The 72,089-nt window shown below is 30.9% G+C and overlaps 1 protein-coding gene, 2 long non-coding RNA genes and 1 pseudogene across 5 annotated transcripts in view; 2 read left to right on the forward strand and 2 right to left on the reverse strand.

Moving 5' to 3' along the window:
* Positions 1-16,504: 16,504 nt before the first annotated feature.
* On the reverse strand, positions 16,505-17,162 carry LOC114388961. The gene is made up of 3 exons (XR_003661656.1): positions 17,088-17,162; positions 16,791-16,883; positions 16,505-16,597 (listed from the first exon to the last, which is right to left on the reverse strand). It is a non-coding gene; the product is annotated as an uncharacterized LOC114388961 (long non-coding RNA).
* Positions 17,163-30,234: 13,072 nt separating this feature from the next.
* LOC114389921 lies at positions 30,235-35,160 on the reverse strand (annotated as a pseudogene).
* Positions 35,161-35,805: 645 nt separating this feature from the next.
* Positions 35,806-37,004, forward strand: LOC114388962. 2 transcript variants are annotated; one of them, XR_003661658.1, is made up of 2 exons: positions 35,806-36,088; positions 36,468-37,004. It is a non-coding gene; the product is annotated as an uncharacterized LOC114388962 (long non-coding RNA). The 2 variants fall into 2 exon arrangements; XR_003661657.1 differs by having other exon boundaries at positions 36,515-37,004.
* A 22,791-nt stretch (positions 37,005-59,795) lies between these two features.
* Positions 59,796-72,089, forward strand: part of LOC114388959 (receptor-like protein EIX2) — a 17,341-nt gene continuing 5,047 nt past the window's right edge. The window contains exons 1-2 of one of the 2 annotated variants that reach the window (XM_028349514.1): positions 59,796-63,207; positions 65,014-65,258. In XM_028349514.1, the coding sequence (XP_028205315.1) occupies positions 59,856-63,170 (3,315 nt within the window). In that variant the 5' untranslated portion in view covers positions 59,796-59,855 and the 3' untranslated portion in view covers positions 63,171-63,207; positions 65,014-65,258. Of the gene's footprint in view, positions 63,208-65,013; positions 65,259-72,089 lie in introns of those variants that run through there. The other variant, XM_028349515.1, reaches the window with a different exon arrangement.

Below are 72,089 nucleotides of genomic sequence, written 5' to 3' on the forward strand. Positions count from 1 at the left end.
AAATTCAATCGTTGGCACAAAAAAACAAATTCCTGTTCAATTTCCATTCCATGTCTGGAGCAAAAGTACTTCCGCAACAGCAATGGGAACAAAATAGCGTGCATAATGCAAAAGGGTATTAATGACTGCTACAATTTTGTAATCTGCAGTGCTGCATATAACAAAGCTTTGGAGGATGCTATTGCTGTTCTTATCAAAATAGCAATGCGTATTGATTCTTGGGATTGTAATTTCTTTTTGCTTAATTAGTACCTTTTTGTGCTGAGAATTTCTTCCTCTCAATACTTGGCAAAAGTTTACATTGTGTTGAGAATTTCTTCCTCACAATAATAATAAGATTGATTGTTGACAATTTGGCAACTCTTATTTTAATCTATGATAACATATTCTGATCCACGTGAGTTAAGGGAGAAAGATTAATTAAAATTTAGGTGTGCTCTATAGTAATAGGATTTGGTGCTCTGTTTTATTCAAATTCAGCTGAAAAGTTCATGATGTGACAGTTTGTTGTTAGGTCCAATCCAATATTGTTCTAGAGGGTTCTAGTAGTTTCCGTGATGTCTTATGTGTTTTACAACTTCTGTTTTTATTTTATATTTTCGCTTCTCTGAACTTGTCTTGGTTTTTAACTCAAACGAGATGACTTATTTATATTTAAAAGAGAAAAAATTCTTATATGCTCAGTTACAGACATTGGTTATGATATCTACATGTGAATAATAAACATGATTTTGTATGCTCTTTTTCAAATCTACTCTTCATGTCTTATCAATAAATATTCTGGAAAGGGCTATCACATAGATGCAAAGCATTTTAACATTTTAATTGCATAATTTTAACATCATGTTTTAGAGTTGACTCTTTTTGTTATATTTTTCCCAGTGCAAGTAAACTTCCCGGAAAGAGCAATAGAGCAATATTTTGTTTCCACAAAATAAGAACCATATATGACAGAAAGCTTTTTTGTTTTCTTTATTTGGAGCTAAGGATAGTATGACAAAAGTTTCTGTAACAATGTGTAAAATTCATAAGCTCTTTGATATTAGACCTTAAAAATGGTTGGACAAGAAATAAAACGAAGTGAAGATAGCTGGATGTTAGACCAACTTCATTTGCACACCTTTGTTGATAAGAAGTATAGCTGAATCAAGGTAGAGCCGTAGAGGACGAGGAGAACCTCAATAGACAGCTATGACACCAGCATGTTGATGTAATAATAGTCTAATTTGCACTGAACACTTTGATGATAAAAACAAAAGCATTTTTAATTATTCAATTACGAACAAATCAGTGTTATTAAAGAGAAATGCTAATGTAATTATAATCATTATTTTGTAGGTTGTAAAGCGAGTATTTAAATTTTCCAGGCTTAAATAAGTAGTCGGAACATACTAGCCTGATCAACAAACATTATTTTGATATCTCGCATTCTTGAAAAGAGATTATACAATAAAAAGACAATCAAAATCAATAGGTTTTTCCAAACACTTATTTTGCATTGCATAGCAAACATCAATACTACATAGTACATATCGTACACCTTCAGCTATTCATGAAGCTTTCATCCCGGATTGAAATTTTGAAGCTAATACGCCATAAACTGCAAATTCCATGCTACATATCAGATTACATATATTATTGGAAATGGAGAAGAATTAGACAACGAGTTTTAGTAGTAGATTAAATGAACTGGAAATTTAGCTACCCATTCAAGTACACAGATGTACATAGCTGTAAGCCTTTTTTCATGAGGTTTAAACTTCAAACATTAGACATATCATTATTTTTATAAAAAAAAAAATCTCTAAACTGAGGACATGCACCAGCATCTAAACAATTTCTTTAACAACAAGAAAAATAGTAATCATCTTTTTCAATAAAGTAACTACTATTAGTGAAGGCATAAATTAAAGAAACAGAAGGAAAGTAACTATTAGTAAACACTATGAAGTTCCAAAGGGTGAAGTTATTGGAATTACGTACCTACTAGCCTTTGAACCACATATGGCACTTGGCCATGTTCTTTTCCACCATTAGAAGTATATAGTCTGTGAGTCTGTTCAAGAATCTCAGGTAAGCAATTCTCCATGGTTGCCAAAGTATTATTGGCCCTAATAAGCCCCAAAAGCCTGTGAAGAATCCTAGGCCCAAGCTCGTATATAATGCTCCATAGAAAATTGAATCTTCATCTTCACCATCAACTGCTGCTCCTTCAGGCGTCCCTATTGGCTTATCTCCAGGACAACTTTTGTTAAGTTGTTGACCACAAAGATCAGCATTTCCTTCAAAACTAGAGCCATCAAAGGTTTGCAACTGTCTTCCCAAAGGGATTCTTCCATTGAGATCGTTGTTTGATAATTCTAAGACAGCAAGACGGTCAATTTTGGAAAGAGTAGATGGAATTTTTCCGGAGATATGATTTCTTGATAAGTCAAGAAATTCTAACGAATTTAAATTCCCAATCTCAGAAGGAATTTGTCCATGTAAGTTGTTTCTTGATAAATTCAAAGATACCAATCCAAGTAAATATCCAAGCTCTTTTGGTACTTCACCTGTTAAATGATTTTGAGAGATCAATGCTCTTTAGAAGAAGATTCTCTGGATTCCAATACATATGATCCTGTCCTTTCCAAATCAATAACACATTAGAGTCATAAATGAGAGGGGAGATCGATCTAGATGATATTCTTCGCCCCCTTACAATTTGACTTGTGATTACTCTGCTTTCCATCATTGCAGTAAAGTTCCTTAGACAAGTTGGAATTCCTTTTGACAAGTTATTTCTTGAAAGATCCAAGATATGAATTTGCCTCAAATAACAGAGATGAACAGGAACACTTCCATTAAAGCGGTTTACACGCAAGCTCAAGATTTGTAATTGTTGTAAACTTTGTCCAATCCATGACGGTATTGGACCAGACAACAAATTTTCACTCAAGTCTAGTATATCTAAACGAGTGCAGTTCTTCAAGGTGCATGGTAGGTCTCCAATAAAATTGTTGTCTTAAGACCAAAGCTTCCAAACTAACAAGTGTACACATGGACTGTGGAATCTTCCCTGACAATTTATTATTGCTTAGATCAAGAAATTCTAATGTATTTAGATGTTCCCACACAAGAATGTGTTTAAGCCTGAAATCTTAGGAAGCCCAAGTGACTTTGAGTTTGGAGCCAACTTGGGAAACTAGGACCCAACTTGCAAGAAGCTAGTCCCAAAGTATATAATTGGAAAGGTGGAACCCATGTAGTACCAAACTTTAGAGACAATGAGTTGTCTGTTAAGTTGAAGAAAAAAAAAAAAATTGGTGATGTGGGGACACTATAATATGGATGTTGAAAGCCTAAAGTTATTTATAGGGGTGTTTTGAGATTGACTTGAATTGAATTTGATTAAATTTATTATTTAACCCGATCAAAAATTTATATGTTGGGTTATGAGTCATGTTTGTGTCATGTTTTTTACACGTCCAGTCAAACTGGATCATAACCTGGTTGGGTTGAGTTGGATTAATCGAGTGTGAATATCTTTTATTTTGTAAAAAAATAAATTTTTTTAAGCACAATAATTTGTTTTATTTAAAGTGTTGTAAATATAGAATAATTAAATGTCTTCGAAGAAATCAAATTGTGACAATATTTGATTAATATAATTAATGGTTTTACTATCATTATGGTATTTTTATTCTAAATAAAAATAAAGTATTATAGTAGCATGAGAAAATATAAACAAAATCAAGATAAAAATAAAAACAATAGCTTAAAAAAATCATGGTAGTTTAATAAAATAATTTGATAAACTATATGAGCTAAAAATTAATATATTTTGTATTTAATAATTAATTTTTATATAATAATAAATTTAATTATATGGCATGGATTGGATTAGGTAGAATTTTAAAAATAAAATTTGATACCAAATTAATTATAATCGAATCTTAATTGGATTGTGTTGAAATTGATCCAGATACTTATAATCTAACCCAATATAATTGGATCAAGTTGGATCATAGGTAATCTTAAACCCATGAAAAGCCCTATTGTGACAAGATGTACATAGCGTGTGGACATCTTAAGTTTTTTTTTTAGAAAAAAATACTGGTAGTAAGTAATAAATATATTAAAAATTAAAATATATATATATATATATATATAGATAAAATTATCTTCCTGTAAATTACTTACAATATTATTTTCTATGTTAGTAATACTTAGATAGTATTTGTCCAAGCTTATTATTAACTCTTCTTATCCTAAAAGTAAAAGTTTGGTCAAACACTCAAAATGAAAATGCTCTTTTGCACCCAACATTTAACTTCCTCCATTACATACTGATAATTGCTAAATAATTATGTTTTTGATAATAGAAAGTAAAGTAAAATTGTCTTTAAAAATAATTATTTAGCAGCTATTTGTGCTTAATTGTTAAAAATTGATATTTTTCCAAATCTTGGCTGCAAATATACAAACTGGAGGGACTAAAAGTAAAAGGCTGTAGAAATAACAGAAAAAAAAGAACTCAGCATTGGGCCTAGCCCAAAGGCTCACTGAGTGCACAACATGTGCTGAGCGCGAAGGAAAGCATTGGCACTAAGTGCGCAGCACGCGCTAAGCGCACAAGACAGGACTAGCGCTAAGCGCGCAGCACGCACTAAACGCGAAAATGAGCACCTGAGCTAAGCGAGCAGAGCGCGCGTATGATGGTCTAAGTCCATTTCAACAGCTATAAATAGAGAGTCAAGCCAAGGCAAAACACACATCAAGTCTCAGAGCACTTTCATACCTATCCAAAGCCTAAGAACTTTTCCTTAGGGAATTCTTTTCTCTCTTTCACCATTTTCTCTATTCCCTTCTTCCATCCCCCCTCTTCCACCAATTCTTATACCCCTATTCCAGTGTAAGGCCTTCAATGGCCATGAGAGACTAAACCCCTAATTAGGGTCTGACAAGCCTAAAAAGTTAAAGCGATGTATGATGTACTCCCTATTTATCAATGCAACAAGTGTTCTCTATCTTATTATCTTTTCCATTTATATTTCATGCATTATTCATCTTTACATTATGGTAGGGGTTAGGTGCTCGAGTGAAGGTAACTCTTAATAAAAATATAAAGAAGATATGTACGCATCAATTTTAGGGGTTAGGCATTCGACAGAGGATAACTTCTAATAGAACAAAAAAAATATATCATAAGGAAATCATTGATAGACATAAAATGATAACTTTATGTCCCTGCATTCAAGCACACATCTAGAATCAAGGCTTCATGCATTTTATCTATTGAATCTTTGCAAAGGCATTTGAAAGATATGTAGGTAAAATATGCTTCTCATCGTGAGGCATCAAAGACAAGTAATTGAATAGATGTGGATAGGATAAATTCACCTAAATTGATAAAGAAAAATCCAAAACTCATACATCCTAGGCAAACAAAGCATGCTAGGTTCTAACATTCGTATTCCATCGAATTCCCTACTTAATTCTTTTACTCTCTACTATTTATAATTTCGTGTTATTGCTTACTATTCTTTCTTCTACACCTCTCTTTGATTATTTATTCTCTTATAAATTGAAAAGTATATAATAAAAATATAACACAAAATCCCTGTGAAATTCGACACTCGGACTTTCAAGTTTTACTACTTGGACATTTGGTGCACTTGTCAAACCGTTATTGGACATATTGGAGCATATATTCACTACCTAACATGTTGTTTATTTTATATGATATTATTGTTTTTTTACCAATAGAAAAGATCTATGTATTATGTTAAGTAATTTCAAATTATGTTTTATTTATAATTAAAAAATGTATTTTCTTGTCTCAATCAAAATAATTGAACTTAAATTTTAATTGATCTTGGGTTTCCTTCACTTTCCAAAGCAATCCCTTTCCATGTTGGGAATCTTCCTATCTTGCATACTCTTAGACTTGTTGACAGTTTTGATCTTATGGTTAACGATGCAAAGTGGCTATCTTCTCTCTCTTCCTTAACAAATTTTGGCCTTGATTCAATGCCAAATCTTGGCTCCTTTGGTCACTGGCAACTAATGATTGCTGAGCTTATTCCATACTTAAGAGAGCTGAGACTAGTTCGTTGTAGTCTTTTAGATCATGATATTTCATCGTTGTTTCGTTCTCATTCCAACCTTTCTACTTCTCTTTCCATCCTTGACCTCTCTGATAATATGCTGACATCATCAACATTTCAATTGTTGTTGAACTATAGTCATAATCTCCAAGAGCTTCGTCTTCATGGTAATAATATTGATTTGTCGTCTCCTCACTATCCAAACTTTCCCTCCCTTATGGTGCTTGATCTGCTGTTAATGACCTGACATCATTAATAATTTTGGGAAATTTCAACTTCAGCTTCACCATACAAGAACTTTATCTATAAGAGTGCGGTTTTACTGATAAAAGTTTTCTTGTTCCATTTACTTCCATAAAAAAGTCTTCATCTACTCTTGTCACCCTTGATCTCTCCTCTAATCTATTGAAATCATTGGCTATATTTCACTGGATTTCCAACTTCACCACCAATCTTCATACACATTCTCTTGATCATAACTTGTTAGAAGGTCCCATTCCAGATGGATTTGGGAAAGTAATGAACTCTCTTGAAGTTCTAACCCTTTCCTCTAACAAACTGCAAGGTGAGATTCCAGCTTCTCTTGGAAATATATGCACATTACAGGAATTAGACATGAGCAGTAACAACTTGAGTGGGAAAATTTATAGCTTTATTCAAAATTCTTCAATTTTTTCGTCTTTGAGGAGATTAGATCTTTCCAGTAATAAATTAACGGGTGAAATACCAAAAAGCATTCGTTTGTTGTATCAGTTGGAGAGTCTTCACCTAGAGAAGAATTATTTGGAGGGTGATATCAACGAATTGCATCTCACAAATTTGTCCAAATTGATGTAATTAGACTTAACAGACAACTCATTCTCTCTAAAGTTTGCTACTTCCTGGATTCCATCTTTCCAAATATTTCATTTGGGACAAGGTTCTTGCAAGTTGGGACCTAGTTTCCCAAGTTGGCTCCAGACTCAAAGTCAGTTAAGCTTTCTAGATATTTCTGATGCTGAGATTGATGACTTTGTACTGGATTGGTTTTGGAACAAGTTACAGTCTATAAGTGAGTTGAACATGTCTAACAACAATCTCAAAGGTACAATTCCAAACCTACCAATCAAGCTTACTGATGTTGATAGATTTATAACTCTAAATTCAAATCAACTTGAAGGTGAAATTCCTGCTTTTTTATCACAAGCTTACATGTTGGATCTTTCCAAAAATAAGATTTCGGATTTAAATCCATTCTTGTGTGGAAAAAGTGCAACCACAAAAATCGGCACATTGGATTTGTCAAATAATCAAATAATGGGACAGCTGCCTGACTGTTGGGAACATCTAAGTTCATTAGAATATCTTGATCTAAGTGATAATAAATTGTCAGGGAATATTCCACAATCCTTGGGTACTCTTGTTAATTTGGGAACTTTGGCCTTACGAAACAACAGTGTAACTAGAAAGCTACCATTCACATTGAAGAACTGCACAAGTTTATATATATTAGATGTGGGTGAAAATTCTTTGTCTTGTACAATACCAACATGGATTGGAAAAAGTCTACAACAATTGGAAATCTTAAGCTTGAGAGTAAATCGTTTCTTTGGAAGTGTAACATCCCATTTTTCGTAAACTAATTTAAAAAGGATTGTATTTATAAATAAATAGAGTTTTAAGAAAAAAATGATAAGATTTTTATAATTAAATAAATAAAAAGAAATAATTTTATTAATTAAAATAATGGTTTGAGAGAAAATAAAAAGGATATTTTATTTATTCATTTGATAGTGAATAAAATATAGTTTTTTTATAAAATAATAAAAATAAATAAATAGAGTAAATAATAGATTGCAAGTACCCTAACTATAAATAGAGACATGTTAGGTCAGTTTTGACAATGTTAATGCCTTCTCTTTCTCTCAATTTCATTTTCTCCGCTCTTCCTCCCAAAATTCTCTCTTTTTTCGCATACCACCAAATTTGTCTTAGGAAAACGATGATCTTGGACTCATTCACCGTTAGATCGTTGCGAAATTTAAGCATCAAGTTCACAACTTAATTCCGAGCATTCTCACCGTTGGGAATTATAAAAAGATATCGAAGCTGAGAGAAATACACTTCATATCGTAGCCTCTTCTTTTCCTGCAGAAACCCAAAATCATCCTAGTAAAACTACGATCCTAGTTTCGTTAATGTTGAATTGTCATGAAATTTTGATATGTGGTTCGAAATTCAATTCCTCACACCTTCACCATTCGGATTTGTGAGATAATATTTGTGGAGAGAGAAAATGAAATCGCACGAAGATAATACAAATGGAGGCTTCAATCCCTTCTCATTCTCTCTAGCGTTTGAGAACCCTAACAGAGCAACCGGAGGAGGAGCTCTAGAGAGCACCAGAAACATCACAATTCATAACGGAGAACGCTTGAGCGACTACATCGAGGTAAGAGATGAGTTTATCGCAATTGGGATTAGAATAAACATGTGTAAAGATCCTTAGAAAATTAAATTGTGTTTATTTTGGGATGTTTATTAAATTTTAATTTTTCCTTTATTATTATAAATACATTATTGATGTTCTGATGCAAATTGGTTGATAAAATAGAGTGATCTTGGTGTTTTTATTTTTTTTATATCTATGATTTTGATATAATTGTGTGAAATTATTTGAGGGGTTTTACTCCCCATGTTGTGATAAACTTTTTGTATAAATTGTTATATTGAGATTATGAAATGGTGATTCAAATTGTGAGTATGTGATAATTTGAACCTGTGATTAATGGTGAAATAGATGTGTATTGAGATGTGTGTATTGAGTTGTGAGCTATGAACTGTGCAATCACACAATTGTAAGATCCTTTAAGGGCGACGAGCATTGTGATGAGATCCACTGTGGGAACCCGACGAGTTAAAATGATTTTGAAAACAATTGAGTAGTTGTGTGTATTGCATAGTTCATAGGTAAAGTGTATAGGATTCATGAGGTGTGATAATGTGTTAATTGAGATTATACCATTATGATTGAGATCGAATGTATATGATAAATTGTGTATATATGTGATTGAGATGTTGTGTACATTGAGTTGTGAACTATGAATTATACAATCACACGACTATAAGTCCCTTTAAGGGCGACGAGTTAATGCTAAGTCCCTTTAAGGGAGACGAGTTAATGCTAAGACCCTTTTAAGGGCGACGAGTTAATGCTAAGACCCTTTAAGGGCGACGAGATAAACTATTTGAGAATAATTGAGGAGTCGTGTGTTTTGTACAATTCATAGATAGAGTATGTGTGCTAAATTTTTTTTTAGGTTGGACCTGAATCAGGAGGGAGAGGCTCTGACAGACTCTTTGAAGTGTAGGCCTTGGGGGTAACCCGGTTTGAGTGCTCCTTTAAGAATATGTTGATCCCATATGGTTGGAGCATTCTCGCAAAATACTATGACCCTGACTGGTCTTCCTATGATCTTACCTAGTGAGAGTGACCTGACTTGCTAGTGTGTGGTTTGTCTTGTCATGTACTCCTAAGCGTCTGACGTGGTTTTTCACTGACATGATACCACATTGAATATAGGATTGAGTATTAGTGTATATGTTGCATAACGCTTGTATATTGATCGATATTGATTGACTTGATGACATTGTGTTTTGATCCTTGAGTACGTGAATGTTGTGAAAATGAATTAAATGTGTTGTGTGATGATGTGATATTGGATGACAAAGTGGTGAAATGATGTGAACTATGTTTAAGTAAGTTTTATTTTGTTTTTATGATATTTATACCTACATGTTGTATCATTACTCTTTATTAGTTAGGAATGTGATAACTCACTCCCAGTGTGCTTTTTGTGTTTGGATCCTATGATGATCTCAAATCTTGTATTCGTGAGAGCAGATGAATAGGTGGATGACTATGAAGAACCTCATGCTAGAGGACACGAGAACACAATGTTCTGATAGGATGTGACATTAGGGTATAGGTTCTATATTAATTGTATGAAGTTTTGGACGTCCTTGTTTTGAGCCAAAGTGAATTTATTATTTATTTAGACAAATTTTATTATGATGTTAGAAAGGTAAATGTGAGCCTTTTATCCTTTTGAGAGACTTGTATTTAAAAAAAAATGTTTTAAATACTTTTAATTAATATTTGAATTTTTATTTCTTTTATTATTAATACATATATGTCAAAAGGCACACATATTGGCTTTGGTAAAACCAACTCTTCTATTTCTTTAGTTCATGCTTTGACTAATGATTATTTTTCTTAATGCAAAGAAATTATAGATGGCGTGTTCTATTTAGAGAATTTTTTTTGTTGTTTTCAAATAACTTCTTGCAAAATTTAAACCTCTTTTAATAATGCTTAGATTTATGTACTTTTTTGCAATGGCTAGCTAGATTTTCAGTTTCAATTAGTTTATTACTGAAATTTAGTCTTTAACTTTTCTTTATCACCATTAATATTTGTATTCTGAATTGTAGCACAAAGTTTGTTGTTTATGGCTGATTAGCTTCAAAATTGCAATCTTGGATGAAAGCTTTATGGATTGCTAAATGTGTAGGATATTTAGTATTGATGTTTACCATGTAATGTAAAATCTCTGTTTCAAGGAACTTTTTGGTTTGATTGTCTTTCATTGTATAATGTATTGTAATTTTATTTTGTTTCAGTGTGGCCATGATTGCCATTAAAACAGATTTTGAGAAAGGTTGAAGGAAGTTATGGTTAGAGTGTGACTCTTCTTTGGTGGTTGCTTTTTTCAAATCCCTTCATATTGTTCCTTGGCAATTACGCAATCACTTTAAGAATTGTTTGCTGTTGACACATTAAATGGACTTCGTTACTTCTCACATCTTTAGGGAGGGGAATCAATGCGTGGACAAGTTGGCTAATTTTGGTATTAACTCACAGGGTTTCTTATGGTCCATCCCTACTTTTCTTTCTGAGCAGTTTGCTAGGATAAGGCTTGCCCAATTATGGATTTTCTTGATTGTTGTAATCCTTGTTTCTTCAGGATGGCTATTATCCTCCTTTTACGTGCTTCAAATTTTTATTTTTTTAATAAAGGGGCATGGGGAATTTGATTGAGAGTGTCTTAGGTGCCAACTTTGTTGGGATCTATGGTTCTAGATTGATGTTTTGCATGTCAGTATTCAGTAAAAAAATAAAATAATTAAAATTGTATTCCATCTTGAATAATGATACCTAATAGTAGTCTGTCACATTGAAACTGATTAACCAAATTTGTACATGTCTACAAAAATGCGAGACATCCAAATAATCATGGTTGATCATACTAGTGTGACAATGTCCATTGAATTTCAACTTCATGACCATGTTCGTGTACATATTGTAGATGTTCTACTAAAAACCAAAACAGAGCATTAATTGACATTTGCATCCTGCCTTAATGCTAGAAAATAGGCTTTCTACATCGGTTATCGACGCTTTTTTACATCGGTTATCACGCGTCATTGTAGAGCGGAGTCATTGAAACATAACGACGGTTGAGTGACCGATGTTAAATTATGAAATTCTACATCGGTTATTAGGACAACCGATGTAGAATGGTCTACATCGGGTGTGTACTGAACCGTTGTAGATTCCTACCCCACGATGACACATTCAACATCAGTCGTTCTAATAACCAATGTAGAATGCTAGACATTCTACATTGGATGTGGTCTGAACCGATGTAGAATTATTAATTATTTTTAATTTTTTTGCTTTTCGGATAAGTAAAAAATTGGTAAGTAAAAAAAAAAATAGTTGTCTCCAATTAGTAAAGACTAACCTCCTGCGCTGTCCAACCACCCTTAGCGCGCCTTATAGGGCCAATGGTCCTCCTGCACCAAACATATTCATATAAAAAAAATTCAATGCATATAGATCACAACAAAGCTTCAAAATAGAGAAGAAAAAGTTCCACGGTATGAAGGGAATCAACTACTTAATGCAGAATCTGAAATTAAGCCAATACCACAGATGTATAAAACATGCAACAAAGAACATTGCCATCAAGATACAACTTGATGATCACAATTCATGACTGATACTGCAATGACAAAGTAAAGAACTTAACGGTTGTACCTATGCTTGTAGAGAAGTAGCAAAGTACCTATTATTAATTATTATTATTATTATTGAAATGCATATGCAATTTTGGACTTTTTGTAATTTTATTTTAATTTATATCTTAATTTTTCAATTGTTACATTGAAATTTTTTAATCTTTAAGTGATTGCATTTATGTCTCTTTGTCAAACTTTCTTTGTTACTCTTTATTCTTTTTTTGACAAGATTTCCTATTCATTCTTACAAAGTAAAAATCATAAAAAAATGTGTATAATAAGTACAGTTCAGTTCCTTATTATAGATGCCAAGAGACAAGAAATCAATAACATCTATCAGATTTACCTAAACACCAAACTAATATTGAATGAAGATCTCATGCAGTAGCATAAATTCCAAAATTATATATAATAATCACATATAAGATTCACCATATAATGAATCACCGTTTAATTTTAATAACCACATCCCAGTAAAATAGTTATATAATACATAAATGCATAAAGCTACAATTTCTTTTGAAGATTGAGAACACAAAAGTACCTAGAGGAGCAGGCAAAGACCCACCAAAGGATTGTCTTGAAAGCATTTTTTTCCCATGTAAGAAAGGTAACTCAACTAACCTCTGGACAATAGGTGTATCCCCTTGCTAGTATATATCTTCAAGACCCAGAGATCAACATACTGCAAATTTGTATAGTGTAAAACAAAATATATATTTACTTTTCCAAAGAAATAATATTTTAGGCAACAATTCAGTTGAGTATAATTTACAATAAAATGCTTAGCAATCAAATGACAAATTCTACCAATTCTATATAAGCATCTATTTAGTCCCACTCCAATGCATGAGAACAGACATCACAAAGTGATGAAACAAATTCATGTTCAATGCAATATCCATTAGCAACAAACAAACTAAGAGGTCTTGACCATCTCATCAGTCCTTAACTTGATAAGGATGCAATTGAGACTGTAAAGATCAATTACTTTTACATAATAAAATAATTTGAAAATGAGATTGTAAAGATCAATTACCTCACGTGATGCCACAAAGCCATTAACGGTAGTCCACTAGTGATGTCATATAAGATAAGAACATGACATGCAGGAAAATGACTACTAACTACTGAATGTGACCATCATGAGTTGGACGCTATTTCACTGTTCACTCGTGTTAATTTTTGTACAACATTATCCTAAAAACTCTTCAAATTCAAAGATATATATATATATATATATATATATATATATATATATATATATATATATATTCTTCTTATCCAAAATAACATGTTTCATTTCTAAATGGACTAAATTCATATAAAAAAATTAATATGGTAATGAATCCTGAGAAAAATAGTGGCTTGAAAGTGAGGGGAGGAGTTAAAAATATTTAGAGGAACTCAAGTATGTTTCGGTTCTTCCATGCCAGCCAACAGAAAATTAGGAACACAGGAGTCCATACAGCCCCTTTCCCATCAAAACATACTGCAGGCTGCAGCTAATTATTTAAAACAGTGCATCGGATAAACTCCAAAGAGGGTTTAGTGTTTAGAAGATAAGATATTTAAAACAAATAATCTATGAACAATTAAGATATTCTAAAACTCTCCCTCTCTTCTTTGTAAGATATACTGCATGCTAGAACCATAACAATTCAAAAGTATTTGAGTGAGTTGTCTAACTTGTGATTGTAGCTATCTGCAATATAAATTTCACCATCATTTCCACACACAACTCCCAATGGATGTTGAAGAAGTACCTCAGACCCTATTCCATCTTGATCACCAAACTGCAGAGGTTTGAGAATAAAAAGGTAGGTTATGAGGAGAAAAAATTCTAAAGAGAAAGGCTATAAATATATGATATATCACTAATTGTTAAAGATTTGTGTAGCTCTGTTTTTGGAGATCGAAGAACATTTGTATTTCTATTATATCAATTTTCAATATAGTTAATTGTTTCTCCTATGGTTGTGGTTTTTCCCATCAAGAGTTTTCCACATTAAATCTGTTTGTTCGTTATTCTTTCTTTATCTCGGTTGCACATTATTTCTATCATAATCAAATAAAAGTTTGTCATTCTCATTTTACATGAGCTTTTAAAAAGAATAGTGGTACCTCTTAATTGGGTATAAAAAAATGCTTTGAAAGAACAAATCTTCACCTGCCAAGTTTCATGTGCCAGCGAGAGAACCCGAACATGTTTATATATATAAAAAAGTCAAATTTATAAGTTTATTGAAGGATAAATCTATGTTTATTTTGAAGTATGACTGCAAAATGAGTTTTTAAATAAGTTATCATGTATCTTATATTAGACCTTAAAGATAAGCTTATAAAACAATAGTTAGACTCATTTTTTATAAAAGGTTCATTTGTTTAAGTTTTTTTTTAATAAAAACATACTAACAAGTTAATAATTAAGCAACTTTTCATGTGTTTGTCTAAATTATTTTTTTTGTTAAGAAAACAGAAAATTGCTTTTTTTAATAAATAAACTTTATCTACTTTTAGAAAAACATTTTCAAAACATTCTTTAAAAAATTACTTTAGACAAATTTGCCCAAAGTCTAACGTACCTATTTTTTCCCTAGTTCCCTGCCTTGAGTAGTAGTTATTTTATTTTTATAAGCCACATCTAAGTAAAAAAAAATATATATTATGAATTAAAAAGTCAGATTTATGCTTTAAAAGAAGTCTATAACAAGTAATAAGTCAGACTTAAAGGCCAAAATGAATGTTAAAAAATATTAGGTTACGTCAAGCTTAAAAAGAAGTCTATAACATATAACAAGTCAGATTTATGTTTTCAATATTTTAAAATAAGATAGGTCTAATTATATAAAACTTTGTTTTCCAATCCATTTCCACTCCTATGTCTATTAAACTCTTATTTTATTTATTATAAAACTTTATTTATGTTTTACTCAAAATTCCAATCCTTTTTGTTTTATTCCTCAGACATTTGAAAGTAAAAACAGAAATTGTGAAAAAGAAGTACCTTGTTGTAGCAAAGAAACCAAGGGCTATCATCATTTCCCACCCACTAATGTTGAGGCTGCAAAAAAATATTCAAATATGCATTTATACTATGATTAAATAAACAGATTAATTTCAATATGAACAAGCAGGGATATTATGTCCCTTATATCTTATTGTGAAATTTAGAAGCAAAAGTAAAAGAACAAGATTACTATATGGCCAGAGCATCAATAGACACTTCAACATTTTTCATGTTGCCTGTAAGAAGAATCAAAACAGTGTTGTACCAGATCTCAAGACTGTAAAAGGAACCATATGGCTGGGCCTGCTACCACCCACATCTTCCTCCTTTCTTCCCATGCCCTTTTCCTCAATGACTCTTCCTTTTCAACACTCTGTCTATAGCACAAATTTATTGTCAAATTTATATTACATATAATTTTTTAAAAAAAGAGATCCAAAAAAGTTAGAGGTCATTATAGCTTCCCCAAATTCGGATAGCAATAGTAAACATTATAAATTCGACTTACAGGAATAAATAAAACAAGGAAAAGAACTTTATACAGCAAGTCCTCTTGTATAGTAACATCCTGGTGTTAAGCCATATAAGGATTAAGGAGAGAAAACCGAAAAATTGGTCTACATCACTTGGGGGTAGACAACGCAAGCATAATGTTGTCACAACTACAAGACTAGAACAACATCTTTCCAGCAAGCATGATGTTGGTATCCTATGAAATGTAGTTCACCATGAAAATAAAGAAAGACAGGAAATAACGCACAAGGTAATCAACTTCACCAAGTTCTTCAAAAGAACGAAGTCCTGTAGATTTCAGATATAAAATCATCTCAATTTATACAACTTCTACATATCAAATCATGTAAACACTAGAAATCTAGAATAACTTTTATTTTATGTAATCAAAATAGGAATGTGCTCTATCATGTAAATAAATGTAGCAAACCATCTTGACATTGTAAAAGACGCCAATGCTTTCTTGGGAATGATTGGTTATTGATATTCTGATTTGACAAATATGAGTTTATTTCCCATGTCCAGTCAAAAACTGATTCCGGAGGAACTGCATCTCAAGAAAGGAAAGGTTTAAATATAGACTGTAGGAGTAATTGCAAGCCCAAGACAGAATCAAATGCCAAGAACATGAAGAATGCAAGAGCTAACCCATTATGTAATAATGGTGTCAACAAACCAATTCATTGTTGCGTAGTTAGTAAATAGTCGCATATAATACATAAGCTAAAGCACAACTGCACTGAATAATCCAATGAATTCATGAGAAAACACAAACAGCAATGCTTGATAAAAAAAAAAAGCAACTTGACAAGCTGTAGAAAAAACCATCTATAGGGATTTTATTTTTACATCAAATTCACAAACCTCAATCTATGGACTCTATTATTTGAGATTGTTGCTCCTCAAATAAAGATTGAATTCTCTGCAGTGAACAACATACCCTGGTATTTAGCCAAAAGAATATAACCAACTCCAGAAACATACATCTAAATAATTTTCCTTTTCCCCTTTCCTCTCTTTTTATTGCATTTAAATAACAATACTATATCTCAGGGCAATTAAATATCCTGTTTCTCCTGCAAATAACAATACTATATCTCATGTTTACTTCCTACCTTGACAGAGCTTCCAACTTCCTCTAGTTTCTGCATTAGTAGCAGCTCCCCAGAAGGATTAGGATCATGTTTCAATGACATTGATGGAGACATCTAAAAATCAAAGAAAACAACAATGGGTGTGAGAGAGAATGAGACAATAAGTAAGCAGCATGAACAATGAGTTCTAAGTTCTAAGCGATATAAAGGTATACTGGGTAATGACAAATTATTGGTCAACCGCTCACCCAGAAGTCCAGAAGCAAAATTTAAAAAGATTTATTCCCAATGCATGTGACAACATGGTAAATGACTTACCATCAGATGATGTGGAACATCTTCTAATCTAGAGACCTGTCTTGACACAATCTCATTTCTCATGTTCGATAGACGTATCATAACAGCCCAAGAAGAATGGAAGCATTGCAAAATACAGTTCCACAAAACCCATGTTATCAACTTGATGTGGAAGAAGAAAACAAGGAAAACAAGGAAAAGTGACTCAGGTGGCTAGAGGAAACCTTTTTTCTTAATCACCTTCAGAAAGTACTTACCCAGCAGTGTCCCATAATTCTAGATTAACTGTGCTTCCATCAATCACCACATTTGCACTGAAGTTGTCAAAAACTGTGGGCATATAGTCCTATTTTTTTTTCCAACAAGAGCAAGTTAAACACAAACTAAAACTTAACATATTCAAACAACTAAAATATCATGTGTTTTCGTACCGTGGGGAATGTGTTGCTGGTGTAAGAGATGAGCAAAATAGAATCCCACCACTACACATAGAGTTTGGTCCACGCTCCTTTCCGAATCCCACCACTACAATCAAACAAAAAACAAAATTAAAACCCATTTCACGAAATCCCCAAATTCACTATCTCTATTATTCTAACACAACAAAATGGATTTTTCAGTAGAAAATGGGAAAAAAAAAGAAGAAAAACTAAGGATGTTGAACATTGTGGATATAGGTATCTGAACACAACATTTACCTCTTGGAGCGGCAACAATATTAGGGTTAGGTGTTTCCGTTCTCACAAAAACCCTACCCTTCATCGGAGACGGGACGGAGCACAGGTTGGGGAATGTCTACGACAAGCTTGTGGAGGTCAGGGTAGGGTGAAGGGTGAGAGTGAGATGTATGGAGTTCATGGCAGGGTGAAGGGTGAAGGGCGAAAGGGAGATGGAAAAGCATGCGCGTTCCAAAGACTGAAGCATAAATAATTAATAAAAATAACTACAAATGAGACAAAGGCGGTTTTTGTAAAAAACCGTAGTAATAGGCTTACAAACAAAGGCGGTTATAAAAACCGCTTTCGTAACGTTTGTATCAAAAGCGGTTTACAAGACCCGTCGTTAAGCTTTATAAAAAGTTGGTATTAATTTCAAAAATGCCACCGCAAGCTTTATTACATCGATTATTTCATAACCGACTTAGATTCAACGATGTTGAATCACACTTTTTTAGTAGTGATATATTGTATAATCTCGCATTTGCGTGAGTCCGTAACTGTTGCTTCTATGGAAAAGACAATCATAACAAGGATAACGCCCCATACAACTATAACTATACTAGAGGCTGACCTTGTCAGTTGTAAAAAGCAACTGTTAAGAAAGGGTGGGGGTTGAAGCTATTGGTAAAACTGTTTTAGTTAGTTGATTTTATTGTTAGCTACTCAGTTAAGAAGCCTAACAATTATAATTAAGCCTTAGATGACTAATGTAAATCCCTAATTGTGTGTTGCGGATAAACATTGTTTGTATTGGGATTTTTCTTTTCCAGACTCTAAGGAAGATGATGGTTTTCTGATTTACTGCTCTTGTTGAAAGGCTATCACAGCTGAAACGATTCAATTGATAGGCAAAGGAGGAATTAAGACTCCTGCTTTTTTATGGAGAATGAGTTTAAAAACGAATTTTTACAGTCAGAATTTTATGAGGTGTATGATTTTGGAACAAAGGGGCAACAAATTATTTTGACACCAAGGTATCTAACTGGACTAGCATGTCATTTGGTGGAACACATTCAAGGTCAACAAGAGTTTGTTTTTTGCAAAAGAATTTTCAGAAGCCCTTTACTTTGATCAATTTGGGCATTTTGGATTGTAGAGGCAGAAGATAGGGGACTGGTGTCTATATAGTTGCTTGCTTAATTATGTTGTTGCAATGTTTAGTGATTATATTACTGCAATATTTTCTGATAATAACTTATCTTTGTAATGATCAAGAATCATAAACATATTGATCTATTCAATTTCTTGGTTTAGTCAAAGATAAGTTGTCCGTTGCATGAAGAATTCTTACGATTATTATCTTTTCATAACTTAACTCTCCAAAAATAATGAGACAGGCATATTTAAGAGATAACTGTTGGATATATAATAAGTTGCATATTGGTGGCTTAGGAAATTAAATGATGCAAAAGTAAGATAATCATTAGTTCAAAGTTTCAATGTATTTTAATTTAAACATACAAAATACTTAAGTTGAAAGCTCGCTAACACATTCACTTTTTCACATTTAAACAAGGGTTCAATGTTCAAACATATCTAAGATAAAATTTGAAGCCCAAAATAGTGAAGAAAAAAATTACGGACGTACGGGCAAAAGAAGGCTCAATAAATATATATATATATATATATATATATATATATATATATATATATATATATATATGTCAAGCTTAAAAAATTAAATAAAAAAAATAGATTTGAGACCTCTGAAACTTTAAAAAAGAAGTAGGTACAAATCCAGATAATAAATAAAAGAAGCTTGGTTGCTTAAGCTAGAGATTGAAGGAATGAGAGTGTTGGAGAATAAATCTCACATTTGTGGGTTAGAAACAAACAAATTAAAGGGTATATAAGTAAGAGGATGATGTGTTTAAGGCGTAAAGCTAGTCATTTTTAAATAAACAATCTAATAATTAAAGCTTAAACCTAGTAACATACACTTTTTATTACTTTTTGAAAAGTGTCCAAACATAAATTCTAATAATTAGTAACCATTATATACCTAACACATCACATGCATGTATTATTGCAGACATATATAGCTGATAGCTGCCGCTCGTTTTATAACTGTTAAGTGCCTTATCTTGTTGAATCATGCCTCTATCTAGTGCAAACATGTACACTTGCTGCTCAAGCTGTTTAATATTTAGGCATTTCTCATCGGGTTCAACCTTTGAAGAAATATGATAGATAAGTTGAGATATATATATATATATATATATATATATATATATATATATATATATATATACACACACGCGCGCGCGTAGGGGATTTTACAGTTGTGTATCAGCTTTAATTTATAGCTTGTACTACTTATTAGCCTCTGGACATGCATCTTGTGCTTTGGCGTCTTGGCAAGTAAATGTTTTGCTCATAGAATAAAATAAAAAATGCACGACACCTTTAATTTATTCTGCCAGGGAATAAACCATTTCTTGCTTGAACGAAATATATATAGCTATGTTTAATTTGTTCACAATGAAATCATGATTATATAAGTATAATGTAATTTTGATTGAAAATGTTATGTGAAACTCATTAACGTGGCTCAAGCTTATTGGGTGAAGAAATGCTTATAAAATGTGACAATTTCATATAAAATTATATTTCGAAGTGGATCAGTTAGTGATTAGAAGGAGGATTAAATAGTCACACACAAATTCACTAGGTCTTTTTTGCACAAATAAAAACTTCCTTTTGATATTTTATTTTAAAGTTATTGTATGGAAATTAAAAATTTAATTAGGAGCAAGGCTTTTCATCTTAATTACTCAGATAAAATAGATAATCCAACAAAAAATCTCTAAGTTAAACAAATGTTATGTTGCTTCGGAAAATTGCTGCTGGAAATTAAATAACAAAACCTATTATTACATATTCTGGTTTTTGTTTCAATAAAAATAAAGTCTAGCGCCCGAAGGTTAAAATAGTTGTAAAAAAAATTAATATAAGATCAGAGTTGTACTTATATAAAATGAGGTTTTCCAAAACTTAAAATATGTATGCAACATGTATAAGCAATTAAGAGTAATAACTCAGAAATTTATATAATTGGTTCATCCCAACCTGGACTACACACTTATAGGATTTTCCTTTAAGATCAAACACTCTTACAACTAGTATTCTTTTTATTGAAATCTTCACAATATCCTGATATTCTAAACTTCTACAGGTTCTACTTAGTATTCATTGCTAGCTTTTGTAGTATAAACCACAACTCAGTATTTTAATGTTGTTAGATCAATTAATATATTTATTACGTCAACAATTTCAAATTTACATATAAAAAGGGTGGATGAAAATCCAGGTTTTAATTGAATTGAAACAAAAAATAAATCCTTATTGAGTTGAGTTTATAAACTAAAATTTCTCACTTGCAAAAATGATGTCATTAGAGTGTTCAATCTATATACACATTAATACTATGTCTTGTCTGAAGCCCAACTCCCAACAATAATGGCATTAGAATGATCAATCAATAGACACATAGTATTAATTAAGACTGCCTTCGGAGGACTGAAATATATAGAAAAAACAATGTTGAATTTAAATATAAGTAAATTTAAATTATTTTTCTTTTATTTAATAATAATATCGTTAATATGTCTTTTATTTAATTAGAGTTTTATTTTTATCAACCTTTTTTGGTCTTATGTAATTAATGTAAAGGATACTTTAAAAAATGAATTAATCTCTTCATTCCATTATAATTGTTGTATAAAAAAATTATTTCAAAATAGCTATCATTTTATCTTTTCATTATAACATTAAGTGTCTTTTTCATTTATATCCTTTATAATATTAATTAATGATGAATAAAAAAATTTATAAATAAATTAATTATTATATAAGGTTAACTTTGTAAAGTTATTGTTCTTTTTTTTTATCTATTTATTATTTGAGTAAATTACATATGTCTTCCTTGAGGTTTAAAAAAATTACACATGTTATTTTTTTATTTTTAAAATCTATACAAATTTCTTAAATGTTATCTAAGACATTTGACATTAACAAGCCATGTGTGCTAACAATTTTAATTATAAAAAGTTAAAATATATTTTTCATCTTCACTAATATGAAAATATTTAAAATCCGTCATTGTAAAAAAAAATATCTACTTTTTATATTTGTAAAATTTGAATCTGTTACTTTTTACTTGATATTAAGGTTGGGTATATTTAAATCTACACATATATTATTATAAAAAGTGTCAAATTTTTAGAATAATCTAAGATGAAAATTATTTTAAAATTGAGAAAGAAACTTTTTTATTGAGATTATCAAAGATTAAAATAGTTGATAATATCAAATTAGTTGATAATAAATTAAAAAACACTGGTTACAAAAAATAGTTGAGTATTGTCATATACTTGTTAATTGTTAATATTATGATAAGTTATTAGACTATAAAGTTCACACTGTTACATCAGTTAATATTATTATTTAGTAAAGACTTTATTAAAATTTAGATTAAGGACTAAAAATATAAATTTTTAAAAAAATAGCTATAAAAAGATTGCAAAAGCTTTTTTTTCCCCATATATATGTTCATACAACTTAACGTATGACCTACAATATATTTAGTTTTAAATGGATACGTCAACAATTTCCTAAATTTGACATATTGATTAAACATTACAAAGATTTAAATGTAGCGTTAACATGAAATTGAAAATAAATAAATAGATTTAAAACTTCATTGAATTTTTTGCACATTCCTCACAGCCCACACAAAATATTTCAACATTAAAAAAAATAGAAAAGAAAAGGAAATGACTTCAGCTCAAAAATGGAAAAATAAATAATGGAGATACGTTAGCATTACTCTCTGCCTCCCTACCCCCCCCCCCCTCTCTCTCTCTATATATAAATATATATATATATATATATATATATATATATATATATATATAACTCACTCTCCAAGTCACATACATGCATTATTGTGTTCTTCATCTAAGTATACAATCACTATTAAAAAAAAAACCTTTTACATCGGTTCTAATGACCTTTCTACATCGGTTATGACGCGTGGTGATAACCCAATGTCGTTGAATAATAACATCGGTTGAACGACCATCTTTGAAGGGTGACTGTTCTACATCGGTTGTACTACACAATCGATGTAGAATGTGAGTTTTCTACATCGGTTTGAAGGATGAAACCGATGTTGAATGAGAAGATTTCTACATCGGTTATCAGTCAATCGATGTAGAATGAGTGCGAATGTGAAGGTTAAGACATCGGTTATCAATCAACCGATGTAGAATTGGAATGATTTTTACATCGTTTATCACTCAACCGATGTAGAATTGGAAGGGTTTTCTACATCGTTTATCATGCATGGCATAGGATACTTATGTTGAAAAAAATTGCAATACAGTTGGCATATCGATCATGGCATAGGATGCAGATACTTGAAACTAAAAGTTAAGGAAACGTAGACATAGAAAATCTCCCATGTATATTTGACAATTTTCTCATACTAAAGTCAAGCATGCCTAGAGTTGGGAAGGAGCACCACTGTAAGTCAAGATCCATAGCAAGGCCTTTGCTTTGATTGTACAAGGAAATAAAGTTTATTCCATTAACTATCCTTAGAGAAGCTAATAATAAAAGATTAGTAAGATGAGAACCTAGCCACCTTGGAACAAGTTTCTATTCCCTCAAGGCATTGTAGATATGTCCTGCAATGTATATAAAAGCCATATTAATCATAGCTTAATATAATACGAATAATACAAATGTATTAGAATAAACCAAATAAAGGTTATATTATCACGCTTCAAACTTATGAACAAGTAGATGCCTAATTAGTCACAAGTACATATAATATGTACCAATTAAATCAACCTTAAAAATGACTGCTAGTTTGATGTGATAATTAAGGACCTACTCTCAATCATATATTTAGTTGTGCTTCATAATTAAATCATCTGATTTAGGGTAGAAAAGCAACTGCAACATTACGCATTATAGTCAAATTTTATTTATTTGCCGTAATTAAGGAAAAAGGGGTTTTACCTTTAAGAGTGCATACACGTGAGGAAAACTCTCCCTCGGCCCTTCTTGAAGGAGGATCACTCAATGGTATTTCGAGCAAAACAGAGGAATGAGAGACACTTTCTCTCCATTTATATATATTTTAAACTTTCATTAGTGAAGAACTGCACATGTACATTTTGCTTCAATTCTCCACTATAATATGGTTTGTGATAAGGAGGAGGTAAAGCCTTGGGTTTTTTTGCAATTATATGGATTTTAAGGAGCATAAGCAAATGGGTTAGCCTTGAGCACCAAAAAAAATATATCAAGTTAAGCTAGTATATCATCCATCTAAAAATAAAACATAGTAATTATATATGACATACTTGACTTGGTTCACCAAACAAATTAAACTATATCTACTCAAGTTTAACTCATTTTATTTATAAGACAAGTTCAATTGGTGCAATTAAAATTTAAGGATTAAAATAACACAATTATAATTCTTAAAAACAAATAATACAATTAACAAAAAAAAAAAAAAATGAATCCACTAAAAGTAGGTCGTAGTCATGGAAAATGTTCACATTTAAAGAGCGATTAATTCCACACCTAAACAATGTAGGAGCACTTATATATATTCTCTAAAAAAGAAGTATATCTCACGCATCATTTGGTCAAGATTTAGTTTGAGTATCCTGTAGTTTGAGGTAAAGGCAATGAACACATGTTAAAAGTCAAAGATAAATTTTGATGATCACATTATATTCTCTAAAAAACAAAACACATTTTAACAATAATCTTGTAGTAGAATTACTTTATACTCAACAGAAACGAAAATCGAAAAAAAAAAGAAAAATGTGTAGTAATATAATTGATGTGGTAAAAAAATATAAAATGAAAATAATATTATAAATATATGTTATATCATAATATAGCTAAGAAAAATGTTGTGACAGACTTTCTATTATAAAGCTGTCTACAATCAATAATTCAATGGTTGAAATGTTCTCGAGACTCTTATAATCATAGGCGATTCTATTTTGAAAGATGTTCAAATTGTACTACTACCTCGTCTCTTCTTTTTTTTGGTACGTTGTTTAAGGTTGTTTTATAAAAATTCAGAAATACAATACTTTTGATTATATGAATAATTAATAGTTAATATAATTTTAACTGCATACTTGTTTCACTCCTATTAATTAGCTTAATTCATCAAAACATATCACTAGTTGGTAGGTTGAATGAAGTCAACTCCAGATAATCCAAGTTGAAAGTGAAATTTCAATTCTTATTAAAATTTGTTACGTTATTATGTGATTAGTTTTACTTTTATATACAGGCACTTGCACATGCAAATGTTATAATTTTAGCAATAAGAGGAATAATAGGAGAAAAATTACTTCTTTAATATACTCTTCAAATATAATCTCTCTAATTGATTAAAATTTACTTAAAAATACAAAGTTAGGAGAAAAATCAATAAATATGATATGAAATTTATGAAATTTCATTATTTTTAATAAATTTTGACCAATAAAAAAATATGCAAAAAATAATGTGTTTCTTAGATTTCTCAAACAATAATGCAACTATAGAAGGACTTGGCGTGTTTTACAAAATCAAGGGGATGAGAGTTTTACAATTTCACAATAAAGGTTGTTGTGTGTTTCAGAAGGCAGAGTAAGCTAATGTCAAAGGATAAAGCTTGCTGAAATTTCCAGGACATATTTGAACCATTTTTTAAACCATTAGACAAATAAATTTGAGGTTGAAATGGACTCATATTAAACTGCAAAAGTAGATGAGTGAACTTTTTTTTTTAAAAGGAAAATCAATGATATTATAAATAAGGGACCCGAAATGTGACCAAGAGACAAACAAAGCAAGAGAACAAAACACAAAAAGTGATAACACTAACCTTTGTGCCAAAAGGGCCGACGGGATGGTTTATTTGAAGAATATCCCTTCCCTGAACAAAAAGAAAAAAATTATTAACAGACTAACATTGAAAAAATCAAGAAAGTTCTAATAAAGTATATTGAGCTAGAGCCCGTGACAGAGCTATATTGTTACTGTTATGAGCTACATTCTTAAAAGTGTTATTCCTGGTTCAATCTTCATCACTCTATGGTTATGAGCTAGAGCCCGTGACAGAGCTATATTGTTACTGTTATGAGCTACATTCTAGGGGAAGGATTTGTAAGGTAACCTCTAATAATGTGGACCCTGATTAGAGCAAGAGTCATTCAATGATCCTCTCATTTTACGCCAAGAGAGTTGGTAACCATCCTTATAAATAGTTGTGATCTAAGACCATTATGTGTTATTATTTATTACTTTGCCAAAATCATTTTCTATAGTCTATACCCGCTCAGCTCACTTACTCCTAAACTAACAACCACCCAGAAAAACACTTGATCTGAGTGTGGACCCATATTCATAGGATTAGTGAGTAATGCGTGACCACGGGGGAGGGGTTCAATTTACAAATATGTTCCATACGTCTTTTAATTAATGGAAGAAAGCATCCACTATAACTATGAGTCTATGACTATGCATAGCACACTACTTACTAGAATATAATTTTAAAAATGAGACCAGTGACCACATAAATTTAATTAGGTCAATGACCACGAATGAAAATGGGATAACCATCATAAGTTCGGTCACCTATAAGGCTATAACCAAAAGGACGAATGCAACTAGTTATATGTGCATTTAGGATTACGAGTATTTGGTCAAATCAAATGTGAGACTTCTCAACAAGTAACAGCTGCAGAAAATAATCATTGCTTGCTATGCAACTTGTAGATACAATGGATTTATGGCAGCAATAATATAACGACAAGAACAACAAAGCCAAAATAACAAATATTCCAATCAGTTAATAATGTGAAGAAAGTTACCTTCTTCAGAGTCCAATGCAGTATCTATATCACCAAGTACCAACCATCACATATATATGCAGATCCCACATGTGCATGGCTCCTGCATGTATCATACTACCTGCCAATTAGAACTTTTAAGGCTCATCAAGTTTTTTCAGATGTGCAGAATAGAAGACACAAATGCATACCGGATATTTCCTTGCAATTACTAATTAGAAACTATGGAGTCACCATATCAATTAGGTTGGGATCATGGTTAAAAGATAAGGAAAGAATCTACTCTCTTGACGTCTCATGAACAAGTGCTTTCATATAATATTCAGTTAACTAATCAGAAATTATCAGCTCAGCATATTAATTTGGGATCCTCTATAAATATATTGAAAGAATTGGTGCTCTATTGATGTTCTCTCTAGTCATGTCCTTGTGTTTTTATGGCACAAGCAACACATAGATCTCCATGACCAGAATTTAATCCATAGTAGTTATCTAATAAAACAGATATATGAAGGATCATCAAATTTATGTGAAATAAAATGATTTGGTTTAATTATATCCCATAAATTAAATTAGTGAATTTTTTACGCTACCATAAACCTTAGCAGCACTAAAATGACAATATTTTCATAACATTTAATCAGCAAATTCTTTCACATAGGAAAAGTGACCAAAATGTCACGTGAGCTCTCATAAGAACATATTTGTGTACCTAAATTCAGTCAATGGATTAGGTCCTTGTCATCCCATATCTTTCCATTGGTCAGATATTAGGCCTTCCAGAGATACATTAGGAAAGGAACAATGCCTCAAAGTTCTCAGTGATTCCTATTGAATGTTAATGATATTATGAGTTAAATGTGGTATGAACATAACAAGTAAAATGTTGAAAGTGTTCCTAAACTACAAGATATAGTCTGTCTTCCTATGAACCAGAAATGAAGCTTGAATTTTCAAAAAGCAAACTGAAGTTTGATAAATAAAGAGGCATACTTGATGATCAGGTCGAGTCTCATCATAAGGCACTTGCAGCCCTTCTTTGAAGCCTTTCCTCCTGACATAAACATAGAAACAAATTTAGCTCAGACTCTGTAATAACAGTAAGTCACAAGTGAAAATACAAAGATAATCAGAAGGAAAAATCAACAAATCACCAACTTCTGTTTTACCTCAATAGGAATCAAAGGATAATCAACGAATTTATCAGTTCCATATAAATATAATTTTTCCCTTTACCATTTATTACAAATTTTATTTCAATTAATTTATTTTTAATTACGTAAACTTGACTTAAAAAGTTATTTCCAAATATTACATAAATGAAATGAATTTCACCTGCAGCACTTTGCATAAAGAACAAACAAACAACATATAACCAATTCTCTTCAAAATCTGAAATCTCAACACCATTATTAAAACTTCAACATAAGCACGACAAATAGACTAGCTCATAAAATGGTACTGTAGAAAAGATTGTAAGAGAGAAAATGAAAAGAAATACTATAGTAATTTTCAGCCAGCTCATACCACCTTAGGCCCATCCTTTCTTAATCGAAAAGCCTTAAAGAACAAAGATTTACCTCTTCAGATGTTTCAGTGTTCACTGTTGGAGGAAGCTTTAGCCGTGGCTAGGCAAGAACTGCACCCACTCACTCTCGATTCAAATTGCTCAATGAAACGAAACACGGAGAACACAATGCTTCGAAACAACAACGTTCGCATCGTTTCCTCTTCCATCAAAATCCCTCTTCCTTCCATTTCCAAACGCCCTACCTGTCCTCTGCGAACCGCGCACTCTCACATCGCCAACGCCGCAAACTCGATTGCGCAACTCGTTAACTCGTTCACCTCTCACTCCGCCGAGTTGACTCGCTCTATGATACAGAAATTGTCGCTCATGTGCTCGGCGATGCTGTCCTTAACCGGCGACCGGAAGAGAAAATGTCCGATTCGGCATCTGACGTCTCTGTCTCTTGCGGAGGAAGCACAACGGAAGGCTCGGTAGAACGAAGAGAGAGTTCTGAGAAACAAAGTTCTGGTTCGAAACAAAGACACCGAGGAATTGGAGAGGAAGGACCTCAAGGCGGAAGCGACGCAAGCTCTCAAGACTTGTCGGCGAGATTCTGCCAAGAGGATGTGCATCGCCTTGGGTTGGAGAGATTCTGGCAAGCCTTGGGTATGTAAAGTCGAGAGGAGAGGAAGAGGCGCGATATCGATGTGAAGACGAAGGGGCGCATAAATGAAAAAATAGAAAGACCAACGATGGTTCATTTATAAGACCGACTTTAACAAATTGCAATTATTTACAAAAATACCACGCGTTTTTTAAGACAGCGGTTTTTATAGGACCGTCCTCGATCCAGTGTCGTAGTAAGGCTGTTTTGTAGTAGTGAACTCTCTTCCCTTGCACTCTTTCGTTTCCAACCCACTTATGTTTTCTTAGCACTTTAACAATCCAAAAAGATACAAACCCAAAACTTTAGTTTCTTTTTCAAACACAAAAAATTCCCGTGCAATACTGCATTTATTAACACGTTACCGAGGGATAAACACATGTAAAGGTAATTAACGAGTATGTTGGTCTTCAATTATTGCCTTTCAATTTGAAATTGGATTTTCCGTAATGCTATGCTTATTCCATTATTTCGTCTTGATTTTTCATAAATGTTTTTGTTTTTATTTTGTTATGTTGAGATGTGAAATACCTACGTACCAGGAAAAGATGATGAGATGTGAAATAAGTTGTGTTTTTTTAGATTGAGTTCAATGTACAGTGTTTTGTCTGTTTCAGCTTCTCTCTCTTCCTCTTCTTTTTGAATTTTGACTCTATGAACAGAATGTTTTTTAGTATCTTCTCTTGGGATGAATCATTGAGTAATGTTATCGACTGTGGCAATGTTGCAGTTCTTTGGCGCTTTTACATGCATTGAAAACTCTGTCGCTATGTACTTCATGACAGAATCAGGGTTTTCTTAATTAACACATTTGTTAACCGTTGAGTTGCCATGTTCTTCTAGTCTCTGTGTAGTGAGTGAAATTAAACCAAATATACTGTTTGTGCAACAATTATATTCTCTCTTAAATTTTGAAAAAAATTAGGTAGAATTAAAAATAGAATCATCCTCTCCTTTATTTCTCTAACCTTTATGAGGCCAACACGCGGGAAAAATTAAATGCTGCAATGGTAAAACAGGTGCCAATAAAGGAATCAGTAAAGCAACGTCAAACCTGCCATCAGGTAAAAGGAAAAGAACCATGTGAAATGTAGCAAGGAAAAAAAGAAAGCAGAGAAAAAATTATAATAGAATTTGATGGGATTAAGTGTAACTACCACAAGCTAAAGGACAAAATTAAAGCTCGTAGCACAAGTGTAGCATCTTAACATGAAACAACAACAAAACAGACAGATATCCTGAAAGATATACAACATGGAAGGTTAGTTTTTGTCTTTTTTGTTTGCATTAAATTAGTTAGAGTTTAACCAAATACTTGATCAAGAAAGCAAATATTAGATATCTTATCTCACCTGGAACCAGAACAGTTAACAAGAAAAGCAGTGACCGCAAGATATCTCTAGTCATCTTCATGTTTATCACTGATCAAGTTTGTCATTCCACTCTCAGAAATCAAAGATCCCATTTTAGCATCACTATTTGTATTAGAAACATTTTCAATACCTGGAGAGTACCTATATCAAACAGACAGATTAGGTATTAATAAAGCATTCAAGCAAGTTCTATAGGAAGCAGACAACAATGAAAGCATACAATTAATTTAGAGAGCTGGATAATTAGTTAAAAGAAATTATAATTAAAATTGCAATATCTCTTTGCTATTCTCACGTTGAATAATGGACATTAGAGGCGTGGTAAAGGAGAAAAATAGATCAGCAAAATTTTCTTCTTCATTTGACACATCATCACTAAGCAAGAGTGCACCTGACTTTGGTTCCTGCAAGGTTCCAGAATATATATTTTGAACAAAAAATATATCTGAGAATAACCATGTAATGAACATTTATATTCTTCTGGACTTTTTTTGTTTTAATAAAAATGTTAAATTTAATACGCTGTATTCAAATTCGTTTATGTAATCAGGAATATAGAATGTAATTAGTTAGATCATGTATTATTTGTATACAAAACGTATTTTCCACTTTGATATGTTAAATTTAAAACGCTGTATTCAACATTTACTTTTTTATGTCTGAAATAAACATACAAAAAAGCATTTTGTTGGGAAAAAAACATATAAATTAAAGTTAGTCTTTATTTTCTACGTTAATTGGGACTAAAATTTTATGTGCCAAGCAAAAATCATTCCACCTGGCCTATCTAACCATTTGAAGTAGTTTTTAATTTGAAATTTTGTATGTGCAACGCTTGGAATATAAACTACATGGACATTTTCTTCTTTCAGAGAGCACGTATGCTAAAACAATGTGTAGTTTAATTATAAAACCATTAATAATAGGAGTCTAATTAATAAAGAAATAGACTCGTGAGGAAGTGTTTATGTGTGCGGGAATGCTTAATATATATTCAACTTTTAATACCGATAAAAAAAAAGTTTAAAGTATGTATGTTTTTGCAGAGATATTTCAATATTAGTTTAAAATAGTACCTGCAGGCTTCTGCAACAACTTGTACCTGTGTTCCATCACCAACTTCCTTAGTTATAATCTGATTGAGCTATTATAATCTGATTCACGTGAAGTAACCTACTATATTAATTATGCCTTTTTAATTATATTTTTTTAAAACAAATCAAGTTATAAATTCAGTCATAGAAGGACATGGTATAACAACTTAAAAAAATTGCCTGCATAATAGAGAACTCTCAAAGTTGCGAATACGCTAAGAATATACTATCTTACCTCACCCTTGTATTTGTTATCTCTATGGACCTCCAAATCCTTAACCAGGTTAAGCCACACGTCCTTGACTTTACCAGGTTCAAGTGCTGCATTGACGCATCTTCAATAATGAATTCAAAGTGCTCATTCCATTGTTCTGAACATGCCCAGCAGTTGGATTACAACCACACAATAATAGATGAGTAAAAGTTAAAAAAGCTTCCATTGGAAACAAAGGTTGTCTTACCATTATTTTACCGGTTTTGGTTCTGTCACGGAGGGGGCGTACAAATATGACAGCATAAGGATCGGATTTCCCAATTATATCTTTATTTGTTAAGTTCTTAGCTTGCACTAGTTTTACTTCTAGTATTCCAACCGGTTTCAACTCTAGATTACTGCGAGAATAAGAACCAATCACACACACTCGAATACAAAAATATGATATTGAAATGCTACAAATATATGATATGCATTAAAAACGTGTTAAAAAAGACAAAAAAAAGGATTTGGAACGAAAAAGAGACTTAAACTCCATTCGAGCAACCATGACATTAGTTTACCATGCCTAAATTGAATGAAATAAAACAAGCATGTTCAAACCAAAATAATTCTTCACAAATTCTTCAACCCTTTGACCATTCTCAAGTTTGTCCCTGTTGTCTCCATATTGCGAAGCCACCAATCCATTCAAGGTCCATGCAACAGGGCAGATCCAATAGTACCACTTCCACCATATGGGTATTCTCTGTAATTGTTTTCATATTCAAAGTTAGTTCATGTCATCCACACTAAACCAGAGAAAATGTCATGCACACTGATATGGTAATGTACTGATAATTAGTGTATAATATAAGCTTAATTTCACTTTTTCGTCTCCCTACTTTTTTAAAAAAAATTATGAATTTAGATCTTCATTTATTTTTCACAAATTTGATCTATCACTATTTTATTTGTACAATTTTGATCGTTCCATAACTTATCATCCAATTTTAATGAAAGATGTGGCATTACATTAGAGTGTCATGTAAGCATTTCCGTTAATAGATGTTAAATTATCAAATGAACCCAAAATTGCACAATTAAAATACTGTGAGATTAAATTTGCAAAAAAATGATTAGGGGATGAAATTTGAAAAATTTCCATATTGCATAGAATGCACTGGACAATGTGGCAGCAACATGTGCGTTGGGGGCAATGGCTAGGGTCATCATACCATAGAAGGTGAAATATAAGAAAGTGAAGTACATGAAGAAAAGATACCACAAGAACTTTGATGTGGTCCAATCGAATCCCATCATGGCATATACTATAATTCCATACATCAGGATCTGAACCAAGATGTGGGGAAGTTCAATAATAACCTACAAAAACAAACAAGTGTTAGAGTTCAACTATTACAATTCATGAATAGCATTTTTTTGTTTTTAGTTTTGGAATATGATTGGTAGAGAAAAACAGAAATGCTACCAACACAGTATCTAATTAACACACTCTTTTTAACACTTTATTATTGACAAAAATTTATTAGAAAACACAGAATTTTGTGGTTTTCACTTTTTATTTAATGAGCTTCTCACTATTTTATTGTTAGAAGAAGTGCGTTAGAGAGTGAGTAACACTCCTCAAAGAAACAATGTGTCATATTACATGTATTGAAGTTGGTACTTTACCTGTGCAAGTGCATATGGCAAAGCTGAATACATTCCAGCAGCTCTCTCTCTGTAGAAGACGGTTCTCTCTACCGCTATTATAGGCTGCACCGAGGCGCCATTTTGTACTCCAATCAAGGTAACTGCAACATACATTGAACCCATAGCATTGAAAAGATCTTGCTCTTTTCTCCTGTGATTTTCATTAATTTATAGTTATGAACCTACTTGGTAATAAGATTGTATAAATTCATTTTCACATCACTAATTTATTTATTATGTCAATTTATTGTTTGCTTTCACATACCTTTTCAGGCCAATTAATGTCCCAAAATATGATCCCGAATAATAATGCTATTAGCATTGTAAATAAGAGTCTAACTGTTGTATATGATGTGTTCCTCACGGTTCTCATTACAATTGCAGCTGCTCTAGCATCAAGGCCAGAGGTTGGCTCATCCATGAATATTATTGATGGGTTGGCTACTAGTTCAACTGCAATTGTAAGCCTCTTGCGCTGCTCGGTTGAAAGTCCATTCTCTCCTGGCAATCCAACAAGCGCTTCTCTTATTGAGTTAAGCTCTATTAGCTCTATAACTTCCTCAATGAACATCTGCACCTCATAAAATTGAGTTCAACTTGATAAATAAAAGTACAAAACGGTGAGGACCGAGTTGTTTTCAGGTTTAAACTCAAGATTCCATGATTCCATTCGGAAAGAAGAAAGTTGTACCTTTCTAGTTGCGTGATCAACTTCACGGGGTAACCGAAGCCATGCAGAATATAATAAAGATTCATAAACTGTAACATTAGGTGAGTGGATATCAAATTGTTCACAATATCCTGAGATGAGAGCAAATGTTTCTTGCCTCTTTGGATACCCAGATATTGTGATACCTCCTTCAATATATCCACCAGTTTTGCTTCCAGCTAAAACATCCATTAATGTAGTCTTACTGGCACCACTTACGTCCATCAGAGCTGTTAGTACTCCTGGCCTAAAGACACCACTAACACCCTTCAAAAGTTCTAGACGTTCCTCAAAAACTCCTTGCTTTTTCATTTCCTACAATCAAATAAACACTCAAATATATTTTAAATATAATCAATATATACCATACAAATAGAAAGATTACATCTTTTAAAAAAATGTGTAAAGTACTTGTGGCATGTCTACAAAATATTTGATCTCATCATATGTGAGAGATAGAGGTTGAAAAGGGAGAACCATACCCTTCCTTCCACTTCTGTTAGCTTTATCATCACTAACTCTTCCAGAAAAAGATCTGGATGATAAGTTTTCTTCTTCTACAATCTTTGTTTCTGACTCATCATCAGATTCAATTGGTTATGAACATAATAAAAAAGCTCAAGCTAAAAATTTAGAAACTATAACTAGAGCTCAAGGACTCATCAAAAGAGATTTTTCCATTTGGTAACTGAATCAACTCTTCAGCTGTTGAAGCATTTCTCTCAATCAATTTCTCTTGGGATAGCCCGGCTTGATCCTTTCTGAATGCTGCACAAGATCCAAGTAAGTCTTTGGTGGAAAAAGAGATCGAGTAAAGTTCTAGGCTTAAAAGATAGATGAAGATTGAAGAGAGTACTTACGACTTAGATACTACAAAGCCAAGGTAAACAGGAAATTATACAAAAATACATAACCAATTAATGCTCCTAATCCAATCCAATACCAATAAGCTTCTGGGAAAAATCCACGAATTTTCAGTATCAAAACTCTTAGTGTTTCATTGGAATTATGAGTAACCTACAGTAATAACAAATTATCTCATGAATATATCATTCCAAAGCTCATTATTTCTCACGAAACTTATTCACCATTGGAAACAAAGAGGATTTACCTTTCTCCAATTATGACCAAGAAATTCATTCACAGCTATAGCACTCTGTCCATACATCAGTGATGAGGACCAGTAACCCCACACAAACCATTTGTGCACATTCTCTGGCTCAAAGAATAGAAATATCATGATAAAGGTTCATTACACTAATCAACTTTGAAGTTACATTATACCATTGATTCGAAAAACTCTACCACATTTTCTCTTGGTCCTTGGTACACAATTTGGCCATCTGTTAGTTATCTATGACTAACTTTTGTATAGAAAAGTTTTACAAAATGTATACATTTTTTTCAATTTATGATTCTTTTTGTATGATTGTAAATATTTTCTTGTTTAGTTTAAATATTGCTCAATAAATACTCTCCACACATAATTATTGCAAATTTCACTTCAATTTCAGGTAAAAAGAATAAAAATTAGAAGGTGCAACAACTGATGTCTCGCTAAGCCTGACACATGCGCTTAGCGAGTATCATTCGCTAAGCGAGGCATCAGCTCACTTAGCGAGTAAGAGGAATCACTACTAAAAAATAAGTTTTAATTAACATCGTCCTATTAACATCGATTATGATAAGAACCAATGTAACGTAATACGCGATGACATTTTTGAAAATAAAAGATCTTTATTAACATCGGTTATTTGAAAACCGATGTTGTCTAAGAACTTACAACATCGGTTTTCAAATAACCGATGTTAATAAAGATATTTTATTGCCACCACGTATTACTTCAATCGCGTATTTTTTCCTCTGCAACCTCTTCCTGCTAAGTTCTAAACGCTCTTTCTTTCTCTCTCTCTCTCTCCATGTCTCCGTTCATCTCATTCGTCAATTAATAACACAAAGCAACAAACAAACAAACCACACACTCTCTCTCTAACCCCAACAAACAAACCCCTTCTCTCTCTACCACCTCTACTTTCTCTCTCTAGGGTTTCATCACGAACTCTCACTCTCGCTTTTGCTCTACTTGTCATGATTGTAAGGTTCCAATCCTCGTGCGAATTGCATCACAGTCTGTGATTGACCGAGTTTTGATTCTTCCCCTTCCACGGGTTAGTGAATTTTGACTCTTCCCCGCCCTTGCTTTTGTTAAATTTGACGCTTTTAATAATTTTGATGTGCGTGAGAGTTTTGATTCTTCTTTTAAGTTGTTGCTCCTAGGAGCTTGGAGAATGTGAGACAAAGCGAAGCGAGGTGGGAATTTCATTTTTTTTTTAAATTGTGAAAATTGGTGTTTGGATAATTAGGGCCTATTCCATGAAGTTTGAATTTTGAGTTATTTTATTAATTTTGTTGATTTTCATGATTACTTGAGCATTTCTTAGTGGAAGCCATTTTGCATTTTTGTCAAGGACTATAAACTGGTAGAGTTTTGAATGGTGGAAATTGTACCTAGCTGGCTTGATAGGATTGTTGATTTGAATGGTGCAGGCTAAAGGATTGTTGTAATCACTGACACAAACCAAATGTTGTTGTAGGGTGTTGAGGTTTATTTCATGGCAGGCTAATGTTGTTGCTTGATGCTTGATGATAGTTGCTATGAACTTAAATGCCCCGCCGGTTCCGGAGCAAGATGAAGATTTTGAGAAGATACATGTTGAAGAGTTTCATGAACCTAAAGAATGCATAGAAACTGGAGCTGATATAGCACGCCGATTACCCTTCATATATAATTTTTTGTCTTTTTATCCCTCTTTAGCATCATGAAAGTGATAGTGTTTGTTGGCTATGTGCTTGGTGGCTTGGGCTAGGACTACTGTGACTGTTGTTTCCCAAATTATTGGATAAACTGGTGAAAATTCTTTTCATGATGTAGTTTCATTAGGTCAGATTGTGACTTTGTCAGCTTGCAACCTACATGATGATGGGATCCCATTTTTTTTATAATTTTAATTTTACTAGGGATGAAGTGATGCTTCAAAAAAATATTCTATGACCAGTCAGTATAACATACTCTATACTTTCTTTGTTTTGGTGTATAATAAATTGATCCATCCCGATATAAACATTTAATGCTTGAATGACAGATAGATGGATATATCATAGACTATCCATACTCTATTATTTGCACAATCTCATGATCTCGCTAGTTTTTTCTGGTATAATGATTTGAACATTTGATATTAATGCTGAACACAACAGCTACCATCACATCTAATGTAATTAGGTGCTGGTTAATTTGGAAATATATATCTTTCTGTGTTGCTGTTTGTGTAATGCCTACGTACACTCTCCTGGTTTAGTGAGAAAATTTCGTTTAATTGTTTGGTTTTTTATTTTTCGTTTTGAATAATTACCATTCCGAACACTAGATTCTTCATTAAACTAACAATGTAGAGGATTAAGTACCGAGCGCTATTGTGAATTTCTAGGGTGTGGTAATCTTGAAATGTGTCCTTTCCAAAAAGTTCCAAAACTGAAAGTTCTGAAATCTCCCCTGGCTAAGTTAGTGCTTAACATGTTCGTTTTTTAATATAGCTTGAAGCATAGTTCTTGCAAAGATGGATGCAAACCTTGATATCATAAACACTGGATACAAATTGTTACGTAGGTTCCTTTATTACAATCTGACATGACGTAATATCAAATTATATTATTTTTCTGGGGCTTGCAGTTTATATTTCTCCTTTTTCTTTGTTTTTAAATCCTAAAATCCACTAACACGTTACCCAAGTTTTAACTTAAAATAAAATGTTCTGCAATTACCAAATATATTTAATTTTAAATTTAAAGCTCCTTTTTAACTTCAAATTTTAAAAATTTAAAGTAACTTTTAAGTTCCAAAAAAGTCAGGCCAAACACTTCCTATGGAATTACGTTGATACCACAGAAGCATCAGCGATTGCGTCCAATACTATGCCCTTTTTTGAAATATTCATATATTCATGTTAAAACTTTATTTCAACTATTGGGCCTTCCCTTTCGTATGCTTGCCCTTTAACTTTTGCACCATTCTTTTTTCTCTCTAACCACATTGTCTTTTTTAACTATTAGTTGGAAAGAAACAACAACAAATTTATTTAATTTAAATGAGAATAATTTTAAAATAATATTTTAAATTAATGAAGAGGTGCAGATAAGAGTGTAATTGTTACGAGTAAATATTCAAAATTTAATATGAATTAATATCACCCATTTATAAATAATTAAAATTAATAACGAGATGCAGAAACTAAAATGTTCTAATATTCTAATATTTTGACTAGCAAGCCTCATATTCATGTTAGTTGGTAATACTGGATTTGGAGATCTTCTTCATTATTCTTGTGGTCATTGGCTTGTTGGGTATTCTAGTTTCTGTAGTCAATCAACAAATGTTCATGCATAATTAGTTGTCATTTATCAAGGTCTGCTTTTAACTTGGATTTATGGTTTTACTCACATTATTTGCGAAACAAATTTCATGACAGCTCTAACCACACAACCAATTTCATGAAAATTAAATAAAGTTGCACATATGCAGGAGAGGAATACCTTTTGTATTTTTGTTACTTGAGATTTGATAGCATAATTAAGTTTGTTAGCAGTTGAGCCTGTTTCTGTCTTGTTATTTTAATGAGTGATGGTGGTAATTGTTTTAAATACTTCATTTTGCCGTCTTGCTTGTTGCAATAAAGAAACTATGGTTTATGATTAAAGATGAATTTAGGGTAATTCAAATTTAGGCTTTGAATAGTAAAAATTGTTTTCCATCTATCTTGCAATTCCTTCACATTTTGAACATTTTTCCGTGTGTTTAAAAGAGTATAATCAAAATAGAATGAAAATTATATGTTGTGTGGCTGATTTTAAAATTTGCAGGTTAATTTTTGGTTTATTGAAAAAACTGACAACATATTAAAAAAAAGTTCTAAAAACAACATCGATTTTTTAAAAAATCGATGTTGTTAGTGACAGTTAACATCAGTTTTTAAAAAAACCAATATTGTTAGTGTTAGTTAACATCCGTTTTTTAAAAAACAGATGTTAATATGTAGATTTATGACTCTTTTTTTCATAATTTTTATCATATAACATCGGTTATTTAAATAATCAATGTTGTATTTATTAGTTAACATCAATTTTGAAAAATCGATGTTAACGATATTACTTTCAACATCGGTTAATAACTGATGTTCAAGGTCTTAAATAACTGATGTAAAAACCTTATTTTCTAGTAGTGAATCTTAAAGGGAATTTGTCATGCAAGCACGCCCCCAGGGCGTAATCAGCTTGTCCAGCAAGTCATTTGTCTCTTCTGGCGCTTAGCGCACCTAGCTCGCTAAGCCAAAGTTCACTAATTCGCGTTAAGCGCGCTTTCAAGGATAGAAAGCCTTTTTTAAAGCCTGAAGTGGAAAATCAGTGGGGAGAGCGTAGAGAGTGCGAAGAATAAAGAACAAAAGGCACAAAACAGAGCAAGGAAACAAAAACCTCAGCTTTCAAGAGGATCTTAGGTTTAGGAGTGATTTTTAGATTTCTAGAGGTGGAGGAGGCATCCACACCACTGTGTAATATATTATTTTCTCTCAAAACCCACTTCTTGTCTGTAAAAGGTGCTGCCTTGTGATGAAAGGCTAAACCCCTTTTGTTGGGAAATTCTGTTGAGAACTTGATGTAAATTCTTATCCTATCTATTTAAAGTTGTTTTTATGTATTCAATGTTTTTATCTGTGCTTAATTTCTGTAGAAGTAAGCTTCATGATGATAAATCAAGTAATTTTGATGATGCCAAAAAGCCCAAGTGATTTATTCAAGACTTTAAAATCAAGTATCAAGAATCCAATCCAAGATTCAAGATTCAAGATTCAAGAGAAGAAATCAAGAAGCAACAAGTCAAGACTTCATATAGGATAAGTATTAAAAGAATTTTTCAAAAACCAAATAGCACAGTTTTGTTTTACAAAAGAATTTTCTCAAATTTTCTAAGTTACCAGAGTGATTACTCTCTGGTAATCAATTACCAGTTGGCAGTAATCGATTATCAGTGACCAGATTGGTTTTCAAAATGTTTTCAACTGATTTGTAACGTTCCAAAATGATTTTCAAATAGTGTAATCGATTACACTATATTAGTAATCGATTACAAGTGAATCTAAACATTGGAATTCAAATTCAATTGTGAAGAGTCACAACTTTTCATAAAATGCATTGTGTAATCGATTACATCATTATGGTAATCAGTTACCAGTGAATAGTTTTGAAGAAAAAGTTAAGAATTATAACTCTTAACATGATTTTCTCAAAAGTCATAACTCTTCCAATGATTTTTTAACCAGACATGAAGATTCTATAAAAACAAGACCTTGGCATGCATTCTACGAGATTTTTTCAAGTATCCAAAAACACATATCTCTTTCAAATCTTTTCTAACCATTGCCATTGTTTTCTTTGCAAAAACTCTTGCCAAAAAGCTTTCAAAACTTTGGTTTCAAAACTTTATTTTTCTGCAAGTGGAAATTCTGCAGAAAACAAAAGTGTGCTATCTTTTCTTCCTTCTCCCTCTTGTCAAGAGAATTCAAAGGACTAACCACCTGAGAATTCTTTTGATTCATTCTCTTCCCTTTAAACAAAAGATTTCAAAGGACTAACTGCCTGAGATATCTTTTGTTTCCCCTTACAAAGATTCAAAGGACTAACCGTCTGAGAATTCATTGTCTTAACACATTAGAGCGTACATCTTTTGTGGTACAAGTAGAGCGTACATCTACTTGGGTTGTAATACTAAGAACAAGAGAGAGTACATCTCTTGTGGATCAGTTCAAGTGGAGAACCCAACATTTTTAATTATCTGTTTTTACACCCACTTGCTCATATTTTCTGTAAGTAGCAATTAGAATAGAAAACATCATTGCTTTTATTCATGATTTATGTTTCTTTATACAAATGCATGTTTATTGAATGATACTTCACTAAATGAAACAAGTTCCATGAGTTTGATACTCAGTTTCTTATCGTTATATTATTACTTGCACGACTCAGTACACTTGTCGATAAGATTTCGCATTATAGTACCAAGTTGTTGTCGAACACATGCCATATATCAACTAATTCATTATGCTGCCATTTTCATTAGATCTCATCCTTGTCTTCCTTTTCACCTTTTTATTGAGTTGACCTCCAACCATTCTCACAAGCCATTGAGGCTTTCCTATTAACAATACACAACATTCCATTCCTACTTCAAAAAGTTCATCCTAGACACACCATGTTAATTGAAAGTACTACTTATTTTACGGACATTATTGTCTACTTTGTAGTGATGGTTCTTCGCAGTTGTCCTTTTCCCACTAGACTCTTTGCATTGCTCAAGGTACTAACTCTGTTAGCTAGTCCTCTACTACTGAATGCCTCATTGGTAGTGATGGTTCTCACAGGGCTTTGCAATACTCCATTGGCAAAGTTACAGCATAAGTTTTTGACCAAACTTTTGGTAGCACAAGATGAGAGATTCAAGGCTGGTTCGGAGGCTCTACTGAATATATATGAAAGTGTTGAAGTTATATGCATGGGAAATCCATTTTAAAAATGCTATAGAAAGCTAAAGAAATATGGAAATCAAATGGTTATCTTTAGTGCTATTACAAAAAGCATACAACATCATTCTCTTTTGGTGTTCACCTATTTATTGAGTAAGATCATTTTGTATGCATAATTAAGCTAGTTAGTTTTTACTCCTCCAGTACTTATTTTATGGATATGTTCCTGTTACATTATTTATTTTAAAAGCAAAAGATAATAAATATGTTCCTATTAATTAATAAATATGTTCCCCTTAATTTATTTATTTTAATAAATAAATATGTTCCTGTTTGCATAAAAGAGTATAAAATGGACAATAATCTGATTTCACGCCAAGCTCATATTCAATTGTTGAATAAACTAATTTACCATTAAAAAAATGGACGACAAATTAAGAAATACCTATCAGGATATCCAACAAAAGGTGGTATATAATGGTTGTTGATGAGAGATATTATTTTAAGATAAAAATGATTATAAAAAAATTTATTTATTTATTTAATCATAATTTATTATGTATTTAAAAATTATTATTTTAAAGTAATTTTAAATGATAACATGAGATTGAATGCCATGTAAAACATTTCTAAAGTATCATAGTACACACGTTAAATTCTTTTTAATTTAAGTTATTAAATGATAAATTTTGTTACATTATTTGTGGTTAAATACATACCAAAAGCTCCCAGCCTTTGAACCAATTTCATATCCTCTCACGTTATTGACCGGCTTAATTTTCTACCCTATAAAGCATATTATATTAGATGTGTAGTGGCATATTGCCAATAGTGGAAAATGCAACTTAGACAAGTTGAGGAATGAAAAACAAGAACTCACTAAGCAAATTTTTAGGAGTATGCTATGGAGTGCAGGAACTGTGAAGTCGGGGTGTAAGCAGGTGCGGGTTATTTTCAAATCCAAATAGACTTAAATTAATTTAAATAGTTTAAATTGAATAATTTTTGTTTTGGATCAAATCTAAATTAATTAAATTGGTTGAATTTGGTCTGAGACATGAAATCTATTGATCCATTATTTGTATTACCTTATTATTATTATTATTTGTAATATATATATATATATATATATATATATATATATATATATATATATATATATATATATATATATATATATATATATTTGTTGTGTGTGTTTCAATTTTAAAAAAATTAAATATTATTTACATAGATTTATTAACTTGAATTGAATAAATATTGATGTATTATTATCCTTTAAAATCAAAACGACAAAAATTTTATTAATTGAAACCACTTAAATAAAAATATTTTAAATTTATTTAAAAAAATAGGCTTGATAATATCTCATTAATTTTGGTAAAAAAAAATGTTACAAAACTATCCTGATGTAAAAAGCGTAAGGTAAAACAGGTGAAAAAAAAACAAGGGTACATATGTAACAATGCATATGACCATGCATTGTTAGATTTTCATTATTTTGTTAAGCTTGCAAGTATTTGTAGTGGTACCTGTCTGCTGCCTTTTGTTTCTATTGATTCTTTTATTTAGTCTAACTTCAACTTTAGTTAGTGATCTTACTTTTGTTTTTATTGGTTCTTTTAGTTTAGTCCAACTTTAACTTTAATTATTGATTAGTGATGCTCACACGGAGTTTGTTCTTTTCAATTTTTCTTTTCGTTTTACCATATATACTTCCACGTAACAACTTTCACTTTTCACATTGCAGTTTTCGTCCTTTCACATCTAAATTTTGAAATTCTTATTAATACTAATTAAGCCTCTGTGATAGACAGAAAAGAGAATCACTAATCATTGTACATGGTTTGAGACCATGAGTTTATAAAGTAATTTTGAGGAAATTTTTTCATCATTGTACATGTTTTGTGACCATGAGTTCAACCCTACGTTTACGTTTAACTACATGACCACCTGAGCGAACTCGTAAATTATTATATTTTATTTTATTATCATCATGCACTACATGAAAAAAGAGAATAAACGGGAGTTTTATTTTTTCAACGTTTTATTGTTGATATAATAATATGCATATCAACTAGTTAAATATAATTTCAAATTATTAGTTTCTTAAAAGGATTTTAAAATTGTGACTTTATATAATCGGTAACAATAAATCAATCATTCTTGACAATATGCCACAATTATTACAATGACAATTTTATAAAATTATGATTGAATTTTTGTTACTTGCTAAAACATTTAACCTTTATTTCGTTTAGTAAACTATAATTTTATATGTTCTTTAGATAAAAAAATAATTTAATTTGATGTATTTAGTTACATTGATTTCATTAGTTGTAAGAGTTCAAGTAATAAAAAGTGCATATCTTATCCCTTGAAGTGAGAAATAAAAAACAAAAAGTCTGAGTGATTCTAAAAGAAATGATTTTTTAATCATGTTAATGAATAAGATAATACAAAGAAAAATAAAAATAAAAACGTAATATTATAGAAAAATGTCATATGAATATTATTATTTAAAACGCACAAATAACGTATCAATGGAGTTGAGATGGAGGGAGTGTCTCTTCTTTATATTTCGCTTATTGTGATGTAGAGGGAGTGTGCTCTTTCTTCTACTTCTTTTGTATGATGCAATGTCCATGTGAAAGCTTGAATGTTCATAAGTTTTATTATAAGCTAAACAACCCACATTAGTTGATCCACATAATCAAATTTCTCACACTCTTACCAATTTTACCTAATATTTAGGTACTGAACATAACTTACATTAAGCTCCTGCTATTTTACTATTGCTTTTCATTAAAATAATTTAAGAGAAATCATAGTAAATTTTAACAAGTGAAAAATATTTATATGTTATGAACAAATTAAAAATTATAATAAATATGATCTTTAAGACTAGTTTTAATTATAGTTTTGATCCTTAATAAGTATTTAATTTTTAATAAATTTTTTCTTTGTATTGAGTTTTAAATAAAAAATAATAATTTTATTTTGGTTCTTAACAAATTTCTTAGTTCATGATAAATTTATAAATTTGATGTTTACTTCCTGATCATTTTTTTCATTCATTATTAGCTGGAACTAAAATAAAATTGGTTAATTTAATAGGGAATAAACAAAAATTCGCTAATTTATCAGATATTAAAACAAAATATCAAGAATAAAAAATAAAATTATTATTTTATAATTAAGTAATCAAATAAAAATAAAAATTGATTAGAGAGTAAAATCAACTATTTTGTAAAATATTTAAAGATTTTATCAGAAAAATAAAAATTGATTAGAGAGTAAAATCAACTATTTGAAGATTTTGAGTTTGTTAAAAAAATATTTCAACTTTAATGTCTTGTTTATAAAAATAAAAATTGATGTTGTAAAAAAAGTTTCGACTTCAATGTAAAAAAAAAAATCGTAACATATATAACAATTTTTAATTCAAAAGTCGTAGTAAATATTATGATTTATTCATTTCTAGATATTAATTAAATTTTATTCTACATGATAAATTAAAACAAAATATGACCAAATAGTCGTTTGACCGACCCAAAAGACATCACATGCATCACATTTCTTCATAGAACCAAACAAAGTCAACTGTAATGTGCTAGCTAAGAGAGACTCGCGGCCACGTGAAAAAGAAAATGGAGGATTGAACGAGTAGTTGGAATTTAATGTACTAAAACAAGGTTATGTTGACTTGGAATAAGCTATACTCCAAACGAAAACTCAGTCTTCGTATAATCTTAGTTTTCGAGTAGAAAAATAAAATAAATGGTGTTTGCTGAAAATGTGTTCCAAGTGAATTAGAATGGCGAGATGAGAGGATTGGAAAACAAATGTTCGTTTTTGAGTGATGGATGGGTTGTTGAAGTCTGCAGGCTGCTGGGACCGCTATCAATGCTTAATTTTGCATATAGTGTTTTGAATTTGGCTATAAATATTAATGTTTGGTTCCTCAGTATTTCATGTATAAACAGTTTTGAGTAGAATATGGAATCATGGATGTGGTTGTTGAAGTCTCCAAGGCTTAATTTTAATGTGATAAGACCAGCAACCTAACACTAGCTTCATGCAAATTTTAATGCTCTGCTTGCAACTTTTGGCGAACCAAAAGTGCATGTACTGAAGGGGTCTAACACAAGGACGCCAGACATTCTCCGTCATCTCAAAAAAATATATTAAATAAAATAATATACAAAATATTTTTAAAAATATTAAATAAAACAAAATAAAAAATATAAATTAAAAAAAACTAAAAGAAGAAAACATATATTAATTCATTATATAATTATGGTAAAGAACTATTCATGGTTTAAAAAATACATGTAAAAAAATTAAATCTTAAAATAATTTACGACTTCAATCAAAATATTTTTTTTACGATTTTAGAGACGTTAAAAAAATTATTATAACTTTAAAGTTGTATTTAAAGAATGAAAAAAAATGAAAGTTATAATTTTTTTTCATGATTTTAGTGAAAAAAAATATGTTACAACCTTTAGTTCAGAAGATATAATATTTGTCACGACTTATCTCTTTTGAAATATTAATTTAAATTTTATTCCTATATGGTAAATTTGATTAAAAAAAATCCTTGATTGGTCATTTGGCCCCTTTGGGTCTCATGTGGTCCCAAAAGCTTTTATATGTGCATGTTTGATTTTGTGTTGGAAAATTGATTTTGAATATATTTTTACTTGTTTGGTTTGATGTTAGAGAAGAATTCATAATTAATTGTGAGTCCATAATTTATTCTAGCTAGGTTTAAGCAACTTTGAATAGATTCTGTATTGGATCCAAAATTTTGTATTGAATTTTAATTTATTTTAACTTAATTTTATAATAAAATATTTAAATATAAATCGCATCACTTCAAAATTAATTTTATTAACACCCAACCAAACACACTTGAACAACCCATCTCTCATGCAAATCAACATTCATTTTATAACACTTTCATTACGCTATCTCAGGTTGTGCCCAGTATTCATTTGAATTATATTGGAACTCTCTGCAAACATGATTTATTTGATTTTTCTACTTCATGTATCAATTTTATTGTTTAGGTTTTTCTCTTTAAAATGCATTTTGTAATTTGTAAAAACCTTTAGACTTCAGTGAAGGGGATAATCAATCTTAGCAAGTAGTTGACTGGAGTTAGATAATATTGAATAAATTTAATTTGAATAAATAAAATTAATAAACTAAATAATTTGTCAGTTAAAAAAGAATACACCTTAATTATAGTAATAGAATTATATAGTTTATATCATTTAGAACTTACATATATAATTGGTATGTGTATCCAAAAAAGTTTAGAAATCATAATCATATAAATTAGCCAAAGAAATCTTGCAAATGAGTTTGTTAATTGGATTACTAAAAAAAATTAGTTTGTCAATGGGGTGATTATAATTTGCTTATTTATTAGTATAAGACAAAGCAAATATCATCTATGGAGAGAATGAGAGGGTGGGTGATTATAATTTGTCTCACTTAGCAGATGTCAAGCTAAGCGCATAAGGCTCACTTAGTAAGACACCAGCTGCTTGAACTTTCTCTTCTTTTAACCTGAAATTGAAGTGATTTCAATATTAATTCACAAAATTGGGAGTACCTACTGTATAAAATCAAACTAGCATGAAAATATGTACAATTTCTACAAAAAAAGAACCATAAATTGGAGGAAATATGCTAATTTTATGAAACTATTCAATACAAAAGTTAGTCGTAAATAAAGACTAACAAACTCCCTCAAATTTACAGTTTTGCTTGTCCTCAAGCAAAGAAATAACAACTTACTTGTCCTTAAGTGACAAAATTCACAGTGGTTAATCAAAAGATGTGTTTGTTCTAAAGCATTCAATCACATGACATAAGTGGGAAGCAATGTTTCAACCAACAACTCTTCATAAAGATATGCAAAATTTCCAAGATATGAACATGATTATTAAGTAACACAAATGAAATAAGCTAGCAAGCAAGACAAGTAACAAGGAAGGTTCATCAAGCCAAATCCTCACGGTCACTGTTTCTCTCATAAGCACAAGTGTTTAAGGCAATTCTTCAAATCAACAACCAACACAAGTCTCAACTTTTGCATTTCATCTCATGTCATACAATCACAAACACACAAATTGAATCTAAAAGACTTTCTTGGCTTGTAATGAGGCTGGACTACAAACAATTCATGGTTTTTATAGGATGCAAAAGCTTAGGTTTTAGGAGAGCATTCATCCTTAGATCAACTATTTTCTTTCATTCCCAGCTTCTATTGAAATGCCACATACATATAAGGCACTTAGCTTAAGTAACAGCACACACAAAATTTTATTCTTGACACTTCTCTTTTTTTATTTTTTATTTTATCTACTACTATTTTTCAGGCTTAAGTGTGGGCAAAGCCAAGCTTAAGCGTGATCAGGCTTAAGCGTGGATTGAACTAGGCGTATGCTTGAGTAAGCTCAAGCATAAGTTAAGCCAGACTTAAGCGAGATTAAGCTTAAGCATTGGTTGAATCATGCTTAAGCGCCAGTATGAAAATATACAAAACGTGTTATGCATGCTTTTCGAATGACTTTCAATTGGAATTCCATTATTGTATAAGCCTTATGAATTTTTTTGCTAAGAAAATTTTAATGCTATGTTAGGAAAATTTACTTTTACTTAATTGCGATGGACAATGAATAAAGACTTAACAAGATTGTGAACCTGATGAATCATTGGACTTAGTAAACCTTAGATACCTTTGCACATTGGAGTACCTTCTCAAGAGTTGAACTTAGAATAAGCCTTAGGACCTTTTCTTGGAGAATATGAATCATGACAAACCTACATAATCTTAAGAGAAGGATAGATTGCATAAGACTTAATAAAACATACGATGGGATATTTGCTTGGGGTTTGTGTTGTGCTTGAAATAGTTTAATTCCTTGGTTGGAGGGAAAGGAAGGGAAGTCCTATTTTTCTAATGGTGTGAGAATTGTGGTGGACGCGTTATACTCATGATACAACAAGGTTGCATACATTTTGAGGAATGCAAGACAAATAATAGACGCCAATTGGAGAAGTAAGAATGGAAGTAGCCGCTTAGGAATTTCTATTTGGGTTAAGTGTGGATAGTGCAAGGTGGGTGGGGTTAGAATAATCACGTAGTGTGGTGATTTTAGATCTTTGTGTTAAAGAGTCGAAGGAAAGACTTCAAGCTCATACTTTGTTCTCCAATCACTGCCAAATACTTGTGATTGAAAAATTCCACGCTTCAAGAAGACAAGCTGCGCAACCATCGCTCCTCACCACATCGGCCCACTAACCTGCCTTCACCATCGACCCACCACACTCACCCAAACCCAAGACCCAAGCCTTTATACGTCCAAAGAACCCCAGATGAAATGGCCCTCCACCGTGAGAAGGGCCTTTGCTACAACTGCGATGAAAAATGAAGCCCCACTCATTGTTGCAAAGGTCGTGTACTGTTGCTCATAGCGAATACCCCAACACCAAAAAGAATTGATCCCAACCCAGAACTCTCCCCTAGCTTGGTGCCAAAAACCACCCTAGAACTAGAATCACTTGCAGACTCCAACCCTCCTCACATTAGCCTCCATGCACTTTCGGGTCTTCCATCATTGAGACCTTTCGCCTCTTCGGTGTTATCCGCCATAAACGCCTCACTATCCTCATTGATAGCGGCAACACCCACAACTTCCTCCAACCGCGAATCGCCCAGTTCCTCCACCTTCCCACCCAACCTACTTCCTCTCTTCACGTGCTAGTTGGTAATGGTTTAGTGCTCGACTGTAACCAAATTTGCCCAAATACACCTCTCACCCTCCAAGGCCACCCTTTTATGGTCACCTTCCACCTACTTCCGATTAGTGGCACAGATGTCGTATTAGGAATTGAATGGCTCAAGTAGTTTAGGCCAATAACCGTTGATTACACCTCCTTTATTATGAATTTTAACCACCTGGGCCGAGCCGTACAACTTCATGCAGATGTTGTAATTAGGCCAGAACCCGCCTCATACAAACCGAGTCAACCTCAACCCAGTTTCACCTGAGCCTCATACCCACGACCCAACCTGACCCACAACATCATCTCCCTCACCTGATTTCAGCCATCAAAGCACTCCTCAACCAATTCCAACAACTTTTCCAAACACCTTTCCACCTTCCGCCGTAGTGAGCCATAGACCACCATATAACCTTCCTCCCCTCAACCCCTCCAGTGAACGTCCAGCCATACCGCTATGCACACTTTCATAAGAACGAGATAGAAAAGCAAATCTCTGAGCTTAACTCCACAGGCCTTATCTGACCCAATAAAAGCCCATACTCATCACCAGTCCTCTTAGTGAAGAAGAAGGACGGAACCTGGAGAATATGTGTTGATTATCGTGCGTTGAATTCGGTAACCGTTCGCGATTGCTTCCCGATTCCGACAATTGATGAGCTACTTGATGAGTTAGGGCACGCCTCATGGTTCTCGAAGCTAGACTTACGCCATGGCTTCCATCAAATCCTTATGCACGAACCTGCCATTGAGAAAACCACGTTTCGCAAGCATCAAGGGCACTACAAATACCAAGTGATGCCATTCGACTTATGCAAAGCACCATCTACCTTTCAAGAGGCCGTGAACAGCTTTTTAACTCCGTTCCTATGTCGTTTTGTTGTGATGTTCTTTGACGATATACTGGTGTGTAGCGATTCCTTATCGTCGCATATCCAACACCTGGAAACTGTGTTTCAAACATTGCTGCAGGGACAATTCTATCTAAAGCGAGCCAACTGCCTTTTTGCACAAACCCAACTGGAGTACTTAGGGCATGTTGTTTCGGGAAAATGAGTAGAACCAGAGCCCTCCAAGGTCTACGCCATGGTACAATGGCCACCTCCAACCTTGGCCAAGGAACTTCGAGCTTTTCTTGGCCTCACTGGTTTCTATCACAAGTTCATTAAGAACTATGCGGCCATCGCAACACCTCTCACTTCACTACTGTGCAAGGACGCATTCGAGTGGACTTCGACCTCTCAAACCGCCTTCGATCAGCTCAAGATCACGATGACCAGTGCTCTGGTCTTAGCTCTACCAAATTTCGTGAAATCGTTTGTAGTTGAGATAGATGCTTCCGACACAGCCATGGGGGCAGTTCTCATGCAACATGGCCACCCCGTCATATTTTTCAGCAAATCCTTTGGGCCCAAATTACTCTGTGCCTCCACATACGTATGAGAACTCCACGCCATAGTTACTGCAGTCCGAAAATGGCATCAATATCTACTAGGGCACTCCTTCACCATTTTGACTGATCATAAAAGCCTTCGGGAACTGATGTTGTAGGTAATTCAGATGCTAAAGCAGCACTACTACCTATCCAAGCAGCTAGGATTCAACTACACCATTCAGTATAAGTCAGACGCTTCCAACGCCGTGGCAGATGCCCTCTCGCGTACACCACCATGAGAAACTGGCCAGTTTCTTATTCTCTCGATGTCGCAATTCGATTTTCTCGATGATCTTCGTCGCACGTTGCATGCTAACCCGAAATTTCAAGCTCTCTTATCTAAGGTTCGTGCCAATCCATCTAACCATCCTGATAGAAAATGAATCATTTTAAGTCCAAAATGTGTGTTTGACTTATAATTTGGAAACTGCCAACCTAAAATTGGTGATTGTAAATTGTTCTTGTTTACCAAAAATAATATATTTTGGTAAATCAAAATAAATTGTATTTGTAAATAATTTGAATCAAATCATGGTTTAGTAGTTCCATAAACCTAATAAATAGTCCTTTTGCATATCATTATGAAAACACTAGTAAGTAGGGCCGTGGTCACAATTAATTTAGCAATTAGCTAAAGGTAACCTATTTTTTCTTTTCAATTTCGATTTGCAAATCATTATGAATATTATTTGTAAATGAAACCTAGTTTACAAAGTTTAAATTGATCCTCCTCAAAGGAATCCGTCATCATCTCTCTGAGTCGAGGAACGTCATTGTCGTTAGCAATTCGCTCAACGTGTTTCTCTTCCTTTTCCTCCTCATGTGAGATCGAGATCAAAAACCCTAACACATCGACATAAGAAAAAGAAGGAATATTAACATCGATTTTTATAAAAGTCAATATTAACATATAGATACAACATCAGTTTTTAAACAATACCAATTATTATGAAAATTGATGTTAATATCGACACACAACATTAGTTTTAAAAAAATTGATATCAATGAACTCAACTTATTTATAATTATGTCACTGTATTTTTGTAACATCGATTTTTATTAAATTGATGTTAAAATAACAATATTAAATATATATTTTTTAGTATTATATAAAGTGTTGTACCAAGCTAGATTGAGAGGAATTCATAATCTGATTTGCTACTCTCATTCTCCTCATGCTATTCCGTTGATCAAGGGTCCTATCATCTAGTGGTGTGTCAGTTATTAGCTTTTATTGTTAGAAAATAGAATTCTCGTTTTGCCATTTAAAAAAATTATGTATTTCATTTTAAAAATAGTATAATATATAAGTTATATCAAACTAAAAATATTACTTAATATGTTTTTACCTAAAAATATTAATTAATATGTCACACTTGCACCCAACTAAGAATATATAATAGTAAATTTGTCAAAGTACTTTGCACACATAAAAATAAAATTATTAGAGATATTTATAAAGATAGTAAAATATACTGAATTAATGATTGTTTGTTGGTTCCCGAAAAAATAGAGTGGAGTTTGGAGATCAATAAATACATTATAGGAAATTTGTAAAAACGAATCTCTCAAAGAATAATATGGTTGAAAATTTGATTTTTATTTGAATCTAATAGTAATAGAATATGAATATTATAAATGTTATTGTTATATAATAATGATATATATCATAATAATTGGATAAATTATAGTTTTTATTATATTCATTTTGATTGTATGAGTATAAATATTGATATTTTTGTATTGTAATATAAATATTATACTTTAAATAAATAGTGTGATACTTACATTATAATTTTTTTCTTAAATTTTCACATGTATCTTAATATATTAGTACTTTTAAATAATGATAAAAATTGATATTGTTAACTCTTTTGATGGGTTAGAAAAATAAGCACACAATTACATCAAATTTAAAAGGTAAACCGATTGGATAAACCTTGAAATTGTTAGTCTTTGTAGAAATTTTATATCAAGACAAATTAAACTTGTATTTTCTGTGATTTAGCCAAATGACAAATGATATTTATTGGTCTTAATTCTAGGTAGACTTTTATCAATCCTAGAAAGATTTAGAAATACTTTCACGTGCAACTAATGATGTATGTTTTGGAAGAGAGGAAAGAAAATGAAAAAGAATAAAAAAGGGTTTAAAAATTAAATTTAAAAAATTAGAAGGAAAAAATTTAAATTGGCAGAAAGTAACACACATTCCCATCACTCTGCCTTTTATTTTTCTTTTCTTATACACCTTACACCTAATTTTATCTTTGAGGAAGACTAACAATACTCTTTTGTGTTATTTATTAAAATTTATAGAAAATCATGAATTTTAATAATATATATATATATATATATATATATATATATATATATATATTTTAGAGGTCAGAAATTTAAATTTATAATTTCTAACTAATTTTAGTCAATAATATACAACATTAAAAAATATTTTTTTCTTTATAACAAAAGAGGAGTAGTAGACAGTGTCACCAACAATATTTCTCTTCTTTTATATTTCCACCATCACAATCACTTTACCACAACAACTATCACGCTGTCCCACAATTTTCTTTTATTACATTGGCTAAGTGCATTCTTTGCTTTTCCTTCATATAACTTTTAATTTGGTTCACAATTAAGAGAATATGTCTTCTATGCTTGAAGGGAGCATACTAAATACTTAGGACTTTTTGTCATTTCATTTATTCTCTTGAATTAGAAAATATATCAGGACCTTAGTTTAGAGCATGCTAGTAATTTTAAACATTAAGATTTCCCTTATTTTTCTAAAATGTTTTTTATCATTTTTTTTTCAATTTAAATATGTTTTAGGTCCTTTAAATTTGGATTGTTTTTTTCCTCCCGGTTTAATTTTTCTTTTTTTAGTTCCTCAATTTTAAAAAATGTTTTTTTTTCTCTTGAATGATTTTTGAAGATTTAAATGCATAACTTGTGGCATTTAGTTGTAGGAAGAGGACTAAAAAATACTTTTCAAAATTACGGGACTAAAAATAAATTTAAATTTGGGGGATCAACAACAAAAGTAATCTAAATTTGATGGACCAAAAATATATTTAAATAATTATTTCAAGAAACTATGAAATTTGATTGAATTAACATCTAATCTTTGTAAGTTCTTGATACAACCTAATAGGTAGATTCTGATTATAAAATAAGGATTAATTTGAGGAATTTATTATTAGCATAAAGCTCCTTATTTTGATTTCCATGATCAATGTTCTAATTGTGAGATTTAGGGATGACAAAATAAGTTCAACCCATGTGATTGACCCATTTGATATGCTAAACAGAGCAAGATAAGTTTAGATTTTAAACCTATTATTAAAATAGGTTCAACTTATATATTTGGTAGGTTAAGCACGAGTTTGGGTGGATCAACCTGTCGAGTCGACTTTTCTTTTGATTTTTGTTTTTGTATTTGTTATAACTCATCCAAACTTGTTGAGGAGGAGTGTTGTTTTGTTATTTTTGGTTTTTCTTTTTACATTTTGTGGTTGATTTGTTCCCTTTTATTTTTATTTCTTGAGTTTTAAGAGTGATTATTTGGATGGGGAAAAGAACATTTCAGGTGTGATTTTCATGTGGATGTTTGTTGATTATTGTGGGAGATAAATTGATGATAGAAAGAGTGGCCATGGTTGTTTCATAACTGATGTAGAAAAACACTTTTTATGTTGGTTACTGTTGAATGATAGACAAGTGCACCAAAATAGCACAAGTAATAAAGTTAAAATGGAAGTTCGAGTGTCCAATCTTTAGGGACTTTGTTTGTACTTAGGTAGATAAATTTTTTATTAATAAAATAATTTAAAGAAAATTTATTTAAAAAGGTTGTGAGAAAAATAGTAAATTAAATTGGTAGAAAAGTAAATTAAAATAAACAAGATAAGAAATTAAACATGAATTTAACTTAATTAATAAAAAATAGAAAAGAGAAGAAAACCAATTTTTATAGAAGTTAAATTCAGAAGATGAGAATGTTGAAAACTTAGCCTACCACAACTATACTTTGAAGTAATATTAATTATTATTTTTTATTTATAATTATTTCACTTTACACTTGCATCTACTAATATACTCTAACCAAGATCCTTCGAGTGAAAGAACCTAATTTATCTATCTTTTTTCTCAAATTCCTTTGTAAATAGCAAATACTTAAATTGCATTAAGAATAAAGATGTATAACATGCTAAATAAAATCAACCTATTCTTAGTGATGAACTTATTTTAGATACTCTTTTCTAGTTCTATTAGAAAATAATGTTTTCCAATGTCACCCCTAAAACTTACTATGCAAATTAATCCATAAACAAAGAAATTAGGCACAGGAAATGATAATGCAAAAGTAATAATATTAAATAGATAGGAAGAAAAAATTACATTAAGAGTAGTTGGTTTGCCAAGTTCCCAAGAATGAAAGTTTAACCTCTCATAGTCATAGAAAACCTTACAATTGCAAAAGAGATGTAAATATAAAGGGAAGAAGATAAGAAAAGAGGATGGAGGGAAGAAATGACTCTTAATGATAACTTTTCATTCTTCTAACCTTTGTCTTCTTTAAGAAATTGTATTCTCTTGAAATTTATGTGTATTTTTTCCTTCTTCTCTCTCCTTCTTTTATAGGTATAGATCAACTTGATTTTTATGCAACATTTGTGCTTAGCGAGTATGACGTATTCGTGTTCAGCGCGTGTCTCGCGCTAAACGTGCCTTCACTTTCTTGATTTGACTTACTTTCCTAAAGTAGTCATACTTCGCTAAGCGTGTTGTACCTGTTAAGCGTGTGCGCCTCGCACTAATTAGTGTCTGAGATGTGCTAATATACTCTTTTGGGCTTTACTTTATTCTCCCGTGCTAATTATTTAGTAAGCATCATAAATTCATCAATTTTAATATTTTCTACACAAAATCTTAAATGATGTTAAAATAACAATTATTTGCATAAAAAGGAAGAAATAAAAGAGAAAAAATATCAATTCCTATATCATTTAACCCCTAAATATACTTATACATAGCAATTATCACTTGCAAAACAATTGATGTAAAAAAGGGAATACATTTTTCATAGACAAGATTTACACATTGGTTGTACACAAAACCTTAAATGATGTTAAAATAACAATTATTTGCATAAAAAGGAAGAAATAAAAGAGAAAAAATATTAATTCCTATATCATTTAACTCCTAAATATACTTATACATAACAATTATCACTTACAAAACAATTGATGTAAAAAAGGGAATACATTTTTCATAGACAAGATTTACACATTGGTTGTAGAATTGATTCAAAAAGTATGTTTCAACCAATGCAAAATATCTCCCCTCCATTGGTGAATTTAAAAATAAGTGGAAAGACTTTTTCATTTTTTGGGGACAAGTGCAAAGACTTGAAATTGCTAGTCTATGCAAAACATCCATGTAAAGACAAATTAGTCTTGCATTTCTTCTATTTTAGCCAAATAACACATCATATTTTTTGGTGGTGGGCTGAAGTAATTTTTTGGTCCCTATAAAATCAGGGATTCTTTTAGTACTTTAAATATTTTTTTTAATATTTTAGTCTTTCTTTTTGATATTTGGTTTTAGTACTTGTTATCAACTATCAACATTTATTTATTATGTAACCGTGATGTTGGTAAGTCCTTGATTTGTCACATTACCAATGAATTTGATAGGGTGTCATGTGCAAAATAATTTAGTAAGCTGGATTGTTCAAAACAACGAAAGATGTAAGATTAGTTGATGAGAGGGAGATTTAAAAACATAATTTATCAAAAATAATTATATATGAATTATAAATAAAATCTTTGATAACATGATAAGTCAATACACTATTAATGTAACTACATGTTATGTCATGGATTGATGTGCAGCTCACGTGTTATTTAGTGACATTACAAAAATTCCCTTGATAATGTAAAATTAAAATCATAGTTATATTTTTTATTTATTAAAATTATTAAATCATTTTTTTTGTCAAATTATCTAATGAAATTTTCGTTGTTACAACTTGCTGGTACTATATGAAGAAGAGCTTGATGAACCTATAATTAATATATAAAATAATTTTATTACACAATTATATAATTATTATTATAAAATATATTTTTCCCATGAAGAATGGTAAGATTTTATAAGAGTATTTATTTTAAAAGTCATGTTTTAATTAAAGAAAAAAAAATCAAATAACAACTTTTAAGAAATATGAATAAATAATGGTACAATAAATCATACAAACAAAAACAAGTTTAAATTGCTTATCACCGAGTGTAATAAAGGAGATTAAAATATATAAACCTCGTATATGGAGTCTTCATATTTTAATTTTATAAATAATTTTTTTTAAATTGCCACGAAATGTATATTTTCTAGTGTTATATAAAGGGTTGGACAAGCTAGATTTTAAAAACAATGAATTTGACAGGGTGTCATGAAATGTATATTCTCCTCATGCTATTTCGTTGATCAAGGGTCCTATCATCGTGGCTCATCGGTATACTTCTCTTATTCAGAATATGTCTTTACCTAAATATATTAATTAATATGTAACACTTACACCCAACGAAGAATAGTAAATTTGTCGAAGTGCTCTCCATACTTGAAAAAAAAATTATTAGAGACATTTATAAACATATATATTATAGTATAATGAATTAATGATTATTTAGTCATCCCTGATATAATTGAGTGGAGCTTGGAGACCAATAAATACATCATAGGAAATTAGTTAAAAGAATCTCTCAACGAATAATATAGTTGAGAATTTGATTTTTATTTGAGTCTAATAGTAATATAATACAAATATTGTAAATGTTATTGTTATATAATAATGAAATGTATAATAATAATTAGACAAATTATAGTTTTTATTATATTCATATTGATTGTATGAGTATGAAATATTGATATTTTTATATTGTAATATAAAGATTATATTTTAAATAAATAGTGTATATATTATAATTTTTTAAAATTTTCACGTGTATCGAAATATATTAGTACTTTTAAATAATAACAAAAAAAAGATGATATTGTGATCTTCGTTTTCTAACTCTTTTAATGGGTTAGAAAATTAAGCACACAATCACACCAAATTTTAAAAGTAAAACCATTGCATAGACTTTGAAATTATTAGTCTTTGTGGAAATTTTATATCAAGACAAAATAAGCTTGTATTTTCTGCGCTTTAGCCAAATGACAAATGATATGTATTCATATTAGTTCTAAGTAGACTTTTCAGTTTTCAACGGTATGATATCAATCCTAGAAAGACGTAGAAATACTCTAACGTGCAACAATTTTTTTTATTTCTAGGGGACACAAGTGCAAAGACTTGAAATTCGTAGTCATTGCAAAACATTCGTGTAAAGATAAATTAGTATTGCATTTCTCGTACTGTGATAAAATAGCACATCATATTTTTAGTGGGTTTAAATAATTATTTTTGTCCCTGTAAAATTAAGGATTCTGTTAGTACTTTAATAAAGATTTTTTTATTTATATTTTAGTGCTTGTAATTTTAATATTTGAATTTATGGTTTGCTATAAACTATCAATAGGTTATTATGTAATAGTGATGTTGGTAGTCTATTGATTTGTCCACAATATCAATAGTTTGACATGATATTATATGTAAAGTTTTTGGTAAATTGAATTTTTAAATTAAATTCTCATATGTTTAAAAGCCTTGTTTGTGTTAATTTTACATAAACTTTTTTCTAAGCATGGTGTGCTCGTTAAAGTGACAAACTCAAATACTTTTTATGGAAGCTCACGTATCATTTAATGAAATTACAAAAATTTCCTTGATAATGTAAAAAAAGAATCATAGTTATATTTTTTATTTATTAAAATTTTTAACATCATTTTTTTGTTGAATTATCTGATGAAATTTTAGTTATTACCACATGCTGCTACAATATGAAGTATATCTTCATGAACCTGTAATTAATATACGAAATCATTTTATTACACAATTATATGATTATTGATTTTTTTATTATATATTCTATTTTTTCCCTGAAGAATAGTAAGATTTTGTAAGAGTAATTTTTTAAAAGCCATGTCTTGATTGAAAAAATAAATAAATCACAACATATAAAAATATGAATAAATAATTGGTACAATAAAACATACAAACAAAAACAAGTTTAAATTGTTTATCACCATAGTGTAATAAAGAAATTTCCTTCAAAAATAGCTGTGAAAAAATACAATATTTCTGACGGAATAAATTTGGTGGAAAATATTTCGTCAGAAATATTTTTTTTGTAGTGATGGATTACTAAAAAAAATTAGTTTGTTAATGGAGTGATTATAATTTTCTTATTTATTAGTATAAAACAAAGCAAATATCAATGGAGAGGATGAGAGGGATAGAAAGTGTGGTGTTGGTGAGTAGAGGTTTCTTTAACCAAAAAGTTCGACACAAAGTTTCTAATTTTCTACCCCGTGCAAATCGTTGCTATAGTGTCTTTTGTTTTGCATTGACTTGGAAGTCAATTTATGCAAAGATGGAACGCAGATATCTCAAAGAAATTATTAAGGTTGTTACAACATTAGTTGCCATCGAAATTGATTTGCAGGTCATTATCAGAACATATGGCACTTAAGTTTTATTTTAGTTTAATTTTGTTATTGCCAACTTTGAAATTTGGTCCCCAATTTTTTTTCCTTGTAAATTTGATCTTTCCCCATCTTAACTTTTATTCATAATTAATTTGATATTTAATATTTAACAGAAATGGAGATGGCAACACTATTGGATCAATATTTTTTGTTAAATATTAGATGCATGAACAAAAATTATATTAGGAGATTTGTGCTCAAGTAGAGGAAATTAAAATATATAAACCTCGTATATGAGTCTTCGTATTTTAATTTTAAAAATAAAATTTTTTTAAAGAGAAAATTTACTTAATTTTTTGTCTTTGGATAAGTGAACGAGAATAAACAACTCTGTCGTTTAGCAATATTATCAGCGATATATATAAATCCTGCCGCAGGCTCCATCTTTCATACTTCACAATTTAAGAGAAAACTGATCACAGTAACCGATCTTTGTTTTACTCTTAGTCATTTCATATCAACAAAAATATAATGAGTTGTTATTTTCTGAAACTATTTTATGCACTTTTGCTGCTTTTATTGCATGCTGCAGGATCCATTCTTGGATTCAAAATCCTTCCCAATAGCGCAGAAATTAAGTGCATTGAGAGTGAGAGACAAGCACTCCTCAACTTCAAACATGGCCTCATAGATGTCTCTGGCATGCTCTCTACATGGAGGGACCATGACACTAACAGAGACTGTTGCAAATGGAAAGGCATTCAATGCAACAATAAAACTGGTCATGTTGTGACGCTTCATCTCCGTGGTCATGGTAGACAATATTTGATAGGTGAAATCAATATCTCTTCATTGATTTCCCTTGAAAATATTGAACACTTGGATCTCAGCTATAATTTGTTTGAAGGGAGTCATATCCCAGAATTCATGGGCTCGTTCACCAATTTAAGATATCTCAATCTCTCTGATTCTTCATTTGGTGGGAGTATTCCTTCTGATATTGGAAAGCTTACACATTTACTGTCTCTTGATCTAGGTAAGAATTTTTATCTCCAAGGAAAAATCCCTTATCAACTTGGAAACCTTACACATTTACAATATCTTGATCTAAGTGATAATGATCTAAATGGGGAACTCCCATATCAACTTGGAAATCTCTCACAGTTGAGGTATCTTGATCTTGCGGGGCAGAATTCATTTTCGGGAGCACTCCCTTTCCAGGTTGGGAAACTTCCTTTGTTGCACACTCTTGGACTTGGTGGCAATTTTGATGTGAAATCTAAGGATGCAGAGTGGTTGACTAATCTTTCTTCCTTGGCGAAACTTAAGCTAAGTTCACTACACAACCTTTCCTCTTCTCATCACTGGCTACAAATGATCAGCAAGCTTATTCCAAACTTAAGAGAGTTGAGGCTATTTGATTGTTCTCTTTCAGATACAAATATTCAATCTCTGTTTTATTCACCTTCCAACTTTTCCACTGCTCTTACCATCCTGGATCTTTCTTCAAATAAGCTCACATCCTCAACATTTCAACTGTTGTCAAACTTTAGCCTTAATCTTCAGGAGCTTTATCTTGGTGATAATAACATTGTTTTGTCATCTCCTCTCTGCCCAAACTTTCCTTCTCTTTTGATCCTTGACCTTTCCCATAATAATATGACATCATCAGTCTTTCAAGGTGGTTTCAACTTCAGCTCAAAACTTCAAAATCTTTATTTGAGAAGTTGTAGTCTTACTGATCGAAGTTTTCTTATGTCATCTTCTTTCAATATGAGTTCTTCATCTTCTCTTGTTTCCCTTGATCTCTCCTCAAATCTGTTGAAATCGTCAACTATATTTTACTGGCTCTTTAACTCCACCACCAATCTTCATAACCTCGTCCTTTATAATAACATGTTAGAAGGTCCCATTCCAGATGGATTTGGGAAAGTAATGAACTCTCTTGAAGTTCTTTACCTCCGCGACAACGAACTACAAGGCGAGATTCCATCTTTCTTTGGTAACATGTGCACATTGCAGAGTTTAGACCTCTCAAATAACAAGTTGAATGGGGAAATTTCTAGCTTCTTCCAAAATTCTTCATGGTGCAACAGAGACATATTTAAGAGGTTGGATTTATCTTATAACCGGTTGACTGGCATGTTACCTAAAAGCATTGGATTGCTATCAGAGTTGGAGTATCTTATCTTGGCTGGGAATTCTTTGGAGGGTGACGTCACTGAATCCCATCTTTCTAATTTTTCCAAATTAGAAATGTTGTCCCTATCAGAGAACTCGTTGTCTCTGAAATTGGTCCCGAGTTGGGTTCCTCCATTCCAATTAGAATACTTGGTAATCAGATCTTGCAAGTTGGGCCCCACCTTTCCTAGTTGGCTCAAGACTCAAAGTTCTTTGTTTGGTCTTGATATTTCTGATAACGGGATTAATGACTCTGTACCAGACTGGTTTTGGAATAACTTGCAATATATGGGAGATTTAAATATGTCTTTCAATTACCTCATTGGTGTAATTCCAAATATATCAGTGAAGCTTCCTATGAGACCGTCTATAATTCTGAATTCAAATCAGTTTGAGGGTAAAATTCCGTCATTTTTACTACAAGCTTCCGAGCTGATTCTCTCTGAAAATAATTTTTCAGATATGTTTTCATTCTTATGTGACCAAAGCACAGCTGCATATTTGGCCACTTTAGATGTATCACACAATCAAATAAAGGGGCAACTCCCAGATTGTTGGAAATCAGTAAAGCAATTAGTGATTCTTGATTTAAGCAGCAATAAATTGTCAGGGAAGATTCCTATGTCCATGGGCGCCCTAATTAATATGAATGCCTTGGTTTTACGAAACAATGGTTTAATGGGCGAGTTGCCTTCTTCTTTGAAGAATTGCAGCAGTTTAATTATGCTGGACCTGAGTGAAAATATGTTGTCGGGTCCAATACCATCATGGATTGGAGAAAGTATGCATCAATTGATAATCTTGAACATGCGAGGAAATCACCTCTCAGGAAATCTACCCATTCATCTCTGTTATTTGAAGCTTATTCAATTGTTGGATCTTTCAAGGAATAACTTGTCAAGTGGAATTCCATCATGCTTAAAGAATTTGACTGGAATGTCTGAACAGACCATCAACTCAAGTGACACTATGTCTCTTATATATGGGAATGGTAAGATTTACGTTGTATTTAATGGTTACATATTCGGAGGTTATACGCTTGACATAACATGGATGTGGAAAGGTGTGGAACGGGGGTTCAAGGATCCAGAGTTGGAGCTCAAAAGCATTGATCTTTCTTGTAACAATTTAATGGGTGAAATACCAAAAGAGGTCGGATATTTGCTTGGGTTAGTTTCTTTGAATCTATCAAGAAATAATTTGAGTGGAGAAATTCCTTCTCAGATTGGGAATTTAGGTTCACTAGAATCACTTGACTTGTCAAGAAATCACATCTCTGGGAGAATTCCATCTTCTCTTTCTGAAATTGATTATTTGGGAAAATTAGACTTGTCACACAACTCTCTTTCTGGAAGAATCCCATCAGGAAGACATTTTGAAACCTTTGAAGCCTCTAGTTTTGAAGGAAATATTGATCTTTGTGGTGAACAACTTAACAAAACTTGTCCTGGGGATGGAGATCAAACAACAGAAGAGGGTCAAGAACCACCAGTCAAAGGTGATGATTCTGTTTTCTATGAGGGATTATACATGAGCTTGGGGATTGGATACTTCACTGGATTTTGGGGCTTATTAGGGCCATTACTACTGTGGCGTCCTTGGAGAATTGCTTACATCAGGTTTCTGAACAGATTAACAGACTATGTATATGTATGGTTATGGTGAATGTGGGAAGTGTTGCTAATCGCTCCAAGGCAAAAAGGTATGTTCTAGATTTTATTTTTCTGGTTCATGGTTTATGTTTTGACTTTGTTTTATATCAACATATCAAAAATTGTTTTACCTATAAAAAAAGGTAATATGTATTTCGAACAGAAAGCTCATGTTAACCGTAAACCAATTGATAGAAGTTAATAATTTATTTCTTCATCCAATTGAGATTTTTTTTTGGTTTTGTTTAAAAGAAATTGTTTCCTACCTAGCTGCAACATATGGCACTCTTAATTTATTGTGTCATTTTTTGTGTCTTCCTTACGAAATTCCCTATTTTGACTCTTAATGAGTGATGAATTAAGTTACTGAAAGCTTTTTCTCATAGAAAATTTGGGAAATAGTTATTATTCTCAAATCACATATTCTTCCATTTTCACATCTTTTTATGATGCAACCATCTACACTTTAAGAGCGATTTCTTGTAACATATTTTAGTTCCTATGTACTGTTTCTGCAATTCTGCATATATGACTACCTTGTTCTATGGCCCATGCTTCTCTTATACATGTTACTACATTTTACTCAAAGGCAATGATTACTATAATTTTTTGAAACAGATACAGTTTGTTTCGATTCCTTAACACCACCAACTCCTGCCCAATCCCTCAACTGCAAACACAATTCCCCTGTTAACTATGCCAAATATGAAGTGCTTGTTGTTACAATATTATCATATACAGGGTCAAAGCTAGGAATTCACTTAGAGGGGCCAAGAAAAATAATAATAATTCAAATTTTTACAGTATAAAAAATATAAAAATATTTTATATATATATATATATATATATATATATATATATATATATATATTAGTTTTTTGAGTTATAAGATTGAGTTTATGATTAAATAAAGAAGGAAGGAGAGACATGATGAATTTGAATCTCTTTTACTAAAAAATAATAATAAACTAATAGTTAATATTTGAATAAAAAAAACTGGATATTTGTTATAAAGAAAAAATATACAACTATATTAAGCATAAAGACGTTACTGTCTAATTAATTTTATCAGAAAGAAATAGATACATTACTTTCTTCCTAATTATTACCAACATAAACTCGTTCAAATATATTTATTATAACTACTACTTAAACTCATCACAAATTAGACAATCAATCATTTCATACACAAGTGGATATATTTATTGGTTTATAAACCAATAAATATTATAGGTGAAACAATTTAAGTCAATCTTATCGGTGAAAAAATTATTCAATAATATTATTAAATATAACTTTTACTTAAACTATTTAAATCTATGAGTATTTTTAGAATAAAATTTTAGTTTATGACATTTTTAATTAAAATAGTTAACTTAATTATTTTTATTGATTTTGATGAATTAATTATTTATTTTTTAAATATCTGAATAGAAGTGCTATATGAGAAAAAAAAACAATTAGATATGTAAAATGATTTTTCATAATTATACATGTACACTTCAACGTTACAATTACTTTATTATTATCTTTAATTTCTGCTTATCTCATTTTACTATCACACTATCATATTATATTACCTATTATATCTACACTTCTCTTTTTTTCTTTTTGTCTCCCCAAGTTTCAACTAACATGACATGTATTATTTTTCAATATATTTTTTTTCCATAAATTTTAAGGGGACCGTAGTTCTTTTAACATGGTATTTTAAATACACTTTGTGAAAAACTTTGGGGCCATGGTCCCTGCATGTATACTTCCATTTTCAATTTTATATAAACAAATATAATTCAGTTTTTTATCTTGTAATCCACCACATTAATTGTTGTAAAAAAAAATGATGATTGTTGCAGATGTGCCGCACGCTTCTGATCAGAGAAGAAAGCATTGTTGGCTGCTACAAGTGCGAAATATTTCTTTAGTAAAGGAGTTTACAATGTTTTGTATTTAAGTAATGAACTGCAAAATCTTGTCTCCGGAAACTTGGTATGATATTGTTGTATTTTATTGTATAATATATTTGTAATGCTGTTTATTTTTCATTAATGTGCTTACATCTGTGAAATCTAAAATTTGACCACTTCATATTTCATCTTCATCAATGCCTTCTGCTATATTTGCATCCTTGTGTTAGACCCCTTCAGTACATGCACTTTTGGTTCGCCAAAAGTTGCAAGCAGAGCATTAAAATTTGCATGAAGCTAGTGTTAGGTTGCTGGTCTTATCACATTAAAATTAAGCCTTGGAGACTTCAACAACCACATCCATGATTCCATATTCTACTCAAAACTGTTTATATATGAAATATTAAGGAACCAAACATTAATATTTATAGCCAAATTAAAAACACTATATGCAAAATTAAGCATTGATAGCGGTCCCAGCAGCTTGGAGACTTCAACAACCCATCCATCACTCAAAAACCAACATTCATTTTCCAATCCTCTCATCTCGCCATTCTAATTCACTTGGAACACATTTTCGGCAAACACCATTTATTTTATTTTTCTACTCGAAAACTAAGATTATACGAAGACTGAGTTTTCGTTTGGAGTATAGCTTATTCCAAGTCAACATAACCTTGTTTTAGTACATTAAATTCCAACTACTCGTTCAATCCTCCATTTTTTTTTTTCACGTGGCCGCGAGTCTCTCTTAGCTGGCACATTACAGTTGACTTTGTTTGGTTCTGTGAAGAAATGTGATGTGATGTGATTATTTAGGAATATTTTGTTTTAATTTATCATAGTAAAATTTAAATTAATATCTTGAAAGAAATAAATTATAATATTTATTATGATTTTTTAATTAAAAATTATTATATATGTTATGAATTTTGTTTACATTGAAGTCGAAATTAAACTTTTTTTACAGCATCAATTTTTATTTTTATAAACAAGACATTAAAGTCGTAATAATTTTATTTTATACGACTCAAAATCTTAACAAAAATTCATATGATTTTAAAGTCCTATTTTAATTTTTTTTGCACATAATGTATTTTTTTTAATCATAAATAATTTTTTATTTTAATTATTCGATAAATTAATGTATGTTTTCTCTTTTTTAGTTTTATTTAATATTTTTTATATTGTTTTATCTAATATTTTTATATTATTTTATTTATTATATTTTTTATATTCAATATTTTTTATATTATTTACTAATGTTAAGGATTAATATTTATTTTGTAAATTATAAATTATTAATATTATTTGATAAATTATAGCTTAATTTTATTTTTTAATATTAATAACAAAACATTTTAATATTTTTGTTAAAGAAATGTATGGTAGGTTTTTTTTATTTAAAATTAAGTCTTTTGTATTATTTTTTTTAATTTATAAAACAAATAATAATTCTTAATTAACATCAGTAAAAAAATATAAAAATATATATTAAATAAATAATATACAAATATTTTTTAAAAATTATATAAAACCATATAAAAATATAGAAAATATTAAATAAAACTAAAAAAAGAACCCATACATTAATTCATTAAATATTTAAAGTAAAGAAATATTTATGATTTAAAAAATGCATGCAAAACAATTGAAATAGTAAAATAATTTACAACTTTAATAAAAAAAACTTCTTTTATGACTTTAGAGTGTGAAAAAAAACTCTTAAAACTTTGACATTGTATTTAAAAAAATGAAAAAATGAAAGTCGTAAAATTTGTTAGAAGTTCATAGTAAAAAAATTGTAACAGATCTCACAACTTTCAATTCAAAAGTTGAAACATTTGTTAAAACTTATTTCTTTTGGGATATTAATTTAAATTTTATCTGCAAATGATAAATTTGAAAAAATAAATTATCCTTGATTGGTCGTTGGTCCTTTTGAGTCTCATGAAGTCCCAAGAGCTTTAAGACTCGATGCGTGTTTGATTTAGTATTGGAGAATTGATCTTGAATACATTTTCATTTATTTTGTTTCACGTTAAAGAAGAATTCAGAAAATTAATTTTGAGTTGTTAATTGATTCTAGGTTGAAACAACTTTGAATAGGTATTAGATCCAAAATTTTGTATTAAATTTTACTTCTAACTTTATTTTATAATAAAATATCCAAATATAAATCGCATCATTTCAAAATTAATTTTACGCTATCTCTGGTTGTGCCCAGGATTTTCATTTGTATTAAATTGAAACTCTTTGCAAACATGATTTATTTGGTTTTTTCTAGTTCATATATCTATTTTATGGTTTTAGCTTTTCTCTTTAAAATGTATTTTGTAATTTGTAAACCTTCATACTTCAGCGAAGGTGGATAATCAGTTTTAGCAAGTAGTTGACTGAAATGAAATAATATTGAATAAATTAATTTGAACAAATAAAATTAATAAACTAAATAATTTTTCAATTAAAAAAGAATACACCTTTATTATAGTAATAGAATTATATAGTTTCTATCTTTTAGAACTTACATATATAATTGATATTTGTATCCCAAAAACTTTAGAAACCATAATCGCATAAATTAGCCAAATAAATCTTGCAAATGAGTTTGTTAATGGATTACTAAAAAAATTAGTTTGTTAATGGGGTGATTATAATTTGCTCATTTATTAGTATAAGACAAAGCAAATATCATCTATGGAGAGAATGAGAGGGATAGAAAGTATGTTGTGGGTGAGTAGAGGTTTCTTTAGCAAAAAAGTCAGACACAAAGTTTCCAATTTTCTACCCCATGCAAAACGTTGCTATAGTGTCTTTTGTTTTGCATTGACTTGGAAGTCAATTTATGCAAAAGATGGAACGCAGATATGTCAAAGAAATTATTAAGGTTGTTACAACATTGCCATCGAAATTGATTTGTAGGTAATTATATATCAGACAATATGGCACTTAAGTTTTATTTTAGTTTAATTTTGTTATTGCCAAATTTGAAATTTGGCCCCCTAGTTTTTTTTCTTGTGAATTTGGTCTTTCCCCCATTTTAACTTTTGTTCATAATTACACAATTTTACTCCATATTTATTTTTCGATATCTCCTTCATTGCCAAACTTTTTTTTTTCGGACATAATTTACTCTTTCTCCTATTTATAAGATCTTCCAATAAAGCTACACCTTCAAAAGTGCTTATGATATGGTATGCTTAATTTCTCAATCTCTATTAATAGATAGATAGGAGTTAGAACAGTTGAATGAGATGTGATAACATCTCAAAACTTTTTTTTAATAAAAAATTTAACAAGAAATAATAATATCTGATTTATTTAATAAAAAATTTATTTATAAATAATATTAGATTTTAAAAAATAAAAAATAAAATTAAATATTTTGATCGACCCAAACTGTTCAAAAAAAGTTGATTTGGGTTACGTTTTATTTTTTATTTTCTTAAAAAACCTAACCAAACTAACTCATTCAAATTTAATTAGATTATATCATGAGTTTAACTAAACCTAATTCAAACAACTCACTTACATTCCTAAATTGAAGGCCAAAAGGTGCCCTGGAAACTTCATTTGACCAAATTAGGCAACCCCGACAACTACTCAACATTCCATTAATTGATAGGGAGTACTGTTGATCAGTTGTATAGGACTGTAGATATCCTAAATTGAGAAATTTAAGTTTATTTATGGAAGATAAAGGTTTTTGTCATGGGTTGAGGTGATCTTCTAATCGGGGTTGTGTCTAGAAGTTTGAGTTGTTAGGAGTTGAAAAGCAATGTCTAGATAAATACTAGGTCCCGATATATCATTGAAGCTTTTTTTTATGCTCATTCAACCCTGCTCTTAGACATTAACAGTAAATAATTTATTTATTAGTAAAAATCAGAAGAATGCAGGGGAGAATGAATATGATACGACTTACCAGTAGGAATAGGACTTCTTAGAACACCTGAGAAGTGTAATGTTAATGTAGAACCAGAATACAGTTTCGTGGGAATCAATTTTCAATTTCACATGAATGTAGGTAGCGAACTAGTAATTATTATAATTTCGAAAACAAAAGTTGTCAGAAGATCATCAGCATGTTCTCACTTATACAAATTCAATCGTTGGCACAAAAAAACAAATTCCTGTTCAATTTCCATTCCATGTCTGGAGCAAAAGTACTTCCGCAACAGCAATGGGAACAAAATAGCGTGCATAATGCAAAAGGGTATTAATGACTGCTACAATTTTGTAATCTGCAGCATATAGCAAAGCTTTGGAGGATGCTATTGCTGTTCTTATCAAAATAGCAATGCGTATTGATTCTTGGGATTGTAATTTCTTTTTGCTTGATTAGTACCTTTTTGTGCTGAGAATTTCTTCCTCTCAATACTTGGCAAAAGTTTACATTGTGTTGAGAATTTCTTCCTCACAATAATAACAAGATTGATTGTTGACAATTTGGCAACTCTTATTTTAATCTATGATAACATATTCTGATCCACGTGAGTTAAGGGAGAAAGATTAATTAAAATTTAGGTGTGCTCTATAGTAATAGGATTTGGTGCTCTGTTTTATTCAAATTCAGGTGAAAAGTTCATGATGTGACATTTTGTTGTTAGGTCCAATCCAATATTGTTCTAGAGGGTTCTAGTAGTTTCGGTGATGTCTTATGTGTTTTACAACTTCTGTTTTTATTTTATATTTTCGCTTCTCTGAACTTGTCTTGGTTTTTAACTCAAACGAGATGACTTATTTATATTTAAAAGAGAAAAAATTCTTATCTGCTCAGTTACAGACATTGGTTATGATATCTACTGTGAATAATAAATTCAGTTATCAAGATGATTTTGTATGCTCTTTTTCCAATCTACTCTTCATGTCTTATCAATAAATATTCTGGAAAGGGATATCACATAGATGCCAAGCATTTTAATTGCATAATTTTAACATCATGTTTTAGAGTTGACTCTTTTTGTTATATTTTTCCCAGTGCAAGTAAACCTCCCGGAAAGAGCAATAGAGCAATATTTTGTTTCCACAAAATAAAAACCATATATATGACAGAAAGGTTTTTTTTTCTTTATTTGGAGCTAAGGATAGTATGACAAAAGTTTCTGTAACAAAGTGTAAAATTCGTAAGCTCTTTGATATTAGACCTTAAAAATGGTTGGACAAGAAATAAAACGAAGTGAAGATAGCTGGATGTTAGACCAACTTCATTTGCACACCTTTGTTGATAAGAAGTATAGCTGAATCAAGGTAGAGCCGTAGAGGACGAGGAGAACCTCAATAGACAGCTATGACACCAGCATGTTGATGTAATAATAGTCTAATTTGCACTGAACACTTTGATGATAAAAACAAAAGCATTTTTAATTATTCAATTACGAACAAATCAGTGTAATTAAAGAGAAATGCTAATGTAATTATAATCATTATTTTGTAGGTTGTAAAGCGAGTATTTAAATTTTCCAGGCTTAAATAAGTAGTCGGAACATACTAGCCTTTGGGAATATCAACTTAAATTGTATCTCCAAATGATAAATTTTAAAAGAAAAAAATATCCTTGATCAACAGTTTTGAGATTTCTTATGTGTTAGGTTGACGCTGGAAAATTAAAGAAGAATATAAAATTGATTTTAATTTCATAATTGATTCTAAGTTAAAATATCTTTAAATAATTTCAGTATTGGATCCAAAATTTTATAATAAATTTTACTCCTAATTTAATTTTATAATAAAATATACAAATATAAATTATATCATTTCAAAATCAATTTTATTAACACTCAACGAAGCATACACTTCAACAACCCATCCCTCGCGCAAACCAACATTCATTTCCTAACTCTTTCATTATTATCTCGAGGTTGTGCCCAGAATTTTCATTTGAATTAATTTAGAACTCTTTGTAAACACGATTTATTTGGTTTTTCTACTTTGTACATCTATTTTATCGTTTTAATTTTTCTCTTTAAAATGTATTTTGTAATTTTAAAACCTTCCAACTTCAGCAAAGGCGGATAATCAGTTTTAGCAAGTAGTAAACTGAAATTAAATAACACTGAATAAATTAATTTGAATAAATAAATTAATAAACTAAATAATTTGTCAATTATAAAAGAATGCATCTTTATTATAGTAATGGAGTTATATAGTTTCTATCTTTTAGAACTTACATATATAATTGGTATTTGTATTCCAAAAAGTTTACAAATCATAATCGCATAAATTAGCCAAAAGAAATCCTGCAAATGAGTTTGTTAATGGATTACTAAAAGACAGCAAATATCATCTATGGAGAGAATGAGAGGGATAGAAAGTGTTATGGGTGAGTAGAGGTTTCTTTAGCAAAAAATTTCGACACAAAGTTTCCCATTTTCTACCACATGCAAAACGTTGTTATAGTGTCTTTTGTTTTGCATTGACTTGGAAGTCAATTTATGCAAAGAAGGAACACAGATATGTCAAAGAAGTTATTAAGGTTGTTACAACATTGCCATCGAAATTGATTTGGAGGTCATTATTAGATACTGTGTTATTGCCAAATTTGAAATTTTATTTTATTTTAGTTTAATTTGTTATTGCCAAATTTGAAATTTGGTTTCCCATTTTAACTTTTGTCCGTAATTAATTTGATATTCAATATATAACAGAAATAGAGACGGCAATACGGTTACATCAATATTTTTGTAAAATATTAGAAATGAACAAAAATTATATTAGGAGATTTGTGCGCAAATTGAGAAAACGAATAGTTTATCTATACCATATACATACAAATAGATGTGCTCACAGCAGGTAACTCTACTATATAACAATTAACTATATTTTCTGATAAAAAATAATACAAATCGACTTTTAGGATCATATTAAATTCATGCAAAGTGAACAAGTAGAATTTGATCATAACCGCGATATGTTAATGGAATCAAAGTTATAAAAGAAGAAGAAACAATAAAGAGAATACTCAAATTATTATCCAAATTCAACTTATTCTAGTTATCTATTACATATATGACTTCTTATTTACA

Source organism: Glycine soja, chromosome 16 (assembly GCF_004193775.1).
Source record: "Glycine soja cultivar W05 chromosome 16, ASM419377v2, whole genome shotgun sequence".
NCBI classification, from domain to species: Eukaryota; Viridiplantae; Streptophyta; class Magnoliopsida; order Fabales; family Fabaceae; genus Glycine; species Glycine soja.